This window comes from Lactuca serriola, chromosome 6 (assembly GCF_051521515.1).
Source record: "Lactuca serriola cultivar US96UC23 chromosome 6, Lser_US96UC23_V15, whole genome shotgun sequence".
In the NCBI taxonomy this organism is placed as follows: Eukaryota; Viridiplantae; Streptophyta; class Magnoliopsida; order Asterales; family Asteraceae; genus Lactuca; species Lactuca serriola.
The window spans coordinates 16,399,677-16,471,765 of record NC_136413.1 but is presented as its reverse complement, the minus strand read 5'-3'; the positions used below and the strand labels follow the sequence as shown (position 1 = coordinate 16,471,765).

The window sequence follows — 72,089 nt, the reverse complement described above, 5'->3', positions numbered from 1 at the left end:
CTCATCACTTTATTTTATCACACACCAACTAACTACCCATGTTCTACCCAACATATTTGTAGATAAAAATATATATACAGTTTAAAACTTGTATACAATATCAACACAACAGTCACCTCAAATAAACAATTAACATATTTACACGTAACACGTATTTTAAGGTAAATACTTCATATCTATGTGTAAATTGAAAGTGAATATACACTCACTTGATTTGATGATATTCGGGCAGCAATTCGTTTCCTAAAACGATCGTTTTTAATAAAACCGGGAGTTTTATTAAGAAACCGGGCTCTGCAAAAGGTCGGGCTTCGAAACCGAAAAGATAAATTTTCCGGGCTTCTCGGGCACTTCGTGGAGTATTCTGGGCTTTACAATCGATACCGGGGCTTTGCGGGATGTTAAGGTGAAGAAAATATGAAGAAAGGGGTGAAAAATGGCAAATTTCCAAAGTTACCCGGGAAGGCTTGCAGCCTTCTATTTATAGGGAAGACTTTCTGATCGGACGGTCAGGAGTCTTCTGATCCGACGGCTGAGAACGCTCGCAGAGGGGGAGGCTCGCATGAGGGCTGCGCGTGCGAAGGAGCTGCTGGCGGCCTGTGATTGGACCGAAGTTCGGATCCGATGAGGGAAGCACGTGGCTTCTGCGAGGGCTCGGATACGAGGGAGAAGGCACGCGTCGGATCTTCACTGGACCACTTCGGATAGGGCCATGTGCTCGGATGACTCAGCAGCTTCGTGACTCAGCAGCTTCGGTGACTCAGCAGGACACGTGTCACATCCTAAGCGAGGGTGACGTGGCAATTGTGACTATGCGAAATTTCTCGGTTTTCGTGCCAAAACTTCTAAAATCCATAACTTTCGCATACAAGCTCCGTTTTTGACGTTCTTTATATGCACGCGTAGCTAAAATTACGATCTACAACTTTCGTCGTCTAATTTTGACTTTAAATTTTATATTATTATTTTTAACAGACCGGGACAGGAAATCCGTTAAAAATTCATAACTTCTTCATCCGACGTCCGTTTTCGTCAGACTTTTTACCGTTGTGCTCCTAATGACGAGACCTTCAATTCTCATTTAGGTTGTGTCGGCTAAAAATCGCTCGATCTAAAATTCGAGTTTTTAGCTGTCTACTACTACGCTGAAACTTCGAAAAATCATAACTTCCTCATACGAAGTCAGATTTGGGCGTTCTTTTTATCGAACTTCTCGGTTTAACGAATACTACGACTTTCGTTTAGATTACTAAGGCTAAAAAGTAGTTTATCAAAAACTCACTTTTTACGACATTCAGCACCGTCCCGGTTTTGTCGCGAAACTTCGATAGGTCATAACTTCTTCGTTATAACTCGGATTTCGGCATTCCTTATATCCCCGAAATCCTTGTTTCGACCACTACAACTTTATGTAAAGATATCGGGCTTATCTCACACTTTAATTTTGACGCTTATTTTTATTTTTAATTAATTAAACCCTAATAATTAAGCATAAAACACATAATTCACATAAAATTCACATAATTCCTTTTCATTTCTTCTAAATGAGTTACAAAGGTTAACCTAGACCATTATGTCAATATTAATGCCTAGCCTAGAAACATGGGCGTTACAGAGTCCCCAAAAAGGTTGGCAGGAGAACCCCAGGCAAGGCTGGCGGGAGTGCGCCAGGCTAGGCTGGCACGCTAGAGCAGTCTGGGCCATGCTAATGGACCATGTCTCATCAAGTACCCCTGGTGTTATTGGTATGTGACCAATGACATCGGACTGGACTTAGTCATATAAATTGTGCGTCATCAAGTCCCCTTAGTCTGATGCGATTGGGTTGCTGACAATCGGATCGGACTAGATAAAGCACCAACGCATTTAAATAATAAAGAGAAATGACCGAACCTTGCCCACAAACGTCGTGGGGTTATGCGATGAGCCAAACGCTGCTTGAGTTGACTTGATACTCCTTCGTTGAGAGGAGTGCGATCCAGTCGGTGAGATGCAACATAACTGTTGCTGCGATCATGCGGACTGAGGCTGCTAAAGAGTATTATGCGACACTGATGTCGGTGGAATGTTGGACTGGGGTAACTAAGAAGCGTAAGCTTACCATTCAGTCCCTGAGACTGTTATCCGACGTGATTGTTGTGGCAGCCATGTGAGATGGGATGCCACCAGTAACCATCTACATAGTCTGCATTGCGGGGTACCAACCCTATTCCCCCCCCCCCTCTTTCATAGGGGAGGCAAGGAATAGATTCCGAGAGCTTGGCAACTAGGTTGCTTAGCGAGGATCACATAGTAAGACTATTGTCGATAGCCAAACAATATAATTGTTGAGGGATAGGCAGTCAGGCTAAAGGGCGGGGCTGCATAGCAAGACTATGTCCGAGAGCCAGGAGACAGAGGAGTTATGGGGTACGCGGCGAGGCTACAGGTAAGGTTACGCAGCAGGACTGTTTCCGAGAGCCAGGAAACAGAGGTGCTATGGGATCATAGGAAGCAGGGCCGCTGTCGGGATGACCTTCTTGCTAGTGAGTATCCTCACTATAGCAGGTTGTAATGCGAATAACACTTCATCGATCGTCCGAGCACCAGAGAGCCGTGATGACTATGAGATAGGAAACACCAAGATCATAGTGTTGTTCGTGGAATAAGCTTGTGATGCGTGACTTATGATGCGCGACTTAAGAGAATAGCTTGGGCTTAACAGCCAACGAACATGGAGATGTCAAGCGGGAAAGCATCACGTATAACAGATCAGGTTTGGCTGCTAACAATCGTAGATAAATCACACGAAAGAGCATCGCGTGGAATGGATCGGGTTTGCCTGCTGAAGATCGTAGATAAATCACATGGAAGAGCATCACGTGGAATGAATCGGGCTTGGATGCCGACGATCGTAGATAAATCACACGGAAGAGCATCGCGTGGAATGGTCGGGGCATGTTGCTACACTGGAGTCGAGCTGAGAAGCCAGGCGACTCGAGGCAAAGGTACTGAACCTCGCATGCGGAGCTTGCCGCTATAATGATGTCGGGCTGAGGAGCCAGGCGACTCAAGGCGAGGGTACTGAACCTTGCATGCGGACCTTGCCACTATAATGGAGTCGGGCTGAGAAGCCAGGCGACTAGAGGCGATGGTACTGAACCTTGCATACGGAGCTTGCCGCTATAATGGAGTCGGGCTGAGAAGCCAGGCAACTCGGGGCGAGGGGACTAAACCTCACATGCGGAGCTTGCCGCTACAATGGAGTCGGGCTGAGAAGCCAGGCGACTCGAGGCGAGGGTGCTGAACCTCGCCTGCGGAGCTTGCCGCTATAATGGAGTCAGGCTGAGAAGCCAAGCGACTCGAGGCGAGGGTGCTGAACCTCGCCTGCGGAGCTTGCCGCTATAATGGAGTCGGGCTGAGAAGCCAGACGACTCAAGGCGAGGGTGCTGAACCTCGCCTGCGGAGCTTGCCGCTACAATGGAGTCGGGATGAGAAGCCAGGCGAATCGAGGTGAGGGTTCTAAACCTCGCATGACTGGGCGTAGCACCCTACAATCTATGTGTCTAGCTCGTGTGATAAGTTTGAGTTAAAGCGAAATGGTATCTGACGCTTTGTTGCCTCGCTAGTCGTACTAATAATTGATGCCTCGCTGTCTTGGCTGTTTGCGGAGAGCCATGTGGCGGTGCTACTTACGGCTTGACAGTGTAGCTACCGTCAAGTGGTGCGTAGTGAGACCGCTGTCAGGAACTGGTCAACTGGGCCGTTTAGGCCCGGGTAGCGAGTTGCTAGCGATAGATAGGTAGCACGACATTTGAGAGCTGGGCAACGAGACTACCGAGGGTTGAACCACGAGGCTGATCTTTCGACCCGGAATACCAATCATCACCTCGGGGATACACCATCATTCATGGTGTCGGCTTTTTATGTACTTTAACTCTTCCCCTTGGTAATAAAAATCACTTCTACATAGTGTCGTACCAACACTATTCCCCCACCCCCCCTTCTTAGAGGAAGCGAAGAAAGGGAAAGGCGGATGTATAGTCGCTGAAAGCTGAGATGCATAGTTGCTGGTAAGAGCTAGGCGACCCCAGTACTAACAAAAACTGGGGTGCACGGCTGGCACGACTGCTAAGAGTCAGGCAATGTAAATGTTGATGACCGAGATTTGCGGCTGCTTAGCTGGGTCGTATGGCTACTAAGAGTCGGGTTGTGCAACCGCTGAGAGCCAGGCAGCGCAACTGCTGAGGGCTAAGCAGTGAGACTAGCGAGGGCCGGTCAACATGAGTGGTGAGAGCTGAGTAGCAAGATTGCCTAAAGTTGGTCAACACGGCTGTTGATAGCCGCGCAACGCAGTTTTTGATTGTTATTTCGAAGTGCTTCATGAGTAGCAGTTGTAGTAGCGATATACTACTATTCCCCCTACCTTCCTTTTTTTTTCTAAAAAGATGAGTGATCAGGATCGTAATATGTATTTTAAAACGTATTTTGTTGAGCGGGGGTCGTGGTGCATAAGTGTCAAATAACTTATTTTGTTTTGCTAGGGTGGCCCGTTAAAATTGTAGAGGTAGTCCATGACACATCAATATAACTTAAGCCCAAAATAATATATATTTGCCCACTTGTCGTAGGAGGGGCCCAAAAGAAATTATTGGAGCTCTATGTTGTTTAGCCCTCTCTTGTAGAGTTATAAGTCATGATCTAATTCTTTTTTTTAGGAAACATCGATCGGTTTGATTCGCAACGCGTCTTCTAAAGTCGGGTTTTGTTGGGCCGAACCGCAACACACGACCACTAGATAGCCGATTGATAAAAATTGTCTTTGTAAAAATGGCCCATTTTATTTGTTGGACCACTTGATTGAAATCCATAGAAGCCCAAGTTGAATATTACAGCCCATTTGTAATTAATCTGCACAAAACAAATATTTAAGAGCCCAGTCTTTCAGTTATTGGCCCATATGAATTTTTCTCTTCCTTTTGAGGCGTACACAAAGCACCATAGGCCCAAAATGGTTTACAATCAGTTTTGAGGGAGAAAACCCTTCAGCAACGTCTCTCTCTCTCATACTGTCAAATGCAGCCGCCTAAGAAAGGACACCTTTGACACGCCATTGAAGACTCCTTTCTGGAGGATGTCGTTTGTAGAGAGGTTCGGAGGTAGCACCAATCGCCGGTGGCGCTGATCAGCGGTGTCGATGGCGGTCCAGTTTCTTCTTATGGTGCTACTAAAGGCGTACAGCGGTGGCTATTGTGGTGGTTCTTCGTTGGAGGTCGCAGCGAGCTCACCTCTTGCTTGTTGTCTGGTCGTCGGTGGCATCGAGGGCGATTGGTGGTGATGGCTGTGACTGGCGGCGCCGAATCTCGAAGCTGCCTGCCGTCTGTGGGTGATCCGGCGAAGCTGGGTGCGACCGGGGACTAAGTAGTTGGGGCTTTCATTCTGGCAAGGGAACCTCGGTTTCGAGATGTCTTTGGCTGCTTGGGAAGGTGTGTCGACAGGCGGGTCCAACCCTTTTGTTTTTTCCTGTACACAAGGGATTGGACCAGATCGGGGTCCTTTTTTCTGACTTCTGTAGACAGCTCTGTCATTTGTCTGTACACCATGCCCCTTTCCCCTTCTTTTTTTGGTCGGCCATGAAACCATAGAGAGCAATTTGTATCTCTTTTTTTTATGTGAAAAGGAAACACCACTCAACTTTGTATATCCGTATCCTTTCTCTTCTTTTTACTGTTTACTTTCTTTCCACTTTCATCTCTACATCTTTTGTTTTTAAAGAAAGCAATTTATTGATGGTAAAACTATAAGGTAGAAATATTTTTTACCGGTGTCTTCAAATATATAAGGATTACAGCACAACTTTATACATAAACTCATTGCTAAAATGAATTTTTAATTATATATGAACTGGAATATGGTAAAATTTAAAAAGGTTTCTTTGCTTCTCAGCTTTCTTCTTAAATCATTAAAAAGGAATTGTAAAACTGGATGAAAATATGTCTTCTGAAAGTTTGAGAAGATAAAATATTTACAAGAACTTATTAATCATAAACATGAGGTTTTTAGAAAAGTACATGGACTGAAAATGGGTTAAGACCCATCAAAACTTCTTCTCCATTCTCCTTTTTTTGTTTTAGAGGTTTTGAAAAATGTACCAGCCATATAGTTGTGTGTACAAATAAATGCTGCTGGGATTGAAGTTTTACGCATAAAATCTAGATAAAAAATGTTTTTATATAACATATAAACTAAAAATGAGGTAAGAACTTCTTTTCCTCTCAAGTTTACTGAAGAACAGCAACATGTGAACAAAAACGGGTCTGGTTTTCTTCTCATGAAACTTTCATTTCTTTTCAGCTTGTTTAACAAGCTATCAAGATAAGAACAAGCAACAGATCTGGAAAAAGTTTCCGCTTCTCTTCTCTAAACTTCTAAAGAGAAAACATCATAAACACAAACAATGGTGGGTAAGAACTCGATTTTTTGAAATGTACAAGCATCCCAACTTTGTTTACAAACAAATGTTGCTCGGAGTAAGGTTATACACAAAAAATCTTAACTGAGAAACGATTTTCTAATAATATGAACTTGATAAAAGGATAAACTTGTAAAAAATTTCCTTTCTCCCCAACCTACTGAATGGGTCATTGAAAAGAAAAACGAAACTGATCTTAAATGCCTTTGCAAACTTGAAAAAGCTTTGAATGAACCAAAACTAGAACAGATCCAAAGATCTAGTCTAAGAGACAAAGCAAATCCATAGATTTGAACAAAAACACTAAGTAGATCAGGAGATCTGAGCTAAAAACGAAGTAGATCTATGGATCTGAATGAAAACACACTAGATCAAGAGTTCTAAAAGATAGCTAATCAGATCTGAACGGATCTGATCAAATGAGGGATAAGAATGGACAGATCTGAGAAAACCTGATGTGGAACTCAACAGATCTGAACAGATCTAGGAAGAATGAGCTTGAAACCGAGGCTTTTGCAACTTGCTCGGGTTCGGGATGGCGCCAAATGATGGAACATCAGCCTCCGGTGAGTCTTCTGGTCTTCTGCTGCGGCGGAGATCTGACATCACAATCAGAGAGACGTGTTAGAGCTGCCCCAGGGACTGTGCCCCTGGAATGGGCTCCGACGGTCAAGTTAGATCAGCTAGAAGATCTGAGATGGTCCTCCATAGCGGGAGAGAACCATCTTGGTGTTGGTGGTGGCAGACAGCGGCGGGTGGCGGCTGAGCCACCCGACTGGAGTGTAGTGGCGGCTGAGCCATGGGGGAAGAGTCAAGGGGAAGGTCCCCCTCCATGGAGGAGATACTATTCATTATATAGGGGACAATTAGGTCAGGCCTTGGGCCAGCCTAATTTAGGCCCAACTAGCAAGGAGTTGGGCAAGGCCGCCCGGAGGCGTCGGGCGGGGCTGGCGGGCACGCACCAGGAGAGGATGACAAGGGAGTGCCAGGCAGGGGAGCGCCTGGCCGAGCTGGCAGGAGAGTCCCCAGCAGGGCTGGCAAGGGAGTCCTCAGCAAGGGCTGGCAAGGGAGTTCTCAACAAGGGCTGGCAAGGGAGTCCCCAGCAGGGGCTGGAAAGGGAACGCCAGGCAGGGCTGGCAAGAGTGCGCCAGGCCAAGCTGGCGCGCTAGAGCAGTCTAGGCCACGCTAGTGGACCATATCCCATCATTAGCCTTGACCGGGTGGTACAGTATTTCACAGTCATAATCCTTTACCACATCCAACCATCTTTTATGACGCATGTTCAGGTTGGGCTGGTCCATCAGATACTTCAAATTCTTGTGGTCTGTGTATATGGTAAACCGAACCCCATACAAATAATGGCGCCATATCTTGAGGGTGAACACTACTGCCCCCAACTCCAAATCGTGGGTGGGATACCTAGTCTCATGTGGCTTTAGCTACCTCGATGCGTATGCTATCACGTGCCCTCTCTGCATAAGCACCACACTCAACCCTGATATGGACGTGTCACAGTACACCACAAAATCGTCCATTCCCTCCGGAAGAGCTAACACCGGGGCTTCGCATAGTCTTTGGCGAAGAGTCTCAAATGAGGTCTACTGCTCGGGACCCCAAGAAAAAGTAGCACCCTTCCGCGTTAATCTGGTGAGGGGAACGACAATCTTGGAGAAATCCTTGATAAATTTCCGATAGTAGCCGGCCAACCCTAGAAAGCTCCTGATCTCGGTGGGGGATCTCCGCACCTCCCATCTCATAACAGCCTAAATCTTGGCCGGATCGACCAATATCCCATTCTGATTAACGAAATATCCCAAAAATTGAACTTGTCGTAACCAGAAATCACACATGGAGAATTTGGTAAAAAGTCTATCCGATCTTAATACCCCAAGAATCTCCCTCAGATGCTCCTCATGTTGCTCCCTGGATCTTGAATACACCAGAATATCGTCGATGAACACAATCATCGATCGATCCAACATCGGTCTGCATACTCGGTTCATGAGATCCATGAATGCTGTTGGTGCATTGCTGAGCCCGAAAGCCATCACCACGAACTCTTAATGCCCACAACGAGTCCTAAACACCATCTTCTGGATATCCTCATCCCGCACCCTCATCTGGTGATATCTTAACCTCAAGTCTATCTTAGAGAACTAAGAAGCTCCATGCAACTGATCGAACAAATCATTGATCCTCGGTAGTGGATAACGGCTCTTGACCGTCAACTTGTTCAACTCCCGGTAATCAATGGACATCGAGTGTGAACCATCCTTTTTCTTGACAAAAAGGATCGGTGCTCCCTACGGCGAGCTACTCAGTCGAATAAATCCCTTCCCCAAAAGCTCTAGAAGCTGCGAGGATAACTCCTGTATCTCTCGTGGTGCAAGGCAATAAGGTGCCTAGGCAATTGGCGCCGCACCCGGAACCAGATCAATGCGAAACTCCACCTGCCTCTCGGGAGGCACACCCGAAAAATCCTCGGGGAAAACATATGGAAACTCTCGTACTATCGAAACCTCACTGACCGAACTCGGCCTCTCTGCGGCAACGCGTATATCCATCACATAAGGTACAAACCCTCTACAGCCCTGCTGGAGACTATGCCTCACCGTAAACCGTAAGTACTCCCCCACTACGGCCTCGTATGGTCACCAACTAACGCTCGCAGTCGATAATAGCTCTGAATCGGCTCAACCAGTCCATGCCCATGATGACATAGACATCCCCCATCGCAATAGGTACCAAATCTATCGAGAACTCAACACCAAAAATCTCAAGTATACATCCTCGAATCTCCTTAGCAGCAAAAACCACTCACTCGTCAGCTATAGCAACTCGCAGAGGCCGACTCAACGCCTCTCGTCGGATACTGATGTGCTGACTAAAAGCTAATGACACGAAAGATCGACTCGCACCCGAGTCAAATAACACCAAAGCAGGTACAAAATTCACAAGGAAAGTGCCTAAACATATCACAATATAAGCATAATATCTCAAACTCTGTATAAGTAAATAAAAGAATACATACTAGCCACGGTATCGGGCGCTGCACGGACCTCCTCCGCTGTCAACTGAAAGGCTCTCTCGCGAGCCCTCGGTGTCTCGGCCTTCACTGGCCAGCTCTCAGAAGCACACATAGAAGTAGGTTCGGATCCCTGTGCTGGTACCTGCACTAGCTGGGGGCACTCGGCCTTCTGGTGGCCGATCTGGTTGCAATGAAAGCAAACCGAGAATCCCTTGGGGCAATCCTTCGCCATGTGCCCCTCCTTGCCGTATTTGTAGCAGATCCCTGATCGGAAAGAACCCTTGTGACTCTTGCCGCACTTGCCACAAGTGCGGCCCTTCTAGCCCCCAGCTCTGGAATCAACGGGCTTAGCCCGCTTCGTCGCCGGTTGCGACTGCACTAGCCTCCGGTCCCTCCCCCGGGACTCCTCCTCATCCTCCCTGGACTGAAGCTCAAGCTCAATCTCCCTCCTCATGGCATTGGCCTGGAGCTCGACCAATGTTCGATATGACGATTTTGACATGAATTCTCGCATGTCCCTCCTCAGTATGCTCAGATATCGACTCACACGTGCCTTCTCAGTGGACATGTGTTCGGGGCAAAACATCGCCCTCTCATGGAACATCCTCAAGATCTCAGTTACTAACTTTGTCTTCTGTCCAAGAGATAGAAACTCATGCGCCAAACGTTCCCTCTCTACCGGGGGAACATACTCGTCTCGAAACATCTAAAAAAACCTCTCCCATGTCACTGCAGCTTGATCTGCAGTGACGAAGCCAGCTGTCGAAAACTTCCACCAGTCCTTCGCTCCCAAGCGAAACTGGTTCAGCGCAAACCGAACTCTCAAATGGTCATGACAAGAACACGTATAAGAACACCCCTCGATATCGGAGATCTACCTTATAGCCATAACCGGATCTTGCGTCCCATCAAACTATGGTGGCTTCGTGTTGCTGAACTCTCGGAACAGCAACGAGTCACTTCCTTGTATCCTAGCAGCGGCGAAGGCTGCAGTGGCCGCAGCAGCAACAGCCTCAGTGATAGCAGCGTATCGCTCGTCAAATGTCTGAATCAAGGTGGTCTTGATAGATCCAAACATCTCCGAAATCTCTGCTCGGATAGCTGCAGCTACCTCCTCGTGGATCATCCTCCGTATCTCCTCATCGCTACTCCCACTGCTCCCAGGGTTGTGGTGTGTCCCCACCATGATGTCTCTGAAACACAATACAATACCATCAGAGACTCGCTCGAGCATACTCACACTCGATCACCCATCCCTACTTGTTCCTTAGCATCCCTAGGATTCTTACTTGGGTCGCTCACTGATCCAGTGCTTCCAGTAGTATGGGCCCAATACTACCTTCCACACCGCATCAGTATTCACCCCAAGTCCTCCTCCTCGGATCCCAATTTACAAGTACTCTATGCCTCACAAGCTACTCTCACAACAGTCTCTCATTGGCTCGCTCCTGCTAGGCACTTATACTCGAGCTAAAAACTAATAGCAGAAATCCCAAGGCTAAGGCATCACAAATCAGGTCACCCTAGTCCTAATATATGAATGGCCTAGCCTACTCTCTAACATGAATTATATCACACAAAGTATCTTATAACACAAAATGAGGGTATTTTGGGAGATCACCGCTCGGCCCTGGCTGATTGTACACACTGCTCCGGCTCGGCTTCTCGTAAACTCATGCTCATTTTTAGAAAAATTCATCTCTTTTTGAAAATCTTTCTCAAATCCTCAGTTTGAGTCCAAACACACCCAAGGGTGCCTCCGAATCCCTCAAACCAAGGCTCTGATACCAACTTGTAACAACGAAAATTTTCAACCAATTTTTTCATTTCTAACACAATAAAAACTTGTTTTATAATTGTCAAAACACATATTTCTCAAATGTCAACAAAAGGAAACACAATCCCAAAATCATAAAACAATCTCTTGTCGGTGTGTACAATCATGTCGGTGCCTTGCCGCAATCCTTGGAACTACCTGAAAGACATAACACTTAACAAGGTAAGCATAAAAGCTTAGTGATTTCCCCAAAATACCCCATACATCATATTAGCCAGTCGAGGCTATAACTCAATTGGACCCTCTGGTCAATGTGTGTCAGTGGGACCCTCTGGTCCCAAAACTCATATGGACCCTCCGGTCCTCAACTCAGCATCACAATATAATACTCATAAAGCATAACACAAGTAAATAGCAAGATATCACAGTTCATGCACATAAGACCCTCTGGTCACACATAACTACCATTCAAGGTAAAGTACAGTGAGAAGACTCACCTCGTAAGCTAATTAATGAAAAATCTCGCAATCGGAATCATGATCTCTACTCCCGGGTCTAACTCCCGCCTAGCGCATAATAATTATCCCTAATTAATATTGGCCCCCAAGAAGCTCAACTAATCCTTCTACAACTGACAAAAGGGTAAAAGACCATTTTACCCCTCCAATGCTCAATAGTCCTTAATCTTGACCAAACCCTAAAAGTCAACAAACGTCAACAGCGGGAGTACGCGACGCATACCAGCTCTATACGCAAGGCGTACCCCATGGCTAACCAGCCTCTTAATCCATAAAGTCATTAACTTTAAGCCTTTGCATGGTTGTAAAGGTTACCAACTCCCAAATCATGCCACTTCCTTCCTAAAAGACTCATAACTCATGCATGGTCAACTCTTAGTGACCAAGATTAGATTTTTATGGCTCAATAACACAAAATAAGTCAACATGGGACAGATCTCGGGTTCTAGAGGCTTATTAAATCATAAAGCCATCAACTTTGGGTACAAAAACCCTAAAACACCCCACACATGAACACAACAAAAGAGTAGGAAAGCTTGAAGCTTTTTACCTTCAAATGAAGCCTTTCCCATTACTAAGCTTAGATCCAAAAGCTTGGGCTCTAACTCCTTCTTCTCCAAAGCTTCCTTTCCACTCCAAAGGCTCAAGAACACACCCACAAGCTCTCAAGGCACTCTCTTTGCTACAAGAACGAGATTTAGGGTTTTGGGGAGGTTAAGTCTCTGGAAATGGTGACCACAAGGAGGCCATAACACTCTTTAAATAGGGGACACCCTACACATTAGGGTTAGAAACTAGGCCTGGTATGTCCCGCGTACACGTTGGTTCACCCGGTGTACTAGTAAACCCTCCGTGATCAAACATGTGCACGAGTACGCTGAGTGTACACTCCAGTACGCCCCGCATACCCGTCTACCACCCTCTTTTCTTATCAAGGACCAATAAAGACAATTACTTCAAGGATTAGGGTTCACAAGGTATACCTAGGTTTTTGGATGTTAGACTTTCGCAACATCATCGGTTATTTTCTTTAATTCGTCCTTTTATTGTTTGCTGCTTTGGATTCTGATGATATATGTGACAAACCGAAATGTCTATCTTGTACAACCATTCAATTCAATCAAAGTCAGACTCATTTCTGCTATCTTTTAGCATTACTTAGGGTCTATTTGAGTGTTCTAATCCTAGTGCATTCGATGATTGGGTGTTAGGAAGTATCCACGAGAGTTCAGTGTGCAGCATTCAAGCGAGAAACTCCATCATGAGGAGTTTACGGCCGTAAACACCTCCTTGGCCGTGAACTCCTTCTCTCATATATGATATTCCTTCATTTTTCACCTTTTTCTCATACTTCCATCTCAAGAACTCGATTTCCTCTCAAGTATCATCAAGAACTTTCACCTTCATCTTCAAACATGTAAGTAATCCTTCTATTTTAGAGTTGGTATCCTTCTATATCTAGTGAATATTCATGTTTTCATCCATGAAATATCTCTTTTGGATAGATCTTCAAGTTTTCTTCACTTTCACCAAGAACACCAAAAACACCTACTTGTTCTTGGGTCGTAAACTCCTTAGAAGCCTTCATAAGTGTAAGTATATCTTCTATCTTCTAGTTAGGCTTGATAAAAACATGATTCCTAGCCTTAAAACATCATAGAATTCATGAACATCAAGAGTTTACGACCGTAAACCCTTGCATGGTCGTAAACCCTTGTTTTGGAGCTTATCTTGGCCACAAACTTATCTAAAGTCCAAACCTAGGACCGTGAACACCTTGTGAATGCTTGTTAGGGCCGTAAACACCTCTTAAAGTCATGCCCTATGGCTATAAACTCCCCTTGGTCGTAAACACCAATGGTATGGCCGTAAACTCCCAAGTGTGGCCGTAAACTCCATTTGATACAATAATATGTTATTAAAACACTTCAATCAAAGTGTTTCCTAGTCCCTAATGTGGTCCTCTATCATGATTAGTTGTTTTATACACTAATTATATACATATATGTGTCATTATATGCTTAATAGGATTCGTTTGTGCTCGAGGCTTCACTTGACACTTAACATCCTTTATCGATCCTATATTTGTATCAATCACTACAGGTGAGTTCATACCCCTTAACTTATCTTGTAAATGATTTTAAATGCTTTTATGGGTGTGGGGGGAGGGGGAATACAATAGCCATTTTATAGACCGACATCAAGTCTGTATCACTCACATGTGATTAATAACTATCAAACAAGTGGATTTTCTTATACTTCAAACTGTTTTATCAAGCAAACTATTTTAAAACATTTTATAGACTGACATCGAGTCATCAATAGCATTCAAATGGTTTAAAACTCTTTTATATGCAAAAATCTCTATTAAACTCTTTTAAACTTGTATATTCTCAAAATCATGTCTATATAGATATAGTTATATAAGTAAGATTGAAAGGGCTTAGGATTAATAACTCACTTTATTTCCTATTCCTTGTTTGGTTGTCGACTTAGGGTATCTGGTTATTTTTCCGAGTGTCGTTTGAATCTTAGTTATATATTATGTATATATGTATAGATATAAAATTTCTTACATCAGTTCAGCACCTTTGGGTAGCAAAGGTGTTCAAACATACTCAGTCATTCAAACAACATTACTAGTAAACTATAATAGGTATAGTTTAGGGAATTACTACTCACTGTTTCTAGTACAATGAAACATACAAGAGTCAGTTCATTCATGAGTCAATACGAACTTACTATTATGAGAAATAGAAAGAACATACTATGATGAGAAACAAAGAGAACATACATTACGCTATGCAAAGAGAACATACTATACACTAGAACAGAGAGAATATACTATACACTAGAACAAAGAGAACATACAATACACTAGAACATACTATACAAACACTAGAACACTGTATCATTAATGTGAGCCACTACTTCATGGCATGGTAGTCTACTATTGTGTCACGTTTTGTAAATAGAGTCTCCTGGAAGGAGAGTGTGAATTTGTGTATAGATCTATACGAGATTGACCATCCTACACCTTGCGTCTAGCTATAGTAGGACTTGCAGGTCTACGGGTGACGAATGCCATACCATTTCGACGTCTTTTGTAACGCTCGAGTTTCAGGACTAAGCATTTTTGACAACTTAATAGTCTAGGTCAACTACTGTAACTCTCTTTGAAGTAATAAAGATGAAATATTTGAGTATTATGTGAATTATGTGTATTTATGTGCTTATTATTTAATTATAAATGTATAATTAATAAAGAATAAAAATAAGCGTCAAAATTAAAGTGTGATATAAGCCCGATATCTTTATATAAAGTTGTAGCGGTCGAAACAAGGATTTCGAGGATATAAAGAACGCCGAAATCCGAGTTATAACGAAGAAGTTATGACCTGTTGAAGCTTCGCGACAGAACCGACACGATACCATAAATCGTAAATAGTGAATTTACGATAGAGCGAGATTTAGCCTTAGCGATCTAAACGAAATTTGTAGAATACATTAAACCGAGAGCGTCCATAAAAAGAACGCCCAAATCTGACTTCGTATGAGGAAGTTATGACTTTTCGAAGTTTCAGATCAGCAGTGTACAACCCGAAATTCGAATATTAGATCAAGCAGTTTTTAGCCGACACGACCTGAACAAGAATCGAAGATCTCGTTAAGAGTAGCATAACAAGAAAAAAATGGGTGAAAACGGACGTCGGATGAAGAAGTTATGAGAATTTAACGGACCAATCCTGTCCCGGCCTGTTAATAATATAACTTTTAAAATAGAGTCAAAATTAGCCGATGGAGTCTAAAAGAAAGTTGTAGAGTATCTTCCCACCTTTGCGTGGATATAAAGAACGTCGAAAACGGAGCTGGTACGCGAAAGTTACGAATTTTTAAAGTTGAAGCATGAAATTGCGAAGTCTGTTGCTAAATCGATGATGTGGCAACACCACAACCGTCCGATGATGGTCTCAGAAGTCGCTTCGGATTGCGACACGTTGCCCCTCGCATTACGCCCAACGTCTGAGCTCGGAACGCACCGCGTACGAAGAACAATCCTCGGTCTACAAGCCTCCACGTCGCTCCACCGAAGTCGCACCACCTGTATCCTTATCTGAACTACGCCCCACGTAGTGTTGTTGTACGCCCATCGTATGACCGAGGGCTCACACCTATAAATAGGCTACGAGGGCTGCCGAAGAAAAACACACAAAACTCATTCCCTTTCTAGTTTCTTTCTCTCTTTAGGGCTCCTAACCTCCCTTAAACCCTAGGGAACCTCCCTAGCACCCGAAGGAAGCCCCGAGGCTCCCAAAGTCCCGAGAAAAAGTGTCTTTCGGTTTCGAAATGCTGCTCCAAATAAAGCCCGGTTTTCTTTAAAATCCGCTGTAAGTGAGCTACGCTTACGCAATTTTTAATATAGCTTTCAAATAAATATAGGAATGTTATTAGGTCCTTAAAATAATTATTTGGACTATTATTATGAGTTATATCGAATGTTATTTAACGCTTATATAATAATAATAATAGTCAGACTATTAATTTGTCACGGTTATCGTTAGACTAAACCCTAGTGGTATTGGTACTAGGTTTTATCGAAGGAAAATTATTTTGAGAGTATCGAAGTGTTGTCCGAGTGCTGAGTCACCACCTTTCAAGTGAGTGCATAGTTACTTTTAGCTTACACATAGATATGAAGTATTTTATATAAATTACGTGCTATGTGTGCATATTATCTGAATACTTGCTATCTATGCTGGGTGAACGTTTTTATACATGTTTTCAATGATTTAAACTGTATATGTATTTTATATCTACGAAATTGTTAGGGTAAAACATGGGTAGATGTAATAGGTGATGTGTGATAAATGATGAGAGGCCTCGATGTTGATGTTGTTGATTCTATCATCTTGCGAAGTATGGATGACGACCAAGGACTCTTCTAGACAGTCCAGTGGAACACTAGCAGGCTCGCAACCTGTAGGTGTTGTGAACGATGTGTTCAACGGTGTACTCTATCCCCCACATGGTTGCCTTTAGGACATTTATTGCTGAGGAATCCCCTTAGCAGTAGTGTCCATACCGATGATGATCCTTAGGCTACGTCCCTTATGATAGGTGTTTAGGGACGTAAAGTGAGGATAACGAGAACGGGTAATCGGGTTATTGTTGATTGATGAAATTAATAAACTTATTTACTGTGGGTTGAAAACCCTATGTGCTCACCAGGCTCCCCAGCCTAACCCACTTAGTTTCTTATATTACAAGTAGCGGCGCATGAGCATAGATGTGATGTTTTGGATGAGGGATTACGGATATAGGCCTGTAGATATGAAATAATGTAGTAAGGCTTATGTTGTACTGTTTATGCTTTTGATCTGTATCGAACATGACATCCCACGTCTTTTAATGAAATACATTTCTTTAGAAATGCTTTTGATAAATCCTTATCATATTTTCTTTTGGGACAAATTCCGCAACACTTTTATTTAAAATGTTACTCTGATTTTTAAACAAAGCATAAAAAAAATCGGTCTTTTCTGGCCGTGATTTTGGGGATGTCACATCTTCGAGCATCATGTTTTACTAGTCGATCAAGTATAGTTACAATCATATCACATTTTACCTTAATTAACAATTGGTTTAAGGTAGTTAGTACAACAGTAGTTACTATATACAATACTACAGTACATCATTATTTTTCCCATTGCATTCACTTTGTGATCTTCTCACATAAACGGAAATGTAAACTATATTTTGGTAATGATACTAATACTTGGGAAAAAACGCATACTTTTACATACAAAAAACAAACAGAACATGCAGGTCTTGGTAGAAGGATACATTTAAAGTAGAAGATATAGGATTTTCTAGGAGATACATCAATTACATCAAACTCTTACAAACATTTACAATGAACATTTACAAACACTTTCATACAAACAATGACACTAAAATACTTATGATCTCACCAGCTTTAATGCTGATCTACTTTTTCAAAATAACTTGTATTCTCAGGTCACTAGTAGACAGGTACCGATGACCAGGTTTTGAGAGGACGGAGCTTTCAAGTCTCGTCCGTATTTTGATTATTCATTTTGGTGTCTTATAAACTATACACATAACACACTTGTATTAAATTATACTATTAATGCAATGAATGATGTTGTTTCTTGTTTACTATTATGCATTGTTGTGATATTGTACATGACATTCTCCAGCCCAGAACGTTTCCACCGTTCCGGTTTTAGGGTGTGACAGATTGGTATCAGAGCTTTGTTTATAGTGAATTCAATATATCAACCCATAAAAGATATACAAACTATAAACACATCGGGATTAAAATACTCTAACTAAGAGTTTATACTTTTAAATAATAAAATATTTAACCAAAGTATACATACTTGCATTCACACTAGGACAGAACAAAAGTATTGCGGTTATTGGACAACACCAGTAGGCTTGGGGACATATAATCATATCTGGGAGTGATATAGCCTGATCAACTATATCTTTCCTAGAAGTGATTAGCGTATGCCTACGAATGGTTGTGGTGTTGCAGCAAGTCTAAAACCTTACCAACACTATTACAATGAAGACATTAGACCATAACATAAACTTAAAATAATATAGGAGTATTTTGTGTTACTCTAAGTTATTATTTGAGAACTAAAAAGATCTTTACTAGTAAGTCAATAGTTTCTGAGTGGATACACTAAGGTTATATGTGACTAAGGTGTCATAGACTTAGAATTTGTGATCTTTGCTTTATTTCATGTTCCTTGTTTGGTTGTGGATTTGGAGTTAGGGTCACTTATTCGAAGGTCCATGATCTTTTGATTACATGTAACTGGTATCCACTATGCAAGTATTGAAGTAACTAGGAAGGATCATCTTATAATTATATTAAGTAGTACGTCTATTAACTATCTCTTTCACCTGTTTTCTCGCTTAGATAACATGGATGGATTCAATCTCCCTGGCGACCCGTACTTCGACAACCAAGGCAATGGTGGATGGATTGATGCAGAGCCAGAAGAGAATCACCCAATCCCATTGGATGACAACTTCACAGAGAATTTTTCGGAGGATTCTGACTCCGAGCCAAAAGTTAATAACCTACCCGTGGTAGCTCCAATCCCAAATCCTAACCCTCGTCCGACTTTTCAAGGCCCGACGCCTCTGTGGGCGGAAAAGTTGGGTAGGTGGAGTCAAGAACAGGGTCAACCCTTACCATACAACGGAGACAAAAGCTTCTAAAACCTGGGCGAGGGAGGCTCAACAGACAGAGCCCTGCCTATTCTGGTCCACATGGTTGCTCGTAATGAAGAGCAGGGTAAGACAGCCATCAACCGAATCATGGAGGTTGATGCAAATGCGGGAGTTAATACAGTCCACATTCATCGTCTTGAAGATGCTCGGTAGAGGTTTATGAGAGACAATGAGGCCCTACAACAAGAACTAGCTGCAACTCAGGCTAAAGTCATAGAGATCCAAGCACGCCAAAAGTATATGAACGACACCTTCTTGATGTGGAGCGTCAGCTGGCAGGTTTGAGGGTTCACCAGAGGGGTACCCGTCATCGGTAGAAGATGCTCTATTTGTCTTTTCTTTTGGTTTAAGGAATAGCCTTTGTATCTATGCTCCATATATCACTTTTCCCTGTAAATATTCTTATCTGTCTAGTACTGTTGCTAGGTCTCTATGTTGTCAAAATTTTCTTATTGTGGTTTGATGTAATACCTGCTTCTAGGTCATTTTTTCCCGAACTTGTTACGTCATTAATGCCAATATTATTGACAGACATCTAATTTTTTGGGAAATCCATATCTAAGTGCTTTCATCATTATATTGTTAGATCTCTAAATCAATCATACTCTCATCTGTTTTGTTGGACTATGGAGAGTTAGTCCATGGATCACTCTCATTATACTCACTATTGATTCTTACTATCATCTTCATCTTTGTAAACTTTTAGTTGAATAATGCCTCCATGGAGAGTGACAAGGTGTAATCCTCTAATAACTCCTACACAACCTCCACCTCCTCCACAATATAATTCGGCAGCTATCTAAGCTGTAGTAGCCACGACTGTTTCGGCAGCCTTAGCCCAATTCAGTGCTAGTAGTACTAGTGGGAGTGGAACAACAGTTCATTCCACTCAAGGTGATGCTCCAATGCGCTCTAGGGAGTGCTCCTATAAGGACTTCACCAACTAAAAGCCTAGGTCCTTCAACGGGACTGGCAGAATCATTGCCCTCTCGTAACGGTTCGAGAAAACGGAATCGGTCTTTGACATCTGTTTCTATCCGGAAGGAAGCAAAGTTAAATTTGCCGCCTGCACCTTCACAGATAGAGCCCTGACCTGGTGGAATAGCCATGTCAAGTCACTAACTCTAATAGTGCCTAATGCTATGGGTTTGGAAACTCTAAAGGAGCTCATGATTGAAGAATATTGCCCGAGGGGCGAAGTTCAGAAACTTGAACAGGAACTCTGGAGCTTAACCATGAAGGGCTCCGACATAGTGGCATACACTGCCAGATTCAACGATCTGGTGGCACTATGTCTAGGAATGGTCCCTACGGAGGGAAAGAAAATAGAGAGGTATATGTAACGCCTGTGTTTCCGGGCTCGCCATTTTTAGCAATGTAATAGTCTAGGTTAACCTTTGTAACCCGTTTTGAAATAATAGAAGTGTATTATTTGAGTATTATGTGTTTTGTGCTTAATTGCTTAATTATGTGGTTTGATTAATTAACAATAAAAATAAGCGTCAAAATTTAAGTGTAAAATAAACTTGATATCTTTGGTTAATGTTGTAGTAGTTGAAACGAGGTTTCCGAATATATATAGAACGCCCAAATCTGACTTCGTATGAGGAAGTTATGATTTATCGAAGTTTCGGCTTAGCGGTGTGCAGCCCGAAATACTCGATTTGAGATCGAGCGGTTTTTAGCCGAAGCAATCTAAACCAGGATCGAAGGTCTCGTTGTTGGTATCGAAGCGATGAAAAGTTAGGCGAGAACGGACGTCAAACGAAGAAGTTATGAATTTATAACAAAGTTTTTCTGTCCCAGCCTATTAAAAATAAATAATAAAAATAAAATTAAAATTAGCCGACGGAGTCTAAACGAAAGTTGTAGAGCGTAGTCTCACCTTCGCGTGGATATAAAGAACGTCGAAAACGGAGTTCGTATGAAGAAGATATGAATTTCCGAAGTTTATTAAATATTTTGTATTTAAATTTAATTGAAAAATCCGGTGTTATCCGAGGACGATTCATCAGACTCATCCGAAGTACGCCCCGCGTACTCGTGTACGTGCCGCATACACCGAAGATGTCGACACTCGCAGCAAGTGGCTTCGGATGACGAACGCAGTGACGAATTCGGACCAGTACGCCCCGCGTACTGGCGTACGCCCCCCGTACTCCGAGGCTCCAACCTCCTATAAATAGGATGCGAGGGCAGCCGGTTCTTTTGTTCATTTTCTCTCTTCTCTCTCCTGTTTTGCATCAATTTGCGTGCCAGAAATACCCTGAAGCCCCGATATTATTCTCGAGCCCCGAGGCAAGTCCCGAGATCCCGAAGATCCCGAGAAGTGTGGTTCCCGAGCCGAAGCTCTGCCCGTGAGAAGTTCGATTTTTGTGAAGATCTTCCAGATCTTCTGAGGATTACTACTTCTGCAAGTCGTAGTGTTGTCCGATCATCTTCTGATCAAGTGAGTGTATACTACCTTTCATAAACACGATAATAATACAACTATGGTTTGAGTGTATTAAGTATATTGTTGTTTATATGTGTGAATGTGTATTTACTTTCTTCTATCTCATAGATATGATTTGTTCTCTATGAAATACGTGTTATGTGTGTGTGCGCCTCATCTATTATGTGGAATATGTATTGATTAAAGCATGCTATACAGGTTTTTAAACTATGTATAAAAATGTATATTTTTATCTACTAATATGTTGGGTAGAACATGGGTAGATAGTTGGTGTGTAATAAACAGATGAGAGGCCTCGTTGTTGTTTGATTTAGTCATCTAGTGGAGTTTAGATGACGACCACAGACTTTTCTAGATAGTCTTGTGGAAACATTAGCAGGTTCGCCACCTGTAGGTGTTAATGAACTTGGGTGTTCATTCGCTGTACTCCATCCCCCTCATGGTTGCCTTATTTGACTTATATTGCTGAGGAACCCCCGAAGCATGTGTTGTCACCCCGATGAAATATTCTTAGACTAGGTCCCTTGTGTTAGTTATTTTAGGGACATAAAGTGAGAATAACGGGAATGGGTAATTGGGTTATTGTTGGATGGTGGAATTAAATATAATTATTTATTGTGGGTTGAAAACCCTATATGCTCACCTGGCTCCCAAGCCTGACCCACTCAATTTTATTTGTATTACAGGAAGTGGCGCGAGGGCATAAGATGGATGAACCATCAAGTTGTTTTGTTTACAAGTCTGTATATGTATATATTTGTTGAATGACTTGTAATGTTATCGTTTATGCTTATTGGTCTGTATCGGAACATGACACCCCGAGTTTTGATTTTATATAATGAAAAATACATTTCTTTTATGAAATGCTTTGGTAAACATTGTTTTATCATGTTTTGTTTTTGGGAAAAAATTCCGCAACTCTTTCAAATCAAAAGGATTTACTCTGAAATTATTTTAAAAGCATAAATGAAGTCGGTATTTTCTGGCCAAGATTTTGGGGATGTGACAGTTGGTATCAGAGCATTAGTTTAAGCGAACTAGGAATTTGTAGGATTTCTAGACTTAAACTTAGAATGCTAAGTGAAATTTTGAGATGTGTGTCTGTTATGTTTTAGACATGAGCACTGGTTTATTTTAGGAAAGTTGCCTAAAATGCTTTTATGTGCTAAATGTTATATGTTGCCATATATGATATTATTTGTTCGGATCTATGGTCTGTTGCCGACCGGATCTAGAAACCTTATGTGTGTAGGATTCTAAGCGTACGTCTACGATATTAGAACTAGCATGTAAACGTTTCGTAGTGATAAGGATGATTTGAATATCTATCGTGATTGAGGATCTAATTTCACCTTATTCGGTGTGTAGATCAAAATGGTGAGAACAAGAAGTGGAGTTGGGAATGCTGATGAAAACAGGAATCAACCACCAGTGATTGAACAAGTACATGTCGTAACAGCAGCACCTGAGCCAATAACCATGGCTGGTGTGCAGATGATGATTCAGACGATGTTGGATCGTCGGATCGATGAAACTAGACGGTTGCTTCAACAGAATCATGAAGAACTGTCAATTTGTGTGGAGGAGCCTGAATTAAATGAAGGGCACTCGGAAGGTGGAAACTTCAGTGGGTCTGTTGGTCAATCCAACCCACCGATAGTTAGGCAAAACAACCATGATGGAAGGAATGATGGAATGGGATGCAAGTACAAGGACTTTCTAACTTGCAAACCATCGACCTTCAATGGAAAGGAGGATCCGATTGGAGTTATGGATTGGATATCCGAAATGGAGTTAGCCTTCATGACATGTGGCTGCAGAGGCAAGTTGCAGACTATCTATGCAGTGCGTCAATTCCGAGGTGGAGCCGTTCGTTGGTGGAACACTCTAGGGAAGACATTAAGCCCTAATGAGCCACTGCAATTGTCATGGGCAGAATTCTTGGTGCAGTTCAAGCGCAGGTTCTGCTCGGCCCAAAATTTGTTGGAGTTGGAGAATAAGTTTTTGGCATTGATGAAAGGCAGCATGTCAGTTGATGAATACACCAATAGCTTCACCGATAAGATGGAGTTTGCCTTGCGTATCGTCCCAGACGAGTTGACAAAGGTGGACCGGTATGCGAAGGGACTCCCATGGGAGTATGAGGTGCCAGTACGTCAGACACATACTCTAGAGGCAGCTATCTGGGCTGCCAAGTCTGTTAAGAACATGATTAAGGGGAGAACCACCGACAAGGTTGAGGTTGGTGAGAAAAGAAAGTTTGAGGGAACATCTGGTTCCGGTAAGAAGGGCAAATTTTCGAAATCTGATTCGAAAAAGTTTGGTGGAGGAAAAGGAGGCGAAGCGAAGTGGTGTGATAAGTGTAAAAAAAGCACTTTGGGAAATGTAGCAAGGATGTAACCTGCTACAAGTGTGGGAAGGTTGGACATTTTGCCAATGAGTGTCCGAACAACAAAAGGATGTGTTTTGGTTGTAATGAAGAGGGGCATATTTTGAAAGACTGTCCGAAGAAGAAGGAGGCAACAAAGCCCAACATTCCACCAAAGCCGAAGGCGAGAGCCTTCCAGATGACACTTGAGGCTGCGAAAGATGAAGCTGATGTCGCTTCAGGTACCTTTCTTGTTAACGAATTACCTGCTCAAATTTTGTTTGATTCTGGAGCCAACTACTCCTTTATTTCGCATGAGTTTGGTAGAAAACTAGCTTTGTCTGTTGATAGACTAGATAATTCTTTATTAGTCGAAGTAGCTAGTGGCAAGATTGTACCTGTTAGCCATCGTATGAAAGACATCTTAATCGACCTTAATGGGAATAAGTTTCACGAAGAATTATTGCCTATCGAGCTTAATGGTTTCGACATCGTGTTGGGAATGGATTGGCTTAGTGCCAATGATGCCGAAATATTGTGCAAGAAGAAGATAGTTAAAGTAAATCAGCCTGGGAAGGATTCATTTATGGTGTATGGGGACAAACGCAGAGTGAATTCTAGAATCATTTCTCTAATGAAAGCCAGAAAGTGTTTGACCAAGGGATGTACATCATATTTAGCATTCGTGATCGATGCTAAGAAGGAAAAGAAGGTGATGCAGAGTATTCCAGTGGTGTGTGATTATCCGGAAGTGTTTCCCGAAGATCTTCCTGGATTACCACATGATAGACAAGTAGAGTTCAGAATAGACTTGTTACCAGGAACCACGCCAATAGCAAAAGCACCTTATCGATTAGCACTGACGGAGATGAAGGAGCTGATGATGCAACTTCAGGAGTTATTGGACAAAGGTTTCATTAGACCTAGTTCATCGCCCTGGGGAGCTCCGGTGTTATTTGTGAAGAAGAAAGATGCAAGTATGAGAATGTGCATCGATTACAGAGAGCTGAACAAGGCAACAATAAAGAATAGATATCCGTTGCCGAGGATTGATGACCTATTTGATCAATTGCAAGGTTCGAGTTATTTCTCGAAGATCGATCTTAGGTCAGGATATCATCAGCTAAAAGTAAGAGAGCAAGATATAGAGAAGACTACATTCAGAACGCGATATGGACACTACGAGTTCTTGGTTATGTCGTTTGGACTAACCAATGCTCCGACAGCATTTATGGATTTAATGAATAGGGTTTGTAATCCGTTCCTTGATAAATCTGTGATAGTGTTCATAGACGACGTTCTGATTTACTCGAAAAGACAGGAGGAGCATGGCAGACACTTGCGAGAAGTGTTAGAAGTTTTGAAGCAGGAGAAGCTGTATGCAAAGTTCTCTAAGTGTGATTTTTGGATTCGTGAAGTCCAATTCTTGGGTCACGTGGTCAACCAAGAAGGGATAATGGTTGATCTAGCAAAGATTGAAGCTGTGATGAAGTGGGAACAACCGAAAAGTCCCACGGAGGTTCGAAGCTTTTTAGGATTAGCCGGATATTACCGAAGGTTTATCCAAGGCTTTTCTTCGATTGCTACTCCATTAAAAGCTTTGACCCACAAAGAAGCTACTTATGCTTGGAATGATAAGCATAAAGAAGCATTCGAGAAGCTAAAGAAGAAGCTATGCGAGGCACCGATACTTTCTTTACCCGATGGAGTTGAAGACTTTGCTGTTTATAGCGATGTGTATGGGGTTGGATTGGGTTGTGTTTTGACCCAATGAGAAAAGGTGATAGCATATGCGTCTCGACAGCTGAAAGAGCATGAAAAGAATTACCCGACTCATGATTTGGAGTTGGCAGCGGTAGTTTTCGCTCTGAAAATATGGAGGCATTACGTCTATGGCACGAAGTGCAAACTTTTCACTGATCATAAGAGTCTCCAATATCTCTTTAATCAGAAAGAATTGAATATGAGGCAACGAGGCTGGCTAGAGTTACTCAAGGACTACGACTGCGAGATACTTTACCACCCCGGTAAAGCTAATGTTGTTGCTGATGCTCTCAGTCGGAAAGTCAATCTTGAAAGGAAAAGGCCAAGAGCGTTGAGAATTTAAGTTGTCTCGACTATGTTGGAAAGTATAAAGAAAGCTCAAAGCGAAGCTTCTGAAAAGAATGACCGAAAGGAGGAACGTTTGGGCAAAACGTTGGTGTTCGGTGTAAACAGTCATGGACCGAAGGTGTTCCAAGATCGGATTTGGATACCTAAGACAGGAGGAGTCAGAGATCTTCTGATGGAAGAAGCTCACAGGACCATGTACTCGATTCATCCTGGTAGCACTAAAATGTATAGGGACCTGAAACTCTACTACTGGTGGTCGACGATGAAGCTTGATGTTGCAAAGTATGTGGCCGAGTGTGTGACTTGTGCGAGAGTCAAGACACAACATCAGAAACCGTACGGGAGTTTAGAACCATTACCTGTGTCTATGGGTAAGTGGGAAGACATTGCTATGGATTTTGTCACTAAACTGCCCAGAACAAAGAATGGTCACGACATGATTTGGGTGGTCGTTGATCGATTCACTAAGAGTGCGCATTTCATAGCAGCCAAGGAGAAATGGTCTATGGAAAAGCTTGCGAATTCTTACGTGAGGGAAATTGTGAGGCTTCACGGTGTTCTGTTAATGATTGTATCGGATCGTGATAGCCGTTTCACCTCAAGGTTTTGGAAAAGTCTACAAGAGGAAATGGGTACCAAGTTATGTTTAAGTACAGCTTACCATCCACAGACTGATGGTCAGAGTGAAAGGACAATACAAACACTTGAAGATATGTTGACGGCATGTACCCTGGAATTCCTAGGTAACTGGGATGAACGTTTATCAGTGGTAGAATTTTCCTATAATAATAGTTTTCACTCGAGCATTAAGATGGCACCTTATCAAGCTTTGTATGGACAGAAGTTTCGTACGCCGTCTTGTTGGCTTGAGGCTGGGGAAAAGCAGTTTATGGGACCGGAAATGGTTCATCAAACTGCTGAAAAGTTGAAAATAATTAGAGAAAGAATGTTAGCAGCTCAAGATCGTCAAAAGAGCTATGCTGACAAGAAGCGAAGACCGATGACTTTTGAAATTGGAGATTCGGTTTCGCTTAAAGTCTCGCCGTGGAAGGGACTTATAAGATTTGGTAAAAGGGGAAAGTTGAGACCAAGGTTTATTGGGTCGTTTAAAGTTCTTCAGAGAATTGGGAACCAAGCTTACAAGCTCGAATTACCCGAAGAACTGAATGGAATTCACAACACTTTTCATGTGTGTTATTTGAGGAAGTTTACGGGAGAAGTTCCCGACATAATTCCAATTTCTGAATTGAGGATTGATGAGAACAAAAGGTTGATTGAAGAACCTGAGGCAATTGTTGACCGAAAGACTAAGAAGTTGCGACGCAAAATGGTTGGGTTAGTGCTTGTCTGATGGAAACACACGACTGGGCCGAATCTCACCTGGGAGACGGAGAGTGACATGTTGAGTCACTATCCTCATTTGTTTGTTGATGTGTGATTCCGGGGACAGAATCATTCTAATGTGGAGAGAATTGTAACGCCTGTGTTTCCGGGCTTGCCATTTTTAGCAATGTAATAGTCTAGGTTAACCTTTGTAACCCGTTTTGAAATAATAGAAGTGTATTATTTGAGTATTATGTGTTTTGTGCTTAATTGCTTAATTATGTGGTTTGATTAATTAAGAATAAAAATAAGCGTCAAAATTTAAGTGTAAAATAAACTTGATATCTTTGGTTAATGTTGTAGTAGTTGAAACGAGGTTTCCGAATATATATAGAACGCCCAAATCTAACTTCGTATGAGGAAGTTATGATTTATCGAAGTTTCGGCTTAGCGGTGTGTATCCCGAAATACTCGATTTGAGATCGAGCGATTTTTAGCCGAAGCAATCTAAACGAGGATCGACGGTCTCGTTGTTGGTATCGAAGCGATGAAAAGTTAGGCGAGAACGGACGTCAAACGAAGAAGTTATGAATTTATAACGAAGTTTTTCTGTCCCGGCCTATTAAAAATAAATAATAAAAATAAACTTAAAATTAGCCGACGGAGTCTAAACGAAAGTTGTAGAGCATAGTCTCACCTTCGCGTGCATATAAAGAACGTCGAAAACGGAGTTCGTATGAAGAAGATATGAATTTCCGAAGTTTATTAAATATTTTGTATTTAAATTTAATTGAAAAATCCGGTATTATCCGAGGACGAGTCATCGGACTCATCCGAAGTATGCCTCGCGTACTCGTGTACGCCCCGCGTACACCGAAGATGTCGACACTTGCAGCAAGTGGCTTCGGATGACGAACGCAGTGACGAATTCGGACCAGTACGCCCCGTGTACTGGCGTACGCCTCCCGTACTCCGAGGCTCCAGCCTCCTATAAATAGGATGCGAGGGTAGCCAGTTCTTTTGTTCATTTTCTCTCTTCTCTCTCCTGTTTTGCATCGATTTGCGTGACAGAAATACCCCGAAGCCCCGGTATTATTCTCGAGCCCCGAGGCAAGTCCCGAGATCCCGAAGATCCCGAGAAGTGTGGTTCCCGAGCCGAAGCTCTGCCCGCGAGAAGTTCGATTTTTGTAGAGATCTTCCAGATCTGCTAAGGATTACTACTTCTGCAAGTCGTAGTGCTGTCCGATCATCTTCTGATCAAGTGAGTGTATACTACCTTTCATAAACACGATAATAATACAACTATGGTTTGAGTGTATTAAGTATATTGTTGTTTATATGTGTGAATGTGTATTCACTTTCTTCTATCTCATAGATATGATTTATTCTCTATGAAATACGTGTTATGTGTGTGTGTGCCTCATCTGTTATGTGGAATATGTATTGATTAAAGCATGCTATACAGGTTTTTAAACTATGCATAAAAATGTATATTTTTATCTACTAATATGTTGGGTAGAACATGGGTAGATAGTTGGTGTGTAATAAACAGATGAGAGGCCTCGTTGTTGTTTGATTTAGTCATCTAGCGGAGTTTAGATGACGACCACGGACTTTTCTAGATAGTCTTGTGGAAACATTAGCAGGTTCGCCACCTGTAGGTGTTAATGAACTTGGGTGTTCATTCGCTGTACTCCATCCCCCTCATGGTTGCCTCATTTGACTTATATTGCAGAGGAACCCCCGAAGCATGTGTTGTCACCCCGATGAAATATTCTTAGACTAGGTCCCTTGTGTTAGTTATTTTAGGGACATAAAGTGAGAATAGCGGGAATGGGTAATTGGGTTATTGTTGGTTGGTGGAATTAAATATAATTATTTATTGTGGGTTGAAAACCCTATATGCTCACTAGGCTCCCAAGCCTGACCCACTCAGTTTTATTTGTATTACAGGAAGTGGCGCGAGGGCATAAGATGGATGAACCATCAAGTTGTTTTGTTTACAAGTCTGTATATGTATATATTTGTTAAATGACTTGTAATGTTATCGTTTATGCTTATTGGTCTGTATCGGAACATGACACCCCGAGTTTTGATTTTATATAATGAAAAATACATTTCTTTTATGAAATGCTTTGGTAAACATTGTTTTATCATGTTTTGTTTTTGGGAATAAATTCCGCAACTCTTTCAAATCAAAAGGATTTACTCTAAAATTATTTTAAAAGCATAAATGTCACACCCCCAAACCAAACGGCGGAAACGTCCGGGGGCTGTCGTGACTCAATTGAATACCATAACATTGAATATATATGAAACATAACAAAATTCGTCACCATTCATTAATATAGTACAACCAGTAGCGTTTACATGTCATACATTGTTTAAACATTACATTCCCAAAAATTAAATTATTCGGTTCGTACATAAATAAACTGCAAGCCGTCACTGAATATGATTTCCTTTGGTTCACTGGTTCCCTGAGAATACAAGTATTTTGAAAAACGTCAACATATGAAATGTTGGTGAGTTCATAAGTAGTGTTTGAAATCCAATGTTTGTACTGTTTAAAAACCACCAGAAAATCCGATATTTTCTGAAAAGAAAAAGCTTTAGAAAACGTTTGTGAAGATCCATAGGTATGCTTGTTTGTTTCTATACTTGTAAAAAAAATTCATTGAAGTTGTATGCATTTCAAATCTGTATGTATTGAAAACCCTAGGAAAACCCGATGTTCTCCTAGTTCCTTGAATTACATGAAGTTACATTGAAACCATTGCATAGCGTATAGTGTCAGTCCCAGGCGACGTTGGAAAGTTCTTGAGCATGATTATTTACTACAAACCCGCATTACACAAACGCCCAGTTTATAGCTATACTAACGATCCCGAAGGCGTCGTCCGTACTAACCACGTTATCCAATCGCCCTGACTAGGTGTAGTCCCACATCCGAAGAGAAAGAGGTCACGAAGACCCCGGTGACTCCATTAACCGGTTGGGGATAAAAATGTACGAGGGGTCCCCGACCCGCCTCGCATAAAATGTAGACTTTACTAGCTATACCAAAGGACCCTTGGGGACCAGTAGTATACAAGCCATTGAAAGTCCATTTACGTTGTGTCGGATCGGTAAAACCCAACACTCCGTAAAAAAATGTCTTCGGGCCTTAAGATCAAGTCATTGGGCTAGCTAGGCTCAACGAACAAGATTTTACACTTTTGGGGCCCAAAGATGGTGCGTAGACGTCTGTGCACACTCGCATGTATAATGTATTACCAAACGTTACTTGTATGAATCGTAGTGTCGTAGAGTTAGTAGTTGTAGATTTCTATTGGCTCGAGACCGAGCCAATTCGTTTAACAACGACTTTTGGTATTGTAATGTATTGTATTTCGTCGATAGTCGCGGTGCCATTATTTGATCAAATTGTGTACATTGAATTAGCCTTGAAATATTTCTGTTTTCAGCCCCTCATTATTTGTAAAATTTACATTTTCAACCCTTTTATTGAATATTTCCCGGTTTGGTCCTTAAATTAATTTTCTTGACATTTTAACACCAAAAATTATTGAAATTAATATTTTTCAGCATATTTTTCATAGAAAACAGTTTAAGTCCCTGAAAATGCAGTTTTCTCGGTTTTAATCCCTTCTTTTTGCAACTTTGACAATTTTGGCCCAAATTGGAAAATTTTTGCAACTTTGGTCCTTTTTAAATTTAAAAAGCATTTTAAACCTTTGAAAAGGACTTGGATCACTTATGGTCCACTGTTTTACAGAGAATCATAGTTTTGGCCCTCCAAAACAGAAAAATTCGCATAATGGGCCTCATTGGGCCGAAAATGTCATTTTTAGCCCATTAAGCTTGGAATTTATGTTTTTAATCCCCTAAATGAGTATATTTCCAGAAATTGGTTTATGGAAACTGCTTTGGCACACTTCATCCATCAGAATTCGTGATATGCCCATTTGGACCCTTAATTTTGTATTTTTCACATTTTAGGCCCAAAATTTGTGTTTTTAACCCAAAGAAAATTGTTACTAAACCACTTAGCCATTTTTCTTGAAACACTTTGTATTTAGAAATATATTTGAAGCTAAAATCATTTAACAAAAGATATATCTCGGTTTTGAGGGGTTTTATGGCTAGATCCAACATTATAACACACAAATGCATACATATAAGCATGGAAATCATACAAGGCATACAAAACACATATAGATCTACACTTCCACTTGTATTCCCCCCCCCCCCATAAAACTCACAAAAACAGAAAATAGGGGGTATGAAGCTCACCTTGGGTGTGGTTTCGGTTTTTGGAAGAAAAGATGGAGGAAACTTGATGATTTTTGGCCTTAGCACCTTTCCTTGGTAGATCTCGAGTTTGAGATGGTTCTAGGGTGCAAGATCACGATTTTTGCATAGATTAGAAAAGGATTTTGATAAAACAAGGAATTTAATTCATAGATCCAAGCATTTCTTACCTTAGATGAAGAATTTTGTGATAATTTCCTCTTGAATGCTTCCTAAAAGTCGAGATTTTTGGAGAGGGGAGGAAGGAGATGTTCTTCAAGATTTAGAGAGAGTAGAATAGATTTTTGTGAGTGTGTGTGTGTGTTGTGTTTGGCCGAGAGTGAGAGAGGAGAGAAGAAAGAAGTGATCTTGATATGATGCTTGCTTGGAAACATGAGTTATGTGCATGGAAATCCAACATGTAAAAGTGAGGTGGCAACCCAAGGTCAACTCTCCCTTTTCCTTGGGCTTGGGCCGAGAATGGGGAGAGAAGAAAGGATTTTTGGGCTTTTTGCCCCTAAGCCCAATATTAGAAGTAGCTTGGGTGTTTATTGGCCTTATAAAATAAAATTGTGATTTTTATGCTTTAATAAACTAGATTAGGTTAATCATGGATCAAAGCTTTCAATTCATTTCATTCTAGGCCCAACATGGCCCAAAATGTTGAATTAAATAAATGTGGGTCCAATTTGGATCCAATTAGGGTTCTAAGCCCTTAATAGTCAAATTGGAAGCTCATTGGTCCATTAGGCCCAAAAAGGATGTTCTAGTCCAAAATGGATCTAAATGAGGACTTCTAGTGTTCCCACTTGATTGATGACTATTTGTAGTACTTGTATGATGTATTTGATTGAAGTTTTTGATTCACATTAACTTGAATGTATAGATTACATGACACAAAATTTCCAGTTGTGACATCATCCCCCCGTTAGAGGGAATTTCGTCCCGAAATTCTGTTTGAAAGCTAGATTTGAGAATGCTAGAATAGGTGAGGATACTTTTGCTTCATTTGATCCTCGCGTTCCCACGTGAATTCTGGTCCACGCTTTGCGTTCCACCGTACCTTCACGATCGGGATGCGACTCTGCTTAGTACGCTTCACCTCCCTGTCCATGATTTCGATTGGTTCTTCGACGATCAGGAGATTCTCATTGATTTCGATTTCGTCAAGAGGAATGACAAGGGTTTCATCCGATAGGCACTTTTTCAGGTTAGAGACATGAAACACGGGGTGTACACCGTTTAGCTCCGCGGGTAGTTGTAGTCTGTATGCCATTGGGCCTATTCGGGCGACGATTTCGAAAGGTCCAATGTATCGCGGGTTCAGCTTTCCCCGTTTTCCGAAACGTATAACCCCTTTCCAGGGTGAGACTTTCAACAATACTCGATCACCGACCTGGAATTCTAAGGGTTTTCGCCGTTTATCGGCGTAGCTCTTTTGTCTGTCACGCGACGCTTGCAATCGAGCTCTGATCTGAACGATCTTTTCTGTGGTTTCGCGAATAATCTCCGGTCCTGTTAGTGCCCTGTCCGACGTATGCGTTCTTGCTAGCTGGGTGTCACCTACTTCAGCCCAACATAACGGTGATCTACATTTACGCCCGTACAGTGCTTCGAAAGGGGCCACCTTGATGCTCGAATGATAACTATTGTTATATGAGAATTCGATCAACGGCAGGTGGGTATCCCAAGACTTTCCGAAGTCTATTACACATGCACGAAGCATGTCTTCAAGCGTCTGAATGGTTCGTTCGCTTTGACCGTCCGTTTGTGGGTGATACGCGGTGCTCATATCGAGATGAGTTCCCATTGCCTTGTGGAGTGATTGCCAAAAGCGCGATGTGAATCTACTATCCCTATCTGAGATGATAGATTTTGGCACTCCATGTAGCCTTACGATTTCTCGTAGGTACAAACGCGTCAGCCTCTCCATCTTGTAGGATTCTTTGATTGGCAGGAAATGGGCAGATTTCGTCAGTCGGTCGATTATTACCCATATGGTGTCCAATCCGTCCGACGTCTTGGGCAGCTTGGTCACGAAATCCATAGAAATCCCCTCCCATTTCCACTCAGGGATTGCCGGTTGCTGTAACAATCCGGAAGGTTTCTGGTACTCCACTTTTACTTTGGCGCACGTAAGGCACTTACTAACATAGGTCGCGATTTCTGCCTTCATGTTAGGCCACCAATAGTGTTGTTTAATGTCCAAATACATCTTGTCCGAACCGGGATGAATGGAGTATCGTGTCTTGTGGGCTTCCTTCATAACGGTCTCTCTAAATCCTCCGATTTTTGGGACCCAAATACGGTTCATGAAGTAGTATACCCCATTCTCCTTAACTTCTAGGTTCTTCTCCATCCCGCGTAATGCCTCGCTAGTTCTATTTTCCGCTTTCATAGCCTCTGCCTGAACTGATGCAATTTGAGTGGCCAGATGAGACTGAATGGTTATCGAGTGCGTTTTCGTACGGCGATTAGAGTACTCCTTCCGACTTAATGCATCAGCTACCACGTTGGCCTTGCCTGGATGGTACTTGATCTCGCATTCGTAGTCGTTCAGCAATTCCACCCATCTTCGTTGTCTCATGTTCAGCTCCTTCTGATTCAAGATGTGCTGGAGGCTCTTGTGGTCCGTGAAGATGGTGCACTTTGTACCGTACAGGTAGTGCCTCCAAATTTTTAGGGCGAAGACCACGGCTCCCAGTTCTAGGTCATGGGTCGTGTAATTTACTTCGTGCGTCTTTAGTTGGCGGGACGCATATGCTATCACTCTTCCACGTTGCATGAGAACGCAACCTAAGCCCTGATTTGACGCGTCACAGTAGACTACAAAATCTTCCGTTCCTTCGGGTAGAGATAGCACAGGTGGGCTACAGAGAGCTTGCTTCAAGGTTCGAAACGCAATTTCTTGTCGGTCTGTCCACTTGAATGGCACGCCCTTTTGCGTGAGCAAGGTAAGCGGCTTGGCGATCTTAGAGAAGTTTTGGATGAATCTCCTATAGTAACCTGCTAGGCCTAAGAACTGACGAATTTCGGTGGGCGTAGTCGGAGTTGCCCATCCTTCCACAACTTTGACCTTAGAAGGATCCACATGAATTCCGTCTTGGCTTACTACGTGGCCTAGGAAATTCACACTCCGGAGCCAGAACTCGCACTTGGAGAGTTTGGCGTACAGCTTTTCCGTTTGCAGAGTCTCTAAGATTTGTCGGAGATGTTGGCCATGCTCTTCTTTGTTTCGAGAATAGACGAGGATGTCGTCGATAAACACAATGACGAATTTGTCCAAGAACGGTCGACAGATTCGATTCATTAGGTCCATAAATGCGGCGGGTGCATTTGTTAGACCGAAGGGCATTACGACGAATTCATAATGTCTGTAGCGGGTTCGGAAAGCGGTTTTAGGAATATCTTCTTCTCGGACTTTGAGTTGATGGTATCCAAACCGTAAATCTATTTTAGAAAAATAATTAGCTCCTTGGAGCTGGTCGAATAGATCATCGATTCGTGGGAGTGGGTAGCGGTTTTTAACAGTGAGTTTATTTAACTCTCTGTAATCGATGCACATTCTGAAAGATCCGTCCTTCTTTTTGACAAAGAGCACCGGAGCTCCCCATGGCGAGTAGCTAGGTCGGATAAATCCCTTGTCCAGAAGCTCACTGAGTTGGCTGGACAATTCCTGCATTTCAGCAGGAGCCAATCGATATGGTGATTTAGCAAGAGGAGTTGCTCCTGGAACGAGGTCGATTTGGAACTCAACCTGTCTCTCTGGGGGTACTCCTGGAAGATCTTCGGGAAACACGTCCAGAAATTCACATGCTACTGGAATGTCTCGGATGTCAGTTTCTTCTTTGGTCTTGTCCACTATGTGAGCCAAGAATGCCAAATTGTTCTTTCGCAAGTGTTTTTGTGCTTTGATGCACGAGATGAGGCGAAGATTCGTACTGGGTTTGTCTCCGTAAATTACTAGGGTTTCGTGATTTGGGAGACGAAGGCGAACGGCCTTCTCGTGGCACATAATCTCAGCATGGTGGGGGCTTAACCAATCCATGCCGATAATCACGTCGAAACTCCTAATTGATACTGGCATCAGATCTATTCGTAAGACGTGTTGGTTGAGGGTTAGGGTACATCCGATGTAGATCTCCTATTGGCCATTTCCACCGTATAGGTTTCATTTAGCTTCTGGGGTTGTTGTTTTAATAAATGTTTAAACTTCTCGCTTACGAAACTTCGCTCCGCTCCGGTATCAAATAAGATGCATGCATAAGTGTGGTTTAGGAGAAACGTACCGGTCACAACTGCGGGGTCCTGAACTGCATCACTCTGACCCATAGTCAGCATTCTTCCTGCTACTCTGTTTCCTGAGTTGTTGTTGTTAGGGCAATCCCGACGGAAGTGTCCCGTCCTTCCGCACCCGAAACAGGTGTGGCTAGGCCCTGCATTGTTGCTACCGGCATTGGTGTTGTTGTTATTGCGGGGGTTGTTGTTGTTCTGGTTGTTTCCCTGACTCTGGTTCTGGGAAGGATAAGTCCTGCAGAACCTTGCAGTGTGTCCCCTTCGGTTGCAACTGGTGCAATGGAACTCCCTACATTCTCCTTGGTGATGGAAACCGCACTTGTTGCATTTGGGAAGATTACCGGAATAGGATCTTGAAGCATTTGAAGCAGCTGAGGCTGGAGCATGTGGTGTGGCTGGAACCGGCGCAGTGACAACGTTGACTGCCACTGTTTGCTGCTTTTTAGAGGTCTCGGGGCCCTGACGCCCCTTTCTCTTGTTGTTCCGCCCTTTCTTGCCATCATCCTCCTTTTTCTTCTCAGTCTCCACTGGCTTCTCGCCCTTTTTGTGGTTATGATCATATAGCCTCTTTGCCAATCTCTTTGCACTGTCAAACGTTTCAGGATTCGCAGCTATCACATTCCCTTGAATGGGGGATGTCAGTCCCCAGATGAATCGTTCAATCTTCTTTCCTTCTGATGTAATCATACCCGGGCACAACAGAGATAGTTCGCTGAATCTCGATATGTAAGCATCGATGTTCCCATTCTGCACCGTGAGATTCCATAGTTCCTGTTCCATCTTCTGTATTTCGCCTCGGGGGCAATACTCAGCCTTTAACATCTCTTTCATTTCTGCCCATGGAATAGAGTTGGCGACAGGGAGCGTCATAGCTTCTACGTGTCCATTCCACCAAGTGAGTGCTTGGTCCACAAAAGTGCAGGCCGCGAACTTCACCTTCATCTGCTCGGGGCACTCGCATATCTCGAATACCGACTCTACCTTCTCGATCCATCGCTTTAGGGCGATCACTCCTCCAGTGCCGTTGAAAGTTCAGGGTTTAGCGTTCGCAAAGTCCTTGTAGGTGCACGTTTTAGTGGGTCCTTGGTTCGTCCCGTTGTTCGAACTTCCGGATCCTTGCCCGTTACCTCCTCCGTTGTTCCCTCGGTGAAGTTGTGCCATAGCTGCTGTGACCGCAGCAGACACGGCTGCCTGGAAAGCAGTGGAGTCAACTTCGGGCGGGGTTGGTTCGGGATTTCCGCGAGTAGCTGGGCGAGGCATCTTTCTGTCATGAAACGGAAAGATGTTGAGTGTACGTGGTTTCTGTGAGGTTGCGACCCTACTAACTAGGTGTATGATACGAACCTAAACATTACTACCATCGAGCATACAATCATAACGTCTCAACACATAACAACTGAGAATATCATAGCAAAACACACAAAAGTTTATTAATATTATCCGTGTTTAGTACAAGAAAATTTGCTCGTAAGAGCATACATAAGTAACACTAATCCGACAGCATAACGGCTCCATGAGTAGTGTAGTCACTTAAACATAGAGTCGGAGTACATAACATAGTTCCTAATGATCTACTACGATGAGTCTATCCCTAACCGCGATGAGCTGCGTCAGGAGATGGTGCCGAGGATGTGGATGCTCCCTGAAGACGAGCCACTAGGCGTTCTGCGTCCTGAAGTCGAGACTCCCACCTCACATGCCTCATGTGAAACTCCCGGAGGACGTCACGCGTCTCCTGTTCCGCACGCTCGACCCTAGTCCACAACTGGCGTACTTGATCAGCGGTGCCTTGAGCAAGGTCGCCGGTGTCCCGTAATCGTCTCACCATAACCGGTAGGGCTCGGTCGGCCGGTCCTCCGTCCCTCAAGTCAAAGAACTCACGTGACATGCCAAACGGGGGTCGTTGTCCCTGATGTCTGCTCCATCTCCAAAGATCAATGCCCCAAGGAGGGGTAGGTCCAGTGGGGCCCACACGGTAAGCAGGCACCCTGATCGGGTAAGGGGGGTCGATGACCTCGGACTCTGCGTCCGAATCACCCCCTTCGCTGTCATCGAGCTCCTCTCCGAAAGGTTCTTCGTCTTCTTCGGGTTCGGCAGGCTCTCCCTCGACTTCTGCCTCCGGTTCCCCGTCAAATTCTTCTTCGGGGTCCTCCTCAGGTTCCTCTTCAGGCTCTTCCTCAGGCTCCTCCTCCTCTAGCCACCCTTTGTTTCCCTGATTAGGGAAGTAGGGGTCTCCAGGGTGATGAAAACTAGCCATGCTGTCTGCGCGAGTACGTAAATATGCTAACATTATCCTAGGATGCTATGACTATTGTACAGACTAAGCAAACATTCTCTTTTTGGGTGATAAAGGGTATAGTTTTAGGTTCCCTAGCTATCCCGATCTCATCAAGACGTGTGTTAGTTTTACCTTGGAGAGAATGTAGTTGATCAGGCTACATTCACTCCTTGGTATCACTAAGAACAGTCCCGAATTAACCGAGATACCAGCATTATTGTGTCTGATTCGGCGTTAGGTTCTTATCCCTAATGCAAGCAAGTGTGTTTTATTTACTTGTTTTGTTCAGAGTTATGTTAGTCCCTCTTTTGGTTTATAGTTGCATATCAATGTGTGGCTCGACATGCTAGTTCACTATAAACAAAGCTCTGATACCAACCTGTCACACCCCCGAACCAGACGGCGGAAACGTCCGAGGGCTGTCGTGACTCAATTGAATACCATAACATTGAATATATATGAAACATAACAACATTCGTCACCATTCATTAATATAGTACAACCAGTAGCGTTTACATATCATACATTGTTTAAACATTACATTCCCAAAAATTAAATTGTTCGGTTCGTACATAAATAAACTGCAAGCCGTCACTGAATATGATTTCCTTTGGTTCACTGGTTCCCTGAGAATACAAGTATTTTGAAAAACGTCAACATATGAAATGTTGGTGAGTTCATAAGTACTGTTTGAAATCCAATGTTTGTACTGTTTAAAAACCACCAGAAAATCCGATATTTTCTGAAAAGAAAAAGCTTTAGAAAACGTTTGTGAAGATCCATAGGTATGCTTGTTTGTTTCTATACTTGTAAAAAAAAATTCATTGAAGTTGTATGCATTTCAAATCTGTATGTATTGAAAACCCTAGGAAAACCCGATGTTCTCCTAGTTCCTTGAATTACATGAAGTTACATTGAAACCATTGCATAGCGTATAGTGTCAGTCCCAGGCGACGTTGGAAAGTTCTTGAGCATGATTATCTACTACAAACCCGCATTACACAAACGCCCAGTTTATAGCTATACTAACGATCCCGAAGGCGTCGTCCGTACTAATCATGTTATCCAATCGCCCTGACTAGGTGTAGTCCCACATCCGAAGAGAAAGAGGTCACGAAGACCCCGGTGACTCCATTAACCGGTTGGGGATAAAAATGTACGAGGGGTCCCCGACCCGCCTCGCATAAAATGTAGACTTTACTAGCTATACCAAAGGACCCTTGGGGACCAGTAGTATACAAGCCATTGAAAGTCCATTTACGTTGTGTCGGATCGGTAAAACCCAACACTCCGTAAAAAAATGTCTTCGGGCCTTAAGATCAAGTCATTGGGCTAGCTAGGCTCAACGAACAAGATTTTACACTTTTGGGGCCCAAAGATGGTGCGTAGACGTCTGTGCACACTCGCATGTATAATGTATTACCAAACGTTACGTGTATGAATCGTAGTGTCGTAGAGTTAGTAGTTGTAGATTTCTATTGGCTCGAGACCGAGCCAATTCGTTTAACAACGACTTTTGGTATTGTAATGTATTGTATTTCGTCGATAGTCGCGGTGCCATTATTTGATCAAATTGTGTACATTGAATTAGCCTTGAAATATTTCTGTTTTCAGCCCCTCATTATTTGTAAAATTTACATTTTCAACCCTTTTATTGAATATTTCCCGGTTTGGTCCTTAAATTAATTTTCTTGACATTTTAACACCAAAAATTATTGAAATTAATATTTTTCAGCATATTTTTCATAGAAAACAGTTTAAGTTCCTGAAAATGCAGTTTTCTCGGTTTTAACCCCTTCTTTTCGCAACTTTGACAATTTTGGCCCAAATTGGAAATTTTTTGCAACTTTGGTCCTTTTTAAATTTAAAAAGCATTTTAAACCTTTGAAAAGGACTTGGATCACTTATGGTCCACTGTTTTACAGAGAATCACAGTTTTGGCCCTCCAAAACAGAAAAATTCGCATAATGGGCCTCATTGGGCCGAAAATGTCATTTTTAGCCCATTAAGCTTGGAATTTATGTTTTAATCCCCTAAATGAGTATATTTCCAGAAATTGGTTTATGGAAACTGTTTTGGCACACTTCATCCATCAGAATTCGTGATATGCCCATTTGGACCCTTAATTTTGTATTTTTCACATTTTAGGCCCAAAATTTGTGTTTTTAACCCAAAGAAAATTGTTACTAAACCACTTAGCCATTTTTCTTGAAACACTTTGTATTTAGAAATATATTTGAAGCTAAAATCATTTAACACAAGATATATCTCGGTTTTGAGGGGTTTTATGGCTAGATCCAACATTATAACACACAAATGCATACATATAAGCATGGAAATCATACAAGGCATACAAAACACATATAGATCTACACTTCCACTTGTATCCCCCCCCCCCATAAAACTCACAAAAACAGAAAATAGGGGGTATGAAGCTCACCTTGGGTGTGGTTTCGGTTTTTGGAAGAAAAGATGGAGGAAACTTGATGATTTTTGGCCTTAGCACCTTTCCTTGGTAGATCTCGAGTTTGAGATGGTTCTAGGGTGCAAGATCACGATTTTTGCATAGATTAGGAAAGGATTTTGATAAAACAAGGAATTTAATTCATAGATCCAAGCATTTCTTACCTTAGATGAAGAATTTTGTGATAATTTCCTCTTGAATGCTTCCTAAAACTCGAGATTTTTGGAGAGGGGAGGAAGGAGATGTTCTTCAAGATTTAGAGAGAGTAGAATAGATTTTTGTGAGTGTGTGTGTGTTGTGTTTGGCCGAGAGTGAGAGAGGAGAGAAGAAAGAAGTGATCTTGATATGATGCTTGCTTGGAAACATGAGTTATGTGCATGGAAATCCAACATGTAAAAGTGAGGTGGCAACCCAAGGTCAACTCTCCCTTTTTCCTTGGGCTTGGGCCGAGAATGGGGAGAGAAGAAAGAATTTTTGGGCTTTTTGCCCCTAAGCCCAATATTAGAAGTAGCTTGGGTGTTTATTGGCCTTATAAAATAAAATTGTGATTTTTATGCTTTAATAAACTAGATTAGGTTAATCATGGATCAAAGCTTTCAATTCATTTCATTCTAGGCTCAACATGGCCCAAAATGTTGAATTAAATAAATGTGGGTCCAATTTGGATCCAATTAGGGTTCTAAGCCCTTGATAGTCAAATTGGAAGCTCATTGGTCCATTAGGCCCAAAAAGGATGTTCTAGTCCAAAATGGACCTAAATGAGGACTTCTAGTGTTCCCACTTGATTGATGACTATTTGTAGTACTTGTATGATCTTTTTGATTGAAGTTGTTGATTCACATTAACTTGAATGTATAGATTACATGACACAAAATTTCCAGTTGTGACAATAAATGAAGTCGGTCTTTTCTGGCCGAGATTTTGGGGATGTCACAGTATATATGGGGGCTGTTGACTCCATTTTAGGGGAATGTCTTAGCTTCAAACCCCAGTACCTTCGATAGTGCCTAGCGGTTGGCACATCGGCTCACCGATCATGTAGTCCGCACCCCAATTACGGCAACAACACTGGCCATCCCAGAACCCTCCAAGGCCGCTGACAACAAGCGGAATTTCTGGGGTAACAAGAAGGAAAAAGTGGTGCAGAATACTGCCTAAAAGCAGCAGGTCGTCGCTATTCATGTTGCGATAGCGCCTACTGCTACTACGCCAATGAAGCAGTATGTTGGGAGCTTGCCTAAGTGCAACTTCCACTACATCGGACCCTGTCGGGAAATGCAGTGCACTAACTGCAACAGGAAAGGGCACACTGCCTATTTCTACAAGGCTCCAGCAAGGCCAATCACTCAAGTCCCCGACGTTCGTGTGGGTCAGGCTTGTTACGGATGTGGCGAGGTGGGTCAGTACAAGAGGAACTACCCGAAGGCAGGGAACGCTGGTGGAGTAGGAAGAGTTTTGGCTATAGGCCACGAGGAATTGGTTGCCATCCCCACAGTGGTCATTGGTATGTTTCTCCTCGATAACTCATATGCATGCATATTGTTTGATAATGGAGCAAAAAGGAGTTTCGTGAACTAGAATTTTGCTCACTTACTTAAACAACAACCCCGTGCACTAAAAGAACTGTTCACTATAGAAATGGCTAACGGAAAGACTGAGAGCACTAGCAGTATATACATAGGATGTACTCTAACTCTAGATAGCCATTTATTTCCAATTGACCTCATGCCGGTCTCAATTAAGAGTTCTGACGGCATAATCGACATGGATTGGTTGAGTCTTCATCGTTCCGACATCATGTGTTATGAAAAGGTTGTTCTCCTTAATCTACCGTCTAACGAAACCTTAGTTATCTATGGCGACAAAACCGACACGAACCTTCGCATCATCTCGAGTATTCAAGCCTAGAAGTACTTATGAAAGGAATGTCATCCATTCCTTGCTCATGTTGTCGATGCAAGCCAAGAGAAAAAAGACATAAAGAACATCCCAGAAGTACACGACTTTCCCGACATCTTTCCAGAAGAACTACCATGCTTACCTCCATAGTGTCAAGTCGTGTTTAGAATTGACTTAGTTCCAGAGGCTACCCCCGTAGCCAAATCGCCCTATCGTCTAGCACTAGCTGAGATGCAAGAGCTATTTGGTAAACTTAACGAACTGCTCAACAAGGGCTTTATTAGACCAAGCTTCTCACCCTGGGGAGCACGGGTCTTCTTCGTGAAGAAGAAAGACGAATCATTCTGTATGTGCATCGACTACAGAGAACTAAACAAGCTTACTATCTAAAATAGTTACCCTCTGGCTCGCATAGACGCTTTGTTCGGCCAACTGCAAGGGGAAAATTACTTTTTAAAGATAGATCTGAGATCCAGGTATCACCAGTTACAAGTGCTAGAGTAGGATGTTCCCAAGACAACCTTCCGAATTCGTTATGGACAATACGAGTTTGTAGTGATGCCATTCGGATTGACCAATGCGCCCTTAATATTCATGGACTTAATGAATAGGGTATGCCGTCCTTACTTTGATTAATTCGTCATTGTGTTCATTGATGACATACTTATCTATTCTCGTAGTAAAGAAGAGCATAGTAAGCACTTACGACAGATCTTAGAAACACTACGGTCAGAGAAGCTCTACGCAAAGTTCTCAAAGTGCGAATTTTGGATCTGAAGAGTCGAATTCTTGGGTCACGTGGTTAGCAAAGAAGGAATTCACGTGGACCCTTCCAAAATTAAAGCCATTGAGAACTGTTCAGCACCGAAGACGTCTACAAAAATTATTCAATTTCTAGGCCTCGTTGGCTACTATCGCAGGTTCATTCAGAACTTCTCTAGGATCGAGAAACCGCTTACTACATTGACCCAGAAAGGCGTGGCCTTTGACTGGGAAGAGAAACAAGAGAAGGCGTTCCAAACACTGAAACGAGCCTTATGCAGTGCACCGATACTATCCCTCCTAGAAGGGATATAAGACTTCATGGTTTATTGCGATGCATCAAACCAAGGACTCGGTTGTGTCCTCATGCAATGAGGTAAGGTCATCGCCTATGCCTTAAGACAGCTAAAGACACATAAATTCGACTACACCACACATGATCTTGAGTTAGGAGCAGTGGTATTTTTTCTGAAGATCTGGAGACACTACCGGTATGGTATAAAAAGCACTATCTTTACAAACCACAATAGCCTTCAACATATATTCGACCAGAAGGAGCTCAATATGAGACAACGACGGTGGGTTGAGATACTCAATGACTACGAATGCAAAATTCGTTATCATCCCGGTAAATCCAACGTAGTAGCTGACGCATTGAGTCAAAAAGAATACTCTGGTCGTAAAGTCAAATCATTAACTATGACTATTCATTCATACTTGTCCACACAAATTAAGGAGGCTCAACTTGAAGCCTTGAAACCTGAAAATGAGGCAGGTGAATCCCTGCGACGGATGGATAAAAGTTTAGAAGTCAAGGGTGGCAGAGCCTTATATCTCATGTACCGGATCTGGACACTGAAGTACGGTGGTTTCAGAGACTTGGTCATGACCGAAGCGCACAACACTCGATATTCCGTCCACCCAGGTTCATATAAGATGTATCTGGATCTTAAAAAGCTATACGGGTGGCCTAAAATGAAAACATAGATTGCTATCTTCGTGAGAAAGTGCCTTACTTGCGCCAAGGTTAAGGTTGAATACTAGAAACCATTAGGTCTACTTCAACAACCGAAGATACCGAAATGGAAGTGGGAGCGGATCACGATGGATTTCGTAACCAAGTTGCCCAAGACAACGGGTGGTCTCGATAACAGGTTAACCAAGTCCGCACACTTCCTGCCTATCAAAGAGAATGACAAGAGGAAGAAACTAACAAGAACCTACATTAGGGATATTGTACGACTCCATGGTGTTCCCATGTCCATTATCTCAGATAGAGATAGTAGGTTCACTTCAAGGTTCTGGCATTCACTAAAAAGTTCCCTCGGAACTAGGTTGGACATGAGTACAACCTACCATCCGCAAACCAACGGACAAAGTGAGAGGACTATTCAAACTTTGGAAGATATGTTGCGAGCCTGTATGATAGACTTTGGGAAGGCATGGGATACTCATTTACCCCTTGTCAAGTTCTCCTACAATAACAATTATCACACGAGTATAAAGGCTGCTCCATTTGAAGCCCTCTATGGCCGAAAGTGCAGATCTCCTTTGTGCTGGGCTGAGATGGGTGACACTCAGTTAGCTAAAGGACGAGTTCCTGACAACACTCTCACAGGTCCTGAAATCATTCGAGAAACAACAGAGAAGATCGTTCAAATTCGTGAATGATTAAAAGCCTCTAGAGACCGATAGAAAAGCAATGCAGACAATAGAAGGAAACCTTTGGGATTCCAGGTTGGCGACTGTGTTCTATTGAAGTTCTCACCCTGGAAGGGCTTGATACACTTGGGAAAGCATGGAAAGGTAAATCCAAGATACGTAGGGCCTTTCGAGATCATCGCTAGAATTGGCCCTATAGCTTACAAACTCAAACTACCTCGCAAACTTAGTAAGACTGAAAGGGCTTAGGACTAATAACTCACTTTATTTCCTATTCCTTGTTTGGTTGTGGACTTAGGGTATCTGGTTATTTGTCCGAGTGTCATTTGAATCTTAGTTATATATTATGTATATATGTATAGATATAAAAGTTCTTACATCAGTTCAGCACCTTTGGGTAGCAAAGATGTACAAACATACTCAGTCATTCAAACAACATTACTAGTAAACTATAATAGGTATAGTTTAGGGAATTACTACTCACTATTTATAGTACAATGAAACATACAAGAGTCAGTTTATTCATGAGTCAATACAAACTTACTATTATGAGAAACAGAAAGAACATAGTATGATGAGAAACAAAGAGAACATACATTACGCTATACAAAGAGAACATACTATACACTAGAACAGAGAAAACATACTATACACTAGAACAGAGAGAATATATAGTACACTAGAACATACTATACAAACACTAGAATACAATAACATTAATGTGAGCCACTACTTCATGGCATGGAAATCTACTATTGTGTCACGTTTTGTAAGCAGAGTCTCTTGGAGGGAGAGCGTGAATTTGTGTATAGATCTATATGAGATTGGCCATCCTGCACCTTGCTGCTAGCTACAGTGGGACTTGCAGGTCTACGGGTGACGAATTTCATACCATTTCGACGTCTTCGAGCATCATGTTTTACTAGTCGATCAAGTATGGTTACAATCATATCACATTTTACCTTAATTAACAATTGGTTTAAGGTAGTTAGTATAACAATAGTTACTATATACAATACTACAATACATTATTATTTTTCCCATTGCATTCACTTTGTGATCTTCTCATATAAACGAAAATGTAAACTATATTTTGGTAATGATAGTCATACTTGGGAAAAATGCATACTTTTACATACAAAAAACAAACAGAACATGCAGGTCTTAGTAGAAGGATACATTTGAAGTAGAAGATATAGGATTTTCTAGGAGATACATCAATTACATCAAACTCTTACAAACATTTACAATGAACATTTACAAACACTTTCATACAAACAATGACACTAAAATACTTATGATGTCACCAACTTTAATGCTAATCTACTTTTTCAAAATACTTATATTCTCAGGTCACCAGTAGATAGGTACCGATGACTAGGTTTTGAGAAGACGGAGCTTTCAAGTCTCGTCCGTATTGTGATTATTCATTTTGGTGTCTTATAAACTATACACAGAACACACTTGTATTAAATTATACTATTAATGAAATGGATGATGCTGTTGCTTGTTTACGATTATGCATTGTTGTGATATTGTACATGACGTCCTCCGCCCCAGAATGTTTCCTCCATTCCAGTTTTGGGGTGTGAAAATATAGCCTTCTCTGGCTCATCAAAGAGTAACATGAATTCCTCATACAGATTGCAGATAGGAATTGTGACTAGACTTGGCTTAGGAAAGATCTCCTTCAATTGACTCTCATTCTACTGAATCCTCTTTAAATAGTTGTCGTCAAACGTGACATAGTAGGTTTCTTCCATCTTTTTGGATCGTTTGTTGAGAACCCTATATGCCTTAGAGGTTCGCAAATATCCCAAAATTATACCCTCGTCAGTTTTTGCATTGAATCTGTTTCGTTGTTTTTTAGAGTTGAAGATGAAACACCTAGAACCAAATACATGAAAAAACTTAATGTTAGGTTTGCGATTACTTCTTGTTTCATAAGGAGTGATGGAAAATCGCTAATTCAGATAGATTAATTTTGGGTGAAGCAGACAGTTACAATCGCATCAGCCCAGAAATAGAGAGGCAGACATGCGAAAGATAACATGGTTCTTAGAGTTTCGCACAAGGAGCGGTTTCGTCTTTCAGCTACACCATTATGTTGTGGAGTATAGGGAACAGAGAAATTATGAGAGACTCCCTTCTTAGCAAGAAATTCTTTAAATGCTTGGTTTTTGAATTCCAAACCATTGTCACTGCGAGCATTGTGAAGCAGCTTTCGCACTTGAAGCTCTGTCTGCTTTATGAAATCCTTGAGTTTTGGTGTAGCTTCAGATTTCTGCTGAAGAAAATACACCCAAGTGAAATGTGAAAAATCATAAACTATGACAAGAATATACTTACTAGCACCAACACTTTCGATTGTAGAAGGACCACAAAGGTCGATATGTAGAAGTTCCAGTGGTTCAATGACTTTCGTGTTTACCATCGTTGGATGACTTTTTCTGCTTTGCTTCCCCATTTAACATGCTGCACATAAATGATCCTTGTCAAATTTAAGGAGAATAAGTCCTCGCATGTGATCACCAAGAACCAGCTTGTTGATGTCTTTGAAGTTGAGGTGCGAAAGTCTTCTATGCCATAGCCAACTTTTGTCAGAGTGAGCTTTTGTGAGTAAGCAAATGGCAAGCTTCCCTCGTAGCAGATTCAAATTTAACGGATACATTTCTCCTTTACGCTTCGACTTAAGAAGGATTGCTTTGGTTTTCTTTTCGATGATTTCAGATCCTTCGTCGTCAAAGGATACCTTTAAACCCATTCCTACAACCAACTGCAAAACACTGATGAGTTGTTTTGCAGGCCTTCTGCGTACGCCACTTTATGAATAGAAAAATCTCCATTAGTTATCATCCCATAGCCTTTTAGTTTTACAAAAGAGTTATTTTCAAATTTCGCATATCCACCATCTTTGATAGCCCTAAACTCTCGTAACTCCTCCTTCCTCCCAGTCATGTGACGTGAGCAGCCACTGTTGATATATCATTCAGATTCGAACTGCTCGTTACTTATTACTTGCGAAAATTAAGCAGATTTAGGAACCCAAAGTTTCTTGGGTCCTTGTGAGCCTTTTACAGAAAGGGGAAAAGCAATTGCAAAATCAACCATATAAGTACGTTTAATTAATGTGGTCTTATCTTTCTTTGTTATGGTGAAAACTTATATCTTTTTACCTTTTTCGTTTGTTTCTTTTAGAAAAGATTGTTTTTGCTTATGTTTGATTTGAATTTTTGCGAACTCCTTTTCAACTTTTTTTGAGTTAGTATTTGATTTCTTGAATGAAACTTCAGGATTTGAAATTAACTTTTCTTTTCCTTTAGCTTCTTTGGATGACACTTTCGTGGGTTGAGAGTGATGAGGTTTTGGCTTCTCCAAAGGCTTCTTTGAAAAAGTAGGTTTTTGTACAACTTTCTGTCTAGAGTCCTATGGACTGCGAAAGTGACAGTGCGAATATTGTCTGGGATTCACATGCGAAGGGGCTTTCACATGAGATTGCCAAAATTGCTTTTTTCATTGAGATTTCTCAGATATCTAACATTTCTTTTCCGTTTTTGTGCTACAAGTTGCTCTGAGGACTTGTGGATGTTTGCCCTTGGTTTCGCTTTTCTCACATGAGATTCTTCCTTCACTGATTTAGGTTCGCTTAGACTTTCCTTAGTTCCACTTGGACTTCCTTTCTCATATCTTGAGCGATTATTTAGTGGTTCTACCACATATTTTCCTTTCACTCTCCACGGTGTCTTTTCTGATAGACCCTTCGTTTCTTCTGCATTGTCTATAGGAACAGACCAAAAATACTCGTCACATCCATCTTTATTGTCGTCATCAACGAGGGATGCTAATTCAACTCTTTGGTTTTTATACAATCCTTTAGTAGCAAATACTTGGTTAGGGACAGTTTGCACTTTGGGAAAAACTGTTGCTTTAGCTTTTAAAATTTCAGGCTTATTTTGATAAATATGTGCGAACTCAATTGAGTTTTCTGAAATTAAAGCTTTCGCATGAACAATTTCATTTTTCACAAATTCTGAGCAATCAACCTCATCCTCTACATAAATTTCACTCATATCACTATCCTCATCGAATTCAGATGTATTTTCAACATTAAGTTTATTATCTAAACTCAATTTGGCATTCAATGAGTCGAACCTTTGTATAGTATCAGATTTTATTTGCTTCTTGTCATTTTCATCCAAAAGTTGTCCTAACATGTTTTTATGGTCTTTGGACTTAATGTATGATTCAATTCTTTCCTGTCAAACCCTGTAAGCATCAGAAGTTTCTTGAGACGAAACGATGGATTCACATTTATAACAATCGGCGTCAAGTTCATATTCCTTTAAATCAAGAAATAGTAAGATCATCTTGTGAATTTTCTTACCAATCTCACAATTAAGGTGCAACTGAATAATATTGAAATAAAGTCTTTTAGCAATTGAACAAAAAATGTTATGCTATTTCAAAAGCATTAAATTGTCTCGTTGCAAATAAATCAATTGATCTGTAGACTTAGACAAATCCAACTCGATATTCTCTATCCATATGCGCCTCTCATCACTCTTCGACGAAACCCTAGTAATTTGATCAGTTAGGTTAAAGTTTTTTAAACGAGTCCTTTTTAAACTATCACTAATGCTAGAAAAGGTGAATTTTAGGTCATTTAATTCAGTTTCGTATCTAGACACAGGTATATTAAGAGATTTAAGAATTAGATTTACCTTGTTGATCAGCTGCTTGCATTCCTTGATTTGTTCAGGAACTGGTCTTGATGCGAAACAGCTAGCATCTCTTCTTCCACTTTTAGTGGCATTCCCTTGCATACATGACCTTTCGTTTGTCACCATCGAGCATCTTCCTCCAAACTACAAACTCCCTTCATTCGCATCAAAACCCTACCATGTGTGGGCCTACGAACCTCGTTATCTTCAGAGTCTGTTGACCAGACCTCAACTCCTCCAAACTCGTTTTCAACAACATTTTCCTGCACAATTAAAGCATGCATAGAGTTATCAACTTTCTTTTTTCTTCTTGATCTCTTCTAGCTTCCGCATGTTGTAGGCCTCATCATCTTATCCTTCCTTCTTCTCATTTAACCTTCTCAACATGCACTCCTTGGCCAAATGATTTTTTCCATGACAATAATTACAATCATAGCCGGAGTCACCCACGAGCTTCTTCTACTTCTTTTCTTCCTCCTTTTGAGAACCATTTTTGTTCTCCTCTTTCACCTTTTCAGAGCTACATCTGCCCTGCCAGTTTCGGTTCTTGTTTGAGGGGAACTTATTCCGTGCGAACTGCTTGGGATTAGAAACCACTAACGCATACTCCTCGTTCGTAATCTCGCATTTAGAATGATCAGAATCAGACCCATCCTCTGCAACTGTATTTCCCTTCGCAACGAGAGCTAGAGATCCCATTCCAGAAACAACTTTCACTTCTTTTGTCACTTCACTTTCGTGTGCTTTTAGGATTCCAACAAGCTTGGCTGAGGAATAGTTTTAAACTACTCATGTGCCTTGACGGTTGAAACCACTACCATCCTCTCGGATCTAAGACCGTTCATGATTGTGACTTTCTGTTCGATTATTTCACGTCCAATGCCGTGTTTCATATCTTGCTGGGAAGATGATTGTAGTGATTGAATGTTTGACTCAGATTTTCTTCTGGATTTTGTGCAAAGGCACCAAACTCCGAAAGAAAGAGTGTTTAAGTAGAGTGCTTAAGATCTGCGTTTGTAGAGTAAAGTTCCTTGAGCCTATCCCAGATAGCTTTCGCAGTGCCACACGAGCTGACCAGACGAAAGGTATCAGAAGGCAAAGCGAATCGAATGATCCTCATTGCTTTAACATTGCTGATTAGCTTTTCTTTCTCATCTTAAGGAGCATCTTTTTCATCAATAAGCAGTTGGTTGTAGTCCTTTTGAGTTTTAATAACTCTTTTGGTTCCTATGTGAACAAATGCACCTAGAGTAATGGCTTCCCATATCAAATAAACGTTATCTTCTAGGCAGAGAACGTAATCTTCAAAGTGAAGTGCCCAGACCTCATACTCATTAGGAAAAAGAATCGGGATCCTTGTTGTCGATCCAATGCTACATGAGAGATTTATAGAGTTGATGTGAGATTCGTGGTGTTGCATGATGATATTTCGTTTGAAACCAAATATGCTGAATGGTTAAAAGGTCACGCCTCAGAAGAACTCGATGAAAAATTGCTACTGTAGAGGCGTGATTAGGGTTACAAGATAAAAATCAGGGTTACAAGATAAAAATCAGAGTTACAGAAATACGATGCACGCATGCATCTTAAATACTCAAACCCCAGAATTAAATACGGGAGGACATGCTGAACCCGTTTACAAAATAGACTATAGATGAGGCCCATTGACGCAACACAATACACCCAACAATTTCAATGAAAGGGCTGGAGGCTAAAGTGGATGCCCTAAACATTGAGTTTAGAGGCTCAAATATGGAGGAAACCCTAAAAGATCACGGGCTTGGTCTGCATCTACTGTCACGTCGTGACTATCCTCTTGTAACGTCATGACAACCATCCAAATATGTGATCACACATTTGGTATGCCACGTCGTGATAAGGTTCATGCGACGTCGTGACATATGGTTTTCCTCAAAAACCATGCATCTGACTCCTTTTTGTCATCAACTGATCCATTCTGGAAGACGGGTATTACAACTCTTCCACCGTATAATTTAGATTTCGTCCTTGAAATCTGTTCATACAAGTCACTCTTAAATCACCCTTTGAACCCCTTGTGGGTTCTTCCCAATCCACTTACTTTTGCACGAGACAACACCACTTCGACCCGAATCTACGACTATAATCACAAGGACTTCCAAAATCTAGCGCACGTGCCAAATCCAAACAAACCTCTCAAAGATCAAAATAACGTTCGTTGTAGCACTGGAACAATGCTCCATACAGACACCGAAGCATACGCAACTTGATGAGACGACACCAATGCATCCTGGCAAGTCGATGTCAAGAAAAGCTAACTTATTCGTCCCTATTTTAAAAACTATACGATCATGTCTGACTTCCAGGTAGACAGAGTTACCCCATGCTGACTAAAAGCTCATAGATTTTGTCCTAACGGGACCTCCCCACTCTTCTCACTGCCTCACTGATAATTGAAATACAGACTTCATGACCATCCGCCAATGTCGAAAACCTCGCACTCGAATGCAAAGGCGAATCCAAACATGAGCCCCAAAGATTTAAACTGCACCAACGCATACATCAATCCTGCTACCCGAAAATTCGCAAATTCCATCTATCCGAGATCTACCTAATCCCACGCTGTCCTAATAATAAATTGGAAAACAGTCAAAGGTCAATAACAGTGGAAGGCACTTTCCATCACTAATCCGTAGGAAATCAGTCGGTAAATAATTATGTCGGTATTTTGGTCGATAAAATGTCAATGTTAAGTAAAAGTTGGAGTTTGTTTCGCAATATTCGTAGGAAATCCATCAATAATATATTTCATCGGTAATTACCGATGGAATAAACTCATCAGTAATTCGTAGTTAATCCTTCGATATATTACGCACGACCATTTACGTTACGGCCTATTTTCGGTCGCTAATCCTTTGGTACAACCCTATTTCGACGGAATACCTAGATTTTTTGGTACCAAATTCCTGATTTTCTAGTAGTGGCATGCTTAGTTTGCCTAACGGCCGCCATAAGATCAATAGGTGAATCAAATTCCATAACTTCACATCCGCTTTCTCATGTTTGGCATTCTTGTATTGCTCTTTGAATTTATATATTGGCCAGTTATAGCATTATTGTACACTTTTTATTCTTCTGCAATCGAAGAGTATTTGTTGTCTGCAGAATTCCATATTTTAATTTGCATCGTATCGAGGGATCTTTATGGTTGTTTTAGATGATCAATCTTCTCTACTTACCGTAGCGAGGAAATAAAATATAAATAGAATAGTTCTGAAAAGGACAAATATTTACCAGAGGCAATTCTATGAAAGTGTCTATTCTTGTCGCTGGAAGAAGGAAGAAAATTTGGATGACTGATATATCTACGTAAAATAAAGTAGTTTTGGTTAAAACGATTAAAGTATCAATAGCAAATCAGTATTCATTGTTTACCACTGCATATATACTATATATAACTCATACGTACAGATTAAGAGTATCGAAAACGACCATGCATGTAGCTCCAATGATCAGTTCTACTCATATGCAAAAGAGGCTTTCAGTTTGATCTGTCAATGCGTTACTGCTACTTTGGCGGTGTGTATATTAATGACTGTATCTATAGTCTATATTTATGTATATATATTAGTGGTCTAAAGTAAGATGCATACACCGGTTATGCCATAATGGCGTTACTTTTCGTTCGTATATTATGTGGATTCCCAAGTTTTTAGTAAGAAGTTGAAAATAATGCATCGTATGGATTTAAACTTGTTTCATCGTGTGAAAGTCATGGCTTGTAACTATAAAAGATTTCAGAATCAGATGATGTACCAAATGGGACCTGTAGACGATATACTAAAACAGTGTAAAGGTTTCCTGAACTTGTACTTATACAATGCTATATACATAACGAGTTCAATCGAATTTTTATGTGATCTTGGTGTAATTATGTAAGTCGTTCTCTCTCTCTCTCTCATACTTGTTCTCGTTATTGCACGAGGGAAATGAGAGAGAGAGAGAGAGAGAGAGAGAAAGGTAGATACTTGAAGATAGAGGTGGTTTCAGAAGTGGTTTTCTAGGAGATTTTAAGGTCGAGGGTCGTAGTTAAGATGGGGGCGTGCCTCCTGCTGTATTCGCCATAGGACCCACTCTTTCTTATTCAACTACTTTGGTTGGGACCCCCCTTGGTCCTAACACCACCCCCTATATATCTCTCTCTTTGGTGTTTAGGTGGTTGGTTGTTTTCGACGTTCAAGACCCTACACTAAAAGTAGCAAACATATTGCCCACAAGTCTAAGTCTGGTACCTCATTATTTCTTACCCTACTTTCGGACCTTCCATTCCAATTTTTAACTGTGTTCGGGTGAGTGTTTAGCATACAAACGCAAACGGGTAAAAGTGGAACGCATTTGGTGCAAAAAATTGTGGGTCCCTAGGGTTGGCCATGCCATCATATACATCAAAAGGTTTCATGCGTTGAGTTTGTTTGGACCCATCTTCCTCATCTTCCCATATAAATAACCATGTCCTTGCAACCACTTTTATGCACAACACCCCTATCTTTTTGGTTATCATTCTCTTCTTTCTCTCTCTCAAGTAATGTCTGAAGAGGAAATGAACTTATCGGTGAATGTTAATGGTCAGTCGAAGGTGCCTCCGGGGTTTCGCTTTCACCCTACTGAAGAAGAGCTTCTTCACTATTACTTGAGGAAGAAAGTTGCGTATGAAAAGATCGATCTTGATGTTATTCGTGATGTTGATCTTAACAAACTTGAACCTTGGGACATACAAGGTACGTACGTCCGTATAAACATGATTAGTCAAGTAGTTTTTGTATATACTTTGTCCAAGATTTGCGTGTGATTAAACGATCATATGCATTTGAGTTTTCTCAGAGAAGTGCAAGATAGGATCCACCCCGCAAAATGATTGGTACTTTTTTAGTCACAAAGACAAGAAGTACCCAACGGGAACCAGAACGAATCGTGCCACTGCTGCCGGTTTCTGGAAAGCCACTGGCCGGGATAAGGTCATCTACAGTAGCTTTACGAGAATTGGTATGAGGAAGACACTTGTGTTCTACAAAGGGCGAGCACCACATGGCCAGAAATCTGATTGGATAATGCATGAATACAGGCTCGACGATAACACGAATATTACCACCCAAGATGCTTGTGTAAGTTTCCTAATTAGAGTTGATGATTTTAAATCAAGAAAGCAACAGCTCGTTTGTTCAATTTGGAGTTCGACAGTGGGGTATTCCAAATTTAAATTTTGCTTCAACAAGAAGCTTTCTGTTTTGTGGAAACTATTTTTTTTCTTATTAATTTTATGGTACCTAAAATATAAGCCCATTTAACATCAAATCAAATACGAGCACTTTTTACGGAAGAAAAGTACCAGTTTTATATTGAACATATTAATATTAATCTGTATGTAACTCGTACTCAAAACCTCGTCACATGATATATTTTTGTATTATTCTATTTATTTAAGAACGTTTGTCTTGGGTGTTTATTTACATGTCCAAAGTCAATTATTCCTATTCATCAATGAATATCTGATTGTGAAGTGTTACCACAAGACTTGACTAGTTAGTGTTGTACGTGATCTTTTGATTCAGGGTTCTAATATGTGCGATTCTGCTCAAGAAGATGGCTGGGTCGTATGCCGTGTTTTCAAGAAAAAAAACTACCACAAAGCGCTTGAGACCCCCCAAAGATCGCTTTCGGCTTCCATGGATTCAAGAACGCAGTTGCAATCCTTAAGTAAAGACGGTGTTCTTGATCAATTACTCGTGTACATGGGTAGCAATAGGTCTTGTAAGGAAGAAATATTAGATTCTTTAACAGCCAACCAAAATGCCATGCAACAATTAGTTAGCCCCATCAACAACAGGTATTACCACCTTCCGAGACTCGACAGCCCCACCATGACCCTGTCACCTCACCACAGCTCTGCCTCAGCCAGCTTTGATCAAGGGTTGAGTTTCAAGCCCCTTCTAAATGACTTTCTAACAGAAGCCGAACAACAAAGAAATACAACTGCAAACATAGTCGATGTTCATGACTCACGTGAACGTCTTGATAATTGGGCAGATCTTGAGAGGCTCGTGGCCAATCAGTTGAACGGCCAAGTTGACTGTTCAAAGCAGCTCTACTCTTGCTATAGCGAACCAAATCATGAAGACTTCTGTTTCTCACTTGACCAAGAGGATCAAGAACCACAGCAGGTGTGCGATTCAACAACAATGGTTAGACAGAACCACGCATCATATTCGAGTGAGATAGACCTCTGGAGCTTTGCTCGATCATCATCGTCTTCATCGTCCCCGGATCCATTATGTCACTTGTCAGTATAAAACTATACCTACCTAGAAGTCACAACTTTGAGTTATATGAAGTAATATAAAATAGGAAAACGAAAATAGGGTTTAGGGGTGAATGATCAAATGACAAAATGTGAGGTGATTGATGGATAGGTAGCACATATGGGCGATAAAGAAAAGCGGAAAACATTACACGTACACATATTATATAGAAAAGGATTGAATAAAAATTAGTGAATAAAGTTATATGTTTGTATGTACGTATCTATGATGGATTTGGGGGTGCACCCGATCAAATGTTTTCTATCATCATCGTGTACTTGTACATGCACATTAATATGAAAGCAGGTATACGTATTTTGATAGTACCAAAAACGATCTTTACATGCTTCTTATGATTATGATGGTTGATTTAATGAGATGAGGCTGGTCCCACGAGCGAACATATAGGAAAAGGTTTCACCAGCAATGCTAATGATAATATATAAAGTTGTGTTAAAAGTCAATCATATTTTCTCTAATTAAAATTACTGTATTATAGTAACAAATGTTCCTTCATCTCAAAATTATTGTCCACAGACAGATTAAGAAAAAATATTAATTACCATTAATTTTATACAATATAATGACAGTTTTATCTTTACTTAATTTGCATTTAATGTTTCATTAAATGCTTAGCTGTTAAGTAAAAATATGAAGGTATTTTGATAAAAAAATTATTTATTTTTAAAAATTAATTATTATTTTGAAACAAATAAAAAAATGATAATTTTCGTAAGGAAAGAATAATTAATAGACCCGTTCATTAATAATAATAATAATAATAATAATAATAATAATAATAATATAATATTATGATTTTTGTTAGGGTAAAGAGTTTCGAATTATAAGAATTAGGAACAAGTATGTGATTGACGTTATCTAGTATCCATAACCACACACATGTTGAATATAATGAAAGTAGTTTTGTAGTTTATTAATGAAAACGGGTCTGTCGTCTATATGGTTATGATTAGATTTCTGTTAGACAACAAACCCACCACACCCAACTCCACTAGCTACATACCAATTAGTCATTCTCATTTTAGGGAATGACATTGTTTAAACATCGACTACGCCCGATTATCATAAGAACATCGACTATAACCAATTAGATTTTCCTGGATAATAAACTTCGCAGGATGTCAAGTACGATGTGTTTTATATGTTGTTTTTTATTTGGTATAATGAAATTACAATGAGAATGATAATAACTACAAGAGTAAATTATTGAAATGGTCCCTATAGTTTAAATAAAATTGTGCATTTAGTCTCTAACCTTTTTCTATACTCAGACCGTCCTCAACGTTTCTTTTATTATGCGCCTGGTCCTGATAACGTTTTCCTAGACTCATGCCCGTTAAGTATATCACAGACCTAGTAACGTAAGGGTATTTTCATCATTCTATTTGAAAATCTTTTTTGAATGTTTGTATATCGATTTGTGTTTTTCTCTTCTAATCGTTTTCACTTCATATTCTCCAACTATTTTTCTTCTTATCTGCAACAACAATAAGAAACCTTAATGGCACCAAATTGTGGTCAACCAACTGTAATATGAACATCTACCACCAAGAAGAACCTTAGGAGACAACTTTATGTTTGTACCAAGAAGGTATTTTTTTAAACTCAAACCCTTTAATCAATAAAACCCCTTAACGAGGACCAATTTATGAAAACATTAGATAACAAATTGTGGTTTTGTTGGTTGGGTTGACGAAGATGAGTTTGATCATGGAAAACATGACTTTTCTCTACTACCCTTCGGCTAGGATATATATATATATATATATATATATATATATATATATATATATATATATATATATATATATATATATATATATGTTGCTTCTAATTTTAAAGTTATAATTGTTTTAGTCAATGTACTCAAAACCATCAATTATCTTAATGTTGGAAAATTAGTTTTACTAACTTCCAAAAATGAGTTTTTCACCATTTTTTTGTACAAATTTTGGACTTTAAATATAATCATAATAGACGAATGATTATATATTCATATTTGTGATATATTCGTTTTGATATATCACATGTCCAAAACGGATTTAAAAAAAATGATAAATTACTTATCAAAGTAAGGTAATTGGAAGAGAATAATAAGTTGGTTAAGTGACTTTTAACTCACCATGCATTGGTGGGAGTGTAAAAGAAAATTGGTTTATAACTATAAAGACTAGTTACCTTTATAAGACTTATAGAACCAATGCTCTCTCTTGCACACACTCGCAGGGGTTTCCATATACGAGCCACTTTGGCTTCGATTCATTGAACTTCTATGCTTGTGTGCGTCCTGCCGGTACGAATGCACCATCTGTTGACCAGAAAAATTCAATGACATTTTTGCAATTATTTTCTTTTCGTTTAATAGTTACAAACCCAAATTAAGAGCCATTAATCATAGATTTCGGTTTCGATTTCTTTATTAATCGACTTAATTGTCTTTATTTGATTGTGACTAAGACGATTTTGTATTAATCACATCACATACATGGTGTAGTTAAATACAACACTTATGTGACTTTTGAGCATTTTTGGGTGATACTCTCCGAACACTTGATGTATTAAGGGTTTTTTTTTTATTTGTGGGAAATTTTCAATATGTTCATGGTTATTTTGTAGGAATTGAAAATAAACAATTATCTTGATGTATTCGGTGCTTAATACAATTGATAAAAATTACATGTTTATTAAGATATTATAGAATTGGTTATTGTGCAAGAAAGTTACATGTTTGTTAAGTTCTTACAAAACTGGTTGTATATATATTGTGCAGAAAAAATGTTAATTGCCTCAAAAGGTAACACATGCGTACTCTATTTTTATTACCAAAACCATCAATTGGTAACAATTATACACAATTTTTATTACCAAAACCTTCAATTGGTAACAATTATACACAGTTCATAAATAAGTATAGCAAATTATACATGTTTAAAAAGCATCCACCATATCTAAGTACCATACAATTATACCCTAACAAAAGATGCAAGGTATCAGTTAAAGCCAAGAAATTATGCAACAAAAGATAAAAAGTCCAAAAGCTAATACATTAAGCAACAAAAATACTAGAAAATTACTTCTTCCAACCACTTTTTTTCCTTTCTTCCCAACATTAATTGCCTTCCTTTTCCTGCTTGGTCTACCTTCACCTACACTTCCACTAGCAATCCGACCTTTGCAACTTTTTGCATTATGACTAACATTTTTGCATTTTGAACATGTCACATATTTACTTTTTTCTTGAATCCCTCCCCTTCACCATATATTCTAATTCCACTATAGACTTCTAACATTCTTTTTTGGTCATCCCATAAGGACATGATGTTTAGGATGACGCAATGTTGTTGGGAAATGATATGTTTCCTATATTCTTCTTCGATTGATAAGTTCAATCTTGAAGGAATGAATTTCCTTCTATGTGTTTAACCCTATATCTTTAATGTTTTTCCTTAAATGCTTTATGTTAGATGAACCCATGATTCAGGTAACCCTATATCTTTCTTGCTTTTCCTCATATCCCATATTGTAACTATTGTATACTTACATGGTATATCTGTGAGTTACCATTTCCTAAAAGAACACGTATGTTGAACCATGTCAACAACACACTAGTTCCAATTTCACTTTAACGGTGGTTTGTGGGTTTCATGTTTGAAGTTCTAAAATATAGTCTCTTAGTGCAGAGTATTGACATGCATAATCACCCCTCGCATGATTATGTGCCTCTGTTTTTGCCTGAAATGCCTACATCTTTGAAATGTCATTTTGGTATTGGCGTTGGAGTTGTTCTTGCAAAGCCTTTGTAGGATTTGTAGGGTTACTTTCCACTGCTACACAATTTGCTTAGATAAAAACTAATGGGTTTTGAGCAATACAACAATCCTATGGTGTACATGCAAACCCTAATAGCTTTTGGACCTAGTTTGTCTAATGAACATGCAATTGAATATCCAAAGCTATAAACCCTAGATCTATCATATAAGAACTGAAATAAGGGTTTAGTAATTACCTTTGATTGTTATATTGCAATAACAATCAATTCCTTGCTTTGATTGTGTCACACCCCAAAACCAAGAACGGCGGAAACGTTCTGGGGCGGAGGACGTCATGTACAGTATCACAACAATGTAAAGTAGTAAACAAGAAACAACATCATCCATTGCATTAATAATATAATTATTATACAAGTGTGTTCTGTCAAATTTTGATAAATACTAAAGCATAAATCAAAATGAGAGATGGGTCTTGAACGAGCTCCATCTTCTCTAAACCTTGCATCAGTACCTGTCTATAGATGACCTAAGGATACAAGTAATTTTGAAAGCGAGTATCAGCTTTGAAGCTGGTGACATCATAAGTATTTTAGTGTCTTAATTTGTATTTAAAAAATTGTATGTACATGAACTGTAAGTATGGAAAATGTATATGAATTGTAAGTATTGAAAATGTATATGAACTGTAAATGTAAAAATGTTTGTAAAACAACTTTAAACGTTTGAAAAACCCTAGAAATCCCTATGATTCCTACTATTATATAAAGTGTGTCTTCTACCAAGACCTAACTATTCTCAATGTAGTCTTCTACCAAGACTTAACTGTTCTAAATGTTCGTTTCTTGTAAAAGTGTGTAATTTTCCCAAGTGTAACTATCATTTACAAAATATAGTTTTTACATTTAATGTTTAAGTGAAATGATCACTAAATATATGAAAAGGGGAAATTAATGTAGTACTGTAGTGTTGTATTATAGGAACTACTATTGTATTAACTACCTTAAACCGGATTTATATTAAGGTATTATATGATTAATTGCACCATACTATCGACTGGTAACAACGACATACGAATGGTCGTAAAACGGAATGACGTTTGGCACCCGCAGACATACAGGTCCGGCTGTAGCTAACAGCAAGGTGTAGGATAGTCAATCCAGTATAGATCTATACGCAAAGTCACGCTCTCCCTCCAAGAGAATTCTGGCTACAACTCGGGCCATGAAATTTAAGGCATGCTCCGATACAACGGATCACAATTGTTAATGTATTCATGTATATGTAATGTAATGTTACTTGTTCTAGTATCTTTGTATATGTTCTCTTCCTAGTATAGTTGTATATGTTCTTCTCTAGTATAGTTGTATATGTTCTTCTCTAGTATAGTTGTATATGTACTCATAGTAATGTAATGTATATGTTCTCATAGTAATGTATGTTCTCTCTATCTAGCAAGTATTGACTCATGAATGAACTAACTCATTGTAAGATATCACATTCTAGTAATAGTTCTAGTATCTTCCTAAACTACCCATATGGTAGTTTACTAGTAATCTAACTGGTACGTATGGACATGGATGTATACCCTTGCTACCCAAGGGCATGGGATGAACTGGAAGGGCCTTTATGACTATATATGTACATATGTTATATAACTAATATTTAAACGACCTTCGGACGAGTACCCGATATCCCACCAGTCCACATCTCAAGCGCGAAAAGGAAATAGGGTGGATAGCCTTCCTAAGTCTTTTAAACATTTCTTATATAACTATACATATAGAGGCATGCAACTTATAATATAAAATCATAAATAAGTTATGTAAAACCTTTGAACATAATTATTATCTTAAGAAAAGATCGACTTGATGTCAATCTATAAAACGGTTTGAAGGCATGGGTTTGATAAAACAGTTTAGTATAAAGAAACATTTGTTTGAAACACAATTGTAAATAAGTTTGAAATGTAATATACCAAGTAAAATGAACAGTTTAATAAGGAGTTTTAAACACATAAAGTGTTTATGAAAAACTTTTGAAGGAAATTGTTTGGTAAAACGGCTAATGAGTAATAAATCATTTGAATGCTGCTTATTAATCACATGTGATTGATATAATAAGTAGCATGATTCTACTTGTATCCCCCCCATAAAACATTTAAAAATAGTTAAAACATTGATTAAGGGGTATGAACTCACCTGATGTGGGTAATACAAATGAACTGAAGAGGTAGGACTGCTAGGTGTCAAGTGGAAACTTTAGACACACACAATGATCCTAATTACATATGAAGACATATGTATATAAACAATTAGTGATTATAAAACTAATTAAACATGTATAAATATCCTAATGCGAGGAAAACACTTTGGTCAAGTGCTAGGAGGCTAGTAAGTTGCAACAAAGGAGTACAAGGCCTCGTATGGGAGTTTATTGTCAAAAGACCATATGTTTTGGAGTTTACGGCCCAGGGGAGTAAAATCCTGGCCGTAAACTCTCTCTTAGGTCACAAAATGAAGCTTAACATTAATACAACTTAAGTGGTGAAGAGCTTCTAGTCTTAAACAAGTGTTTGGGTGGGTTTAAGGCCTTAAAATGGCCTTGCTTGGTGTTCACGGCCCTGGGACCACTCCCCCATGAGTTTACGGCCGTAAACTCATGGTAAGGAGTACCATTTGATGTTTTGAGGTTCGTAACACTTCAAGGATATGATCTATGATGGGTTCTAGGCATAAGGAAGGAATTTGGGTGTCATTTGTCCCCTTTATAGGGGTTTACAGCCCAAGAACTTGTCTTGGCCGTAAACTCCTTAATACTTGTGATTCCTTATGCTTTCTAGGTTATAAACACTTTAGGGCACATGTCTAAATTCAAGCCTAAGCCTTAGGAAGTGTTTGTGGCATCAAAACACCCCTAACTTGTGTTTTCGGCCCATGAACCATTTGACCATGTGTTTTCGGCCGTGAACACCCATAGGTGTTGGTATATTGATTGTTTTGGGTCCTAGACACATCAAGGTAATGTGCTATGCTAGTCTCTTGGCTCAATGAAGGCATTTAGGGCATTTTGGCAACCTAAAATGGAGTTCACGGCCCAAGAACTTCCTTGGCCGTGAACTCACTTTCACCCTTGATTCTTAATTGTTTTGTGGACTAAACATTGTAATGAAGGCTTCTAGTTTGAGTTCTAAGGCTTTGAGGGTCATTGGGACACTTTTGGCCCTTAAAATGGAGTTTACTCCCCAAGTGTTCTCGGGCGGTAAACTCCCAAATCTTGGGGTTTTGGTCCGATTTTGATGTTATAAAACATAATCTAAGCTATATAATACAACTAGATAGAAGTACTCACGATTTGGGATAAAAACCCGAAGATACGTGAGACAGAATTTTGACTTTTCTCTAAATGGAAATGTAACTAATGAACCAATATGGTTCAGTTTTCTATATATAATCCTGGGATTTTTGGCAGAAAATATTTTTATTCCTGGAATGAACTCTAATATCATAGAGTATCGGAATAACAGTGTTGCATGAAACCCTAGTACATCCACTCTCCTGATATCTCCTTAAGTGTAAATCCTGAAAAACTGCCAAACTTATACTCGAATTCTGGAATTTCACTGTAACTGTTCTAACTTCTATTGGATTGATGTGGTTTGTTCAGAATGGAAATTTTAGGTTGTCACAGATTGGCTTCAAAATCTTAGTGCCTCAAGTGTTGCACCTCTAATGGAGTCACAAACACCACTAAGCAACTAGGTGAAGAAGAAGAAGAGAGGAGGCACCCAAAAACGTTTAGAAACCCGAAGGATTTAGTTACCCACGTTTTTGGGGCCTAATGGGTCCTTTATATACTTGTGTGGCCTGCTAGGGTTTCAGTCAAAACCTTAATGGACAACTTAAACTCTAAGCAGCCCATGGAACCTTCTGGATAAGACCATGGACGAAAATATGATGGGCTCCCATCATAATTTCGCTCATCCCTTGTTCCTTTAGCATTCCTTAGCCCAATAACTCAATTATCCAATAATTGCAGTCTAGTCCCCAATATTTTATTAATCTCTTTTAGCCACATAATTAATTATCAATTAACTCTTGACTAATAATAATTAAACAATATGATGAAGGTAACCCAAAAGGACCATGCTCATAATCGGGTCAAGTACATACCAAAATAGTTATGGACTTAGACAGTAATCCAATAGTCTCCCACTTGGATAAGTCTAATAACTATTTTCCATATGACTTCAGAACCTGATCAACAATCGTAGCTTTCAAAAGCCACTGTCAACTCTGATCCTATCAGATAGCGTGTCCTTTAGATAAGGGATTATATATTCCTCCATTATCAAGATATCGTATCGACATAAGACATGAATTTCAATCATTCTCTCTATACTGTTTCCCGACTTCCGATTTATGACGACTGACAACATACTACAATTGAACACATCAACTTAGTCCTGGCTTGGCCACAACTAAATCATCGAGGGGCCCACAAATATCGCTTTTATCCCACTTTGTCTAAAAGGAATGGATAAACCTCAACTCAAATGCTCACTTGCATTTACTGATCGAATCACACACAACAATAAGTTTTATAACACCAAGTTACTGGTGCATTTTCTTATTATCAATGTGCGACCGAACAACAAATAACAACTCACACATCTCAGTTTCAAGAATATACAATATTATCGTCTCACTAATCACCCGTGATAAATCCATGAAGTGATCCAAGTGAGCATGGGTTTAATCCAATACTTTAATCTTATTAAAGCACTCATGAACTCTGCAGCAAACTTGTGCTATGTCTAAACTCTTCAGACAATCTACAGACTTTTCACGACAGTCTTCCTTCATACTTACTTCCAACGTATGACCGATTGTAGAGGTACGAATAACCCAGTTATTCTGGAAGTCAAAACATGCAAACTGAAACACAACAATAATACTTAATCCTATATGGCCCCAAACTTGTGGTAGTAAATAAAACACTTCTATTTAACCACCATATTTATTACTCATTATTTATCATTTAATGTTTCAGATAATCAACTCATTACTTGAATAACAAAAACAATTGTCTCATGCTCCAAGCATGCACACTTTGTTTCCTATGATCCTTACTTTGTGAAATAGATCAATTGAACAACTTTGCCAATGATGCTCATTTCATAATTCCCAATCCTTGTCATTAGTGTTAGAACACAAGGTTCTTGCCACTACTAGAATATGCTAGATTCTAACATTTTATGCAACGATCCTTTCGCAAAGTCATAGCACAAAAGTCACCAAGACTTGGCCAATGAAATTACAAAATACTCTACGGAAATTGTTACAAGACAATTCCATAGACGTGAAGTCTCACATTCAAAGTACATTCCTGTGAACATCCTTCTTGCATAAAATTTCCTAATCTAGACATAGACTCTCAATATCGAACTCCCAATATGGAAATATTTCCATATTTGCCATATGACAACTCATTCTTTATAGAATCTTATCTATTCATAATAATGTCGATATGGTCCATCTAATACCATGCTTCCAACTACTCACAAGCGACCAATCCTCAGCGATCTTGGGATCGTCTTTTGATAGTTGTTTAATTATTTTAGTAAACCGATTCTAGTCCTTTTTCCCTCTTAATGCGCTAGACATTTTGAAAATTTAAGAATGGTAAAATATTATAACATTTGCAATCGATCCAATACCCGAAGCGTATGGGACACAATGCATAATGTCTTACATAAAGATATGATACTTTACCAATCTTTTGCCATAATATTTTATGTGTCACATTCTCACAATTCGAACTATGAAGAGGGATACCGTAATCATAATCGTAATTTAAGAACACACTATGTATCCTTTGACTAAATTTATTAAAATTTCTCAATCTAAGCTTTAGATTTTGAAACGAAGTATAATATTCTCTTCCTTAATTATAGCAAAACAACATTTCAAACCATGCAACTTTGCAAATTGAATCTTTGTTTTTCTATAATTAATATTGCTAACTTGCAATACTTGGCCATAATAATCATACAAGCATAACACTTATGCTCCCACTTTCATGATGATTATTATCATATAAGCATAACACTTATGCACCCACTAGCTTTGACATGTATTCAGAAAACAGCTGAACTTCTAGAAAACAATGCTAATTGAATTCCACTAAATTCATATTTCTAATACCAGATGCTTCGATAACCCTTTATCTAAGCTTCTCAAACTTATACACCTTTTCCTTAGATAGCTCATATGTGTGTCTAAACAATTCAGAACTTATGTTACTAAGTTCCAAATGTTCAAACTAATTGTCAAATCTCACAATTCGAACTATGGAAAAGGATGTCGTAACCATAACCGACTTTGAGAATATAATTTTCACAATTGGTATCTTCTTAAAATCTCTCTTAGTGAAAGCATTTCCTCACAGTCATTTTCATGAAGCAGGGAATCTTATGACACTTAGATTTTATGGTGTATGAGTTGCTATCCATTTGAATTCTCCAAAACCAAAGTTTGTGACAAATCCAAACTCATATGGACTGAAGTTTCTTAATCTTGATTTCTTGCCTTATGCTTACATATCAATGTACTTTTCATCGATCAAGGTACTTAGTCTTTATGCATTCAAATGAGGACCCATAGAACGCACATGCATAATTAACTCAATTGGAATGGCACAGAAACAAAATAATGTCAACACGATAGGTTGCAAACCTCAAGTCGTGTGCTAGTGATGATCGATAAGGTTTATTCTTGATTTGTTCTTGAAACCTTTTTCAAGATTATTAAAACTCCCACTGACCTTTTGACATATATGATTCTCTTGTTAGGAAATTTTCCTAGACAAAACAAATATTCAAGAGTTAGTGAAGTTCTTATCAATACAAAACACCTCACATAATTGGTTCTAGTTGGTCTTTGTCTTATCAAAGACATCACAACTTACCAATTTCAAATGTGCAAGAATAAGAAAACTTTTCCAAATTCCACATTTGTTGAGTGTTATAAACCTACTAAAGACTTGTCACTCAATTCACAATCTTGGAGTATGACTCTAAGATTCGATATTGGAACGAAGTATGATTGACTTCTTGATTTAACCATTTCCACAATTCCCGATTCCTCTTCTTAGACATACAAATGTACTAAGACTCACTTAGAGGACCAATTGAGATATGGTTCTTAATCATTAAGACTTCACAATAAAAGGTACTCTCCATTCTTCTTAGAATAGAGAAACTTTTATCTTTCTGCCTACTTGATTCTTCTTTAATCGTTCTGCTATTCATTGAAACCTTTTCAATTAACTCAAAATCACACTTAATCTTATAAGTATAACCATATTTACTAAACTTTAGTAAATCATGACGAATATCTTCTTTACTCTTGTGGTAGAATTGATCAACGTACGACTTAGCGTACTCGATCTCCTAGTCCTTCAGTTTACACTTTGTCAAAGAATTAGTCTAAATTTCCCAAATGTGAATGTTTTTTTCATTCATCATACAATACATGTTGCATGATTCCAAGTTTATGTCCAATTGAAACTTGGGGGATGAGAAACTCTCCCTATTTGGTAAACTTTTGACATTTCCACAAATAATATAATTAAGAATCAAATCCATCATTGCTAATAATAGAAACCTTCAAACATCAATTTTTCATACATGCCATTGCAAGGATAGATAAGTAAGATAAAATCAAAATTCATTTTATTGCGGAAAAAATTTGTTCTTACAATGCAATTTAATTGAAAAACTATGTTATTACATATTTATTAACAATCTATTCTAACTCCAGGTAGTAGCTCAAGAATTTAATCTTCAAGCAATGCGATCGAAATCCATTTCTTCACGATTAGATTCAACTCACTTCTTCCCTTAAGCTTCCTCTATTTTCTTCGATCCTACAAAACATCAAAATGTAATCTTATCACATCATGTATTAAGAATCTAGAATAGGAACTTAAAAGAGTTATTTAATGGATTTTACCTGAAGTAGAGTCATACGTCTTGACTCTCCCATCTCTTAGATCTCTCAGGTAGTTTGGGCAGCTTCGTCTCCAATGCCCTTTCTCTTGGCAATAAGAGCAAATGGATTCCTTTGGCACAACATATCGGACAATCACAGACTTAGTTATTTCTGGACTTCCAATGTTGCCAGTGTCCATGGAAGTTTGGGAATTTGATTCACCAGAAAAATTTGCTTGACCAGCACGCCAAATCATTGCTGATTCAGCAGCTATAAGAAAATAGGTGAGATCAATAAGGGTCACGTCATGGTCCATCATATAGTACTCTGTAACGAACTCACTATATGATTCAGGAAGTGACTGAAGAATCTAGTCAACAGCCAACATCTCTGAGATATCGACACCCAACATCCTTAACCTATCAATGAGTGACTTCATCTCTAAGACGTGTGAGCACACTGATTTTCCATTTTCATGCTTAATTGCCAATAGGGCTTGAGTGAGCTTGAATTTTTCAAGCCTTTGAACTTGTGGGTTAGGGAGAACAACTGGAGGAGGTGGAGGAAGTGAAGCATGACTCTCATTTCCTGGATCATATCTCGGAACGTCATCTTCATTTGGAAAGCTTGTTCTAAAGGATTTGGGAAGACCATGATTGTTAGAACTAGACATCTACAAAAACAGGAGAAAATTCAAGTTAAGTTGATTAGAATTCTTGATGTAACACCCAAATGAAACATCAAGCTAGGATCCAACACAATACTCTACAACCTAGAAGAGGGATGTCGTAATCTAGTCGCAGAATATTTGAAGGTAGGTAAATGACAATTTACCAATTTCCACCATGAAAAACAAAAATGAAGTTTATGTTTTAAATGAATTGAAACTCCTAGATCTTTTGAGATTCATTGAACTTTTCAATGGCATGTTTAATCTCGATTATGCCCTACAATTTGTGACAAGGATGCCGAGGATCACAAATAAGGTGTGAATAACCATACGAATCATGTGGTGCACTCAATGCTACTATCACCTAATCAATGTGCCGGTTAGCCACACACGCTCCATTGATCTATGATAAGCATCGAGCCGCCCTTCTCTAGCAATGTCATCCCCAAATTAGTGTGTCGGTTAACCACACACGCTCCACTAACGTTTGACAAGGGTACGAAGTCTAATTCCATGGATTAGCATACAATTTCACATTTTGCCTAAACTAACTAGATTTGGGAATTTATGAAAGCATTTAGTTACTTTGTATACTTCATTTTACTTATAATAGAAGGTTTCATTCTATCCTACGCATTCGGCTAACGACCCTCCACTAGTCAAGAGTGCGGTGGGTAAGAGTGGATACCCATTCAATCGCAATTTTATAGGCAATTTCCTTAAACACCCCTTATAGACCAGCTTTGTGAATGAGGCATACTAACAGTAAGGCTGACTTTTACTCATATATATATATATATATATATATATATATATATATATAATATAGGGTGTATTTCACACTTTTAAAATACTAAGTGGTCTAATTTAGCAAATTATACTTTTAATTTTTTTAAATGTAAACCAAAACTTTATGGGTTTATTAAATCTCTTTTAATTATACACTTTAATTAATTAATAAAACCATAAGGGTGTAATTTGAACCTTTTCAAAATACTAGGGTTTTAGAATTTAACATTTCAAAATTAAACTTTTAATCAACTTTTAAATTCCAAAACTTGAGGGAAAGTTTTGAAACATTTCAAAACATTAGGGTTTAACTATTTAAATTTCAAAAACAAAACTTTTAAGTTCATATTTAAACTATAAACCTTAAGGGTGAAATTGAAATTTTTTCACAAGATAATTCAAATCTAAATTACAAATAATCAATATTTATCTAATAAAACGAAAGATTATCTAAATTTGACAATTATCTTCAATTTTGGCAAGGATAAACTCCAAATATTGATAAAAATCATCGATGGGGCCTTCTGCCAAGATTTCAGCTTCTAGCAGTCTACCGTTGATTTTGGCCAAATATTTTTATGTTTCGAACAGATAGGCCAGTTCATAGTCACATTTGCAGAATTCAGCAACATAGTCCTTTAGGGAGCCTAAAGTAGCGTGATAAGCTCCCATACTGAGATCATCTGATTGAATGCTTCGGAAGTGAGCAACAATAGTCAAGGAGTCATTTGGATTGATCGTAGAGAAGTCAACATTAGTAATGGTTTTTTGAATTGGTTTGTTTTGGAGATGTGATACCGGAACAACATGTAATGGAGTTCAAACTTAGTCAGGATCTTTCTTCCAAAATCGGAAATTTTCGTGATCCTTTTCTGAGACCAGAATTCTTTAAGAGGAAGCGCATTCTTGGATAGAAAGTCTTCAGTCTTTCGCGTTCAGTCCAGATGATCATTTGAGGATCATCTTCCGGATGAGGAGGAGAAAATTTGGTGTAGGTCTTGCTGAAAGGAGAGAGAGGCAAGTCGATCTAGTTCGAATCATGATTTGGAAGATCATAGTACATGAAGGGCACTATGTCTACGTCCTTTAAGATTCCATCTCTACAAAGCGGAGAGATACCCAACATCGGATTAGGATTATCATCCTTTAAGGATTAGATTTAGATGCTATTTTCAAGGGCTAAATTGATCTCTTCTTGGGACCAGCCACTTCTTCCAGTCAAGTGCGAAGCAGTGAATAGGACGTCCGAAATGGGCTTCTTGACCTTGTATTTTTGTTTGCTGAGGACGGAAAGAACTTGTTGCATGTTCTCATCGATGACAAATTTTGGAGGGGAGTTTAGCAGAGGCTCTTCCGGAATATGATCTGGCTTCCGGAGAGGAGAACGTTCATCAATGGGGGCAATTTTTGGAGCCGGAATAGGAGGCATCATCGAGGTAGTGGCTCGGAAGGCATCAACAGTTAGTTTGCTTTTGACCTTAGCCATTTGTACTCTCTTGCGAAGGACTTCAGCCACAGTGGCTGTCCATGATACGGTTGTCCATATTCGTTGTTCTTCCTCCGTAAGCACCTTAGCTGGAAATTTCCTTGGAGCTTGCAAAACTAACACTCCATTTTTTACAAACACATACTCATCTTCACTATCATAATCATTGTTGTCATCATCATGATCACCAAGAGAACCTAAACGGATTTGCAATGATTCATCAGATTCGTCTCGGAGTCTGAACTTCGAGACCGGTTTCCATGGGTGAGATGTTGTATTTGGTCCTTCTCCTCCTTTTGCAACAGATGGCTCGGAAACTGATGCAAGAAACGCAGACTCCTTCAGGTCTGAAAATTTATCAAACACCTTTTGGAAAATGGTGTTGAGCTGAAGAGTGAGGGCATCATAGGCTTTAGCAGTGGGAGTTTGAGCTTTGAGGTGATTGAACAATTGGGAGAGAATGGAGAGCATCTCATCGAACTTGTTGTTCGGAACATCCACAATGTTCCACGATGCTCTACGAAGCTTGATTAGGACCTGTTGCACGATGAGATTCATCTCATCCTTCTTCCGGATCTCCTTCTCTAATCCCTGGATCTGTTTCTCATGATGAATATGAGTTTGCTTAATGAGTTCGTTGGAAGCATTGAGCATATCATCATAGACCTTTAACATCTTGGTGATGATGTCAAGGTAGCGATCAACACTTTCATCGTATTTCTTCTATACTTCCTCGATTGTGTGCTTGAGCCTTAAGGAAATGAGTTGATCTAGCTGAGCTTCTCGTTCCGCAGTAATAGGTCCGGACTTGTTGGTTTTGGACAACGAGTTAAGTATGACATCATGTTTGGAATCCAGCCCAGAAACCTTGACATCAAGTCTTCTGTTGAGTCCGGCCACAGAAGCTTCTATTTCATTCACTTTCTTCATTGAAATCCGAGACTTGTTCTACCCAACTTGATGATTTAATTTCCATTAAGGAGAGCCAGGAGGAGTGGGAACAATGTTGATATTCTTGGGGGTGGACTCAGTTTCACCATCAGGAGTGGCTTGGATGTGATCCTCTACAATAATTTGTTCATCAATTGATTCCAAAAAGGATGATGAAATTCTGAAATCCAAGTCTAGCCTTGATGAGGAAGGCTTTGAAGGAAAAAAGGAATGATGTGAACAATTGGGGAGCAACAATTGAGTCACTTTCATTGGCGAACATGACTTTGTCTGAATGCTCTTCATTTGGATCCGAGTGCATTTTATCGTGAAATTGAGTTTTTGGAGTTTCTCCAGAAGCTAACTCCAAGTCAGCTACTTCATTGAAAGGGACAACAAAGGGAAAGTTGCTCTGAAT

At 40.0% G+C, this 72,089-nt stretch overlaps 1 protein-coding gene across 1 annotated transcript; it reads left to right on the top strand.

Moving 5' to 3' along the window:
- Positions 1-54,210: 54,210 nt before the first annotated feature.
- On the top strand, positions 54,211-56,335 carry LOC145059279 (NAC domain-containing protein 43-like). Its single transcript, XM_079007134.1, has 3 exons — positions 54,211-54,436; positions 54,540-54,820; positions 55,268-56,335. Exons 1-3 carry the CDS (start codon positions 54,244-54,246, stop codon positions 56,003-56,005), a joined length of 1,212 nt encoding a protein of 403 aa, XP_078863260.1. The 5' UTR covers positions 54,211-54,243; the 3' UTR covers positions 56,006-56,335.
- The last annotated feature ends 15,754 nt before the right edge of the window (positions 56,336-72,089 follow it).

Excerpts from the sequence above, each read along its gene's own strand:
- LOC145059279 (XM_079007134.1), top strand. The coding sequence starts at position 54,244 with ATGTCTGAAGAGGAAATGAACTTATCGGTGAATGTTAATGGTCAGTCG. Across the intron at positions 54,437-54,539 it reads TGAACCTTGGGACATACAAG|AGAAGTGCAAGATAGGATCC; the intron begins GTACGTACGTCC and ends GAGTTTTCTCAG. Across the intron at positions 54,821-55,267 it reads TTACCACCCAAGATGCTTGT|GGTTCTAATATGTGCGATTC; the intron begins GTAAGTTTCCTA and ends CTTTTGATTCAG.